The sequence below is a fragment of the Dermacentor andersoni genome, chromosome 8 (genome assembly GCF_023375885.2).
Source record: "Dermacentor andersoni chromosome 8, qqDerAnde1_hic_scaffold, whole genome shotgun sequence".
NCBI lineage: Eukaryota > Metazoa > Arthropoda > Arachnida > Ixodida > Ixodidae > Dermacentor > Dermacentor andersoni.
This window is the reverse complement of record NC_092821.1, coordinates 121,814,651-121,886,203: the sequence shown is the minus strand read 5'-3', so window position 1 is coordinate 121,886,203 and position 71,553 is coordinate 121,814,651. Positions and strand designations below refer to the sequence as shown.

Sequence of the window (71,553 nt, the reverse complement as noted above, 5' to 3'; positions counted from 1 at the left end):
GCTATAGTATTTGGGTTCCTGCTAGAAAAAAAAAAATGGGTGCATCACCTCTGCTCTGTCTTCAGTTTCGTAGTTCCAACTTAAAGTTGGAAATTTTTTTAAAATTAATTAGCGCATAAGCGTTCTGCATAAGGAAGAACACCTGATATATACGGCCCTTCGCTGTTAACTAATTTGCACCCTTAAAATGCACATGGGTGTAAATCAATCTACACTCTAAAAACGTTTACACCCTTTGGGGTGTATATTTGCCACACAATGATAATCGTCATCTGTCTTGCCCGCATTTCCTTTCTTGAGAACGCTGCGCTCATTACTTTCCTGTCGATAACTACCTACTGATAACTGTCGATAACTCTCGATAACTCTCGATAACTGTCGATAACTGTCGTGCTGATAACTGACTTGGAAGTATACCGGGCTCGCAGCGTTAAAGAAAAGAAATGCGGGCAAGACAGATGACGATTATCGTTGTGTTGTGTGCAACTGTTTTTAGAGTGTACAATTCGCGTACTTCACTCTTTAAAAAAAATTTACCCCCTTTGGTGCTTATTTTGTCCCTAACGGTAATCGTCATCTGTTCTGCCCGTATTTCCTTTCTTTGACGCTGTCAGCCTTCCAAGTACTTCCCAGTCACGAACGGCTTGCGCGTTATCAGCGTGACACAGCATTCTCGACAGGAAAGTAGCGAGCGCTGAGTTTTCAAAAAAGGAAACGCAAGCACGGCAGGTGACGATTATTGTTGGTTCTTGGGACAGATATACACCCCAAATGGTGCAGCTGTTTTAAGAGTGTTGAGCCCACAAAGGGTGTATTGGTGTGAGATTAAGACCGAGCTACACACCCTTATGCACACATAAGTGTGTAAATTAGTTTACAGCGTTGCAGGCAAGGTGGAAAAATAACTCGAAGAGAAACATATAGATGGCGCGTTTCTGTGCTTTGTTGAGACTTTGTTCCCTGCCAGTAAAAGGAAACCGGAGCAAAAAAACTCGCTTTTCACTAATATTCTTGTGCGGAACCAAAGGTTATGTCCACTGCATGACCAACAGACTAACTAACTAACTAACCAACTAACTAGCTAATTGAATAACTAACAGGCAATCGCGGTGAAACATGCGCCCTTAGTTGAGGTTTAACACTTCGAGTAAGCAGATGGTTATACTGAGGCAGCTGTAAAGCAGAACAACAATGTTTCTATGAACACCGACGCGGAATCGACACTTCTAAGTAATAGTTATCAATGTGTGTGCGTACGTGCGTGTGTGCGAGCATGTGTGTGTGTGTGTGTGTGCGTGTGTGTGCGTGCGTGTGCGTGTGCGTGTGTGTGCGTGTGCGTGTGCGTGCGCGTGCGTGTGCGTGTGCGTGTGCGTGCGTGTGTGTGTGTGTGTGTGTGTGTGTGTGTGTGTGTGTGTGTGTGTGTGTGTGTGTGTGTGTGTGTGTGTGTGTGTGTGTGTGTGTGTGTGTGTGTGTGTGTGTGTGTGTGTGTGTGTGTGTGTGTGTGTGTGTGTGTGTGTGTGTGTGTGTGTAACTACCGTACTAAATAGACAAGTTTTGCGTGAAGGGAACACTTGAGCGCGAGTGAGATTATAACGAAGCAGCTGCAACATTTTGATAAGGCGAGAACGGATTTCGTAATTCGAACCACGGCGAGGACTCTCGTCGTTCCAATCTATTCATGTCGTACCGTCTCTCGCGTCGTGTCGGGGGCTGATAACGCGCAATAGCGTCGGAGCGGCTACGTGCAAGGCAATGACACAGCGGAAAAAAAATGATGCCAAACGAAAAGAACGTTAGGAATTACTGCCATAGTACGCTGCTCAGGACCCCTTTAAGTAACACTGGGATTAAGAGACCATGCCGTGGAAGGCTCCGCATTTAATTTGACCATGTATACGATTCTCTCACGTGCACCCAAACGTAAGCAGACGAGCGTTTTTCATATTCCACCCCCATCTGAAATGTGTTTATGTGTGTGTATTAAACAGAGCACATGCCGGGACGTTAACTTTCTGGTAACAGGTCAAGGCCTTTGTAATAACCGCTGATTGGTATTACAAAAAGTCACCGTCGAAAACATCCGCCAATAAAGAGTTTCTCTCTCTTTCTCTCTGGCTCTCTCCATTTCACTAATTAACTCTCTTAATTAAAACCTCCATGGCGCTCTGTTGCTAAGCATGAGGTCCCGGATTCGATTATCGGACGCGGCGTGCTCGCACATTTACGGGGACGCAATTTTTAAAAAATTAATATAAATTCTGCGGAATATCCACATGTTGCAATCTATGTGGAGCGAAGCTTGCGCGAAGCGGTTGAATTAAATGCTATTAATTTGCTCATTTCATTCCCGCGTCTTTTGGTGCGAAGGAAACTGGCTCGCGCGGCAGTGTTCAGTCGCGCACGTGCTATATACGCAGTGTGACCAAATCTCATCACCGCTCGTATTTTCTTCATTTCTTCTTTTTTGTCTTTTTTAAATGCGCGGAGCCCCTCTACTGTGTTGTGTCGCAGTGTCATCCTCGACACGCGCCGATTATCTCAAACAGCTATATACTTGTTGGTAGATACTTGTCGGTAGATACTTGTAATAGCTATATACTTGGTGGTAGTACTTGTTGGTACGGCCCGCTTCTTGGTGAATCGCCCTTGTTGTGGGTGAAGGCCATAGTATTAAAGGATATCATCCTCGCAATCAACACGCGGACATGCGTCTTGGCCTATCCCTCGTCGTTACGTTACGTTAGTTGCGTTTTATCTGCGATATTATGGAAATAGTCATCGTAATCAAGACGCGCGCGCACGCTTCTTGGTGTCAAACCTCCACCCCTCCCCCCCCATATTGTGGGTATGTGCCGTGTTAGTTGCGTTTATGTGCAAGCACTCGCTACGGTGACACGACTCTGTCATTACAGTCTATACGCACTGTCATGGCGGACACCCTCACCGCGTATCTGCAAAAGTGAGGAGACTCCCCCCCCCCTTTTTTTTTGTTCCATCGCACGTTATGCGAGTGGTTCGTCGCTGGTGAGCGGTTGGCCCCTCTCCCTGGGGCGCGCACTGACAACGCAACAACGTTGAGCAAAACGAGAACAAGGTGAAAGCGGGAGCCAACGTTCCGACAAGTGGACTTGTCTTTTTTCAAGGCGACACATGCTTTCCTCGGCACAGTATTTATACGTAGGGTTCCTCTAAAGGGAAGATGGGAGTAAGGCGCGTGGGTGAGGAAACGACCGAAAGTGTGTTAGCGGCGAGGGTGTAGAATAGACAACAGAGGGGTGCTGTGCACACGGCCGGTGACACGGCCGTGTGTCAGCCGGTGTGTCAACGGCCGTGTGCATAGCACCCCCTCTATTACCTGCTTCGCTGGAGGTCGCTGGAGGCGCACGGCCATGTCTTGACTTGATTGATTGTCTTGATTAATAGAAGAAAGAGTTCGATTTTGAATCAGCATACCATGCGATTCTTGACTGCACCCCACAAAGAAGACGCACCATTTGATGTGGTCTTTCTTTTTTTCTTTTTCTAATTGGACTACGTAGCTTGTGGAAGACATGCACGTTGTACCGAAACCCTGAGCCCATTGTTTCGTCGGAATTACAGCATTCTCAAATGATTGGTCGCTCGACGGACATGAACGACCTAACAGAGTTTCAACCGGACTGATACCACCTCTTCATAAGTTACCTGTCGTCGCCACTCTTTATTTAAGTTCTAAACTACTTGTACTCCTTCTGTCGTGCGTGCATGTTCACATTGTGATTTATAATTCCTTTTTATGCCATAAATACGAGATGTGGGTCGCTATAGCACTTGCACGTTTCTCGCATATGGTATTACGCATGGTGTAACAAATAACGCGTACGAAAAAGGAATGTGTGGGCCTAATGGTTACTGCATCGGGCTTCTTCGCTGGGGGACGAAGTTTGAATCCCGCCGGCGAGCTTATTTTATTATTATTATTTCTTTTCCTAAGAGGGAGGATGGATCTACTTGGCGGGAAGACGACCAGCGACCGACAGAACAACAAACAGACCGACCGACCCAGGCGAACTCATGGGATGGTGTAGGCAAGGACTGCTTCGCTCAAAGTGGCTAGTTCTATCTGAGTTCGCGTTAAAACAACCCCAGGCAATCGAAATTAATTTTGGACCCTCCGCTGCAGGCACCCTTCATAAGCAGCTGGGATGTTATCGGTTAAATATTAGTTTTAGGAGAGGGGGTGGGGCTATATTCGTAAAACTGAAGCCAGTCACGGTGGAAAACATACATATTGGCTAGAAATCCAGCGGCTGTAGCGTTACGAGAGATTCACGTATGAAAATACGCGCCAAAATACGCTGCTGCTTAATTTAACATTCTACCGAGGTTTATTTCCTCGCCAGTTCTCCGCTAAAGTAATAAAGAGATTGTACTAGCACTCTGCTCCAATATGAAAGTGAACATGTAGTCTATATTCAAAAGGCGATTCCTACAAGTGTCTAATACAGAACGTCGTTCATGGCTACTTCCTATATAATGTGTTCCAGCTAACGTGAGTAAAGCAGTTCAGCGAAGAAAACAATTTAGAAAACATGGTGCATGATACAATCTTAAGACCTATAGGCTGTTCGGTCGTCACACCTTTGACGACAGAACAGCGTAGGTATAGCAAATTTTCAGGAAACGAAACTATCAAGTTTACAACTCGGTAATTCAGCAATGAAAAACTATGTCAATTCTGTCAATTGCGTCTAGTAGTAAACCTAAAGCGGACAAATTCGATGTATCATACATGGCCCTCAAGTACACCACTAATATGGCATCGGAGTTGGGCCCGAGCATGGAGGAAGGAATGCATAGGAGAGCACGGACGTACTGAAGAAAGTGTGGCGGAAGTCACGTGCTGTTTTTCGCAAAGGACCACGGGGACTGGTACCCCAAACGTCAACGTTGCCATAGCAACCTCGCTCCTGAATCTCTCGCTGCTGCTCTAGGCCTCTGAAAAGCGAGGCAGGTTTTTTCGGCCCGTGTCATTCTCGTAGCAAATTCTGTTCACGAGACAACCTGACTTTGGAGCGTGGTGTGTAAGCTTAAAAGTTGTGTTTAGGGTCTATGAGTGTGAGTGTCAGCCAGTAACAAATACACTCATGTTGTTGCTGCTGTCGTTGTTGCCTCAAAACATGGCTCGTAAAGGCAATCAGGGCACGGGTCTTCGTCGTCTTCTTCAACGCGCCACGGAAAAGCACGGGAGCGCGTCTGCTTCACTGAAACTGTTACAAAAGTTTCGTAGGCTAATAGGGGCTCCAACCATCGTGCCTTATTTTATTTAGATTGAATAAAGTTTTACTCTCTCTCTCTCTCTCTCTCTCTCTCTCTCTCTCTCTCTCTCTCTGTTCTGACGCGCGTCGACAGCACACACTACCGACGGCTCGTAGCGATGAAAGTTCAAAGATCCCGCCTATCTGCTTCGACGAGCTGATTAGAGGCGCAACGGGAGATGGCACACGAACGTGGCTGCATTTCGGGCTTCCAAAACGTGATGTCAAGGGCTCTCCTATTTTGTTTCTTTCCTCCATGCGCCGTCTTCTTGTAATCTTTTTGTTTCGTTGAACAGCCTGTCTAACGTTAGTTGGGACACGCTATACCTCGCAATGAGCGGCGGAAAAACAAAATTTCTTCTGTTAGTGGGATTTCAGCGAAAACAGCTGCATAACTCCGAACAACCCGCCAAGACAGTTCAGTTTGTAACAAAGCGACATGTTCCCACCTGGGCGCGCTGCTTTAACTTCATTCATCGCAAGAAACAAACCAACGCGACAGTTGCAACCGTACGCACTATCTTTATTTCAGTCATATTTGCGAGTCGCTCGAGCTCTCAAATGATATCCGCAGCTGTACGTAGACTACCGCAGAAAATAAAATGAAGCGTGACATAAGTGGCACAGATACGCACCTATGATGGGTCTGTCCGTCGCCGCAGCGCAGACGACAGAAACCGCGAAGCAGACGATCAACGATACGCACCACATGGTAACAGACGAGACACTGACGTTTGCTATCGGTCAGAGACGGCAAGCGCGTTGTGCCAGATTAGCACTTCCTCTAGTTGATGCCTGCGACGTCTCCTCCTATATCATTGGACACGCCCTAGCAGGCACCGCAGTCTAACACTCGCAACCGTACCGCTGGAGTCACGTGACTCCCGTCGGCGAAGCTTCCTGCAGGCAGGCCGGGTGAGTCATAGTTTCAGTATTCCGCCGCGTCGGCGCTGGCGGCCGGCACAGGAGGCCGCAGTCCAGTGAGGCCCGTTGACTGAAAACTGTTAAAACACTGGACACGACAAGTGGCTTCAGTACCCGCACGATAAATCTTTCCTGAAGTCGACAGTGTGGATGTGCTAACTGCACACTACAAAGCACTACAGGGTAACTTTGTGACACTTAATCCTTACTCAGAATCGCCTTAGCCAGTGGTCACTCAAACTGCTGTTGGGAGGTATCTCGTTGAAAGACACGCCCGGGTCTTTTTTTTTTTTTTTTTTTGCTTTTCCCTGACTAAACGAGCGTTGCAGCATGCTGCCATGGCGCATTGTTGAGCAATTAATACGTACGGTTGTATAGCAGCGTTAACGAAGAAATAGCATGAACTTCGTGTGCTTACGCATAAATCACAACGTGCAGTCGTCGTCTGCTCGAGTTTTACCGGCGGCGCAGCGACCGGTGTGTCACAAGCGTCCACCACAAGGGGCGCTATTGGCCATACAAGTGGCAAGGAGGAAAATGGAAAGGAAAGGGCAGGCGGTTTTCGGCTCGCCTCGCAGGCATCTATCTATAGGAAGGGCTGGCCAGATAAGGCCTCTCCGCGAAGACCTTGTCATTCGAGACACCGCTGGCGCATATCTCGCTTCCATTGTGCTTATAAGAGTTATTATCACCTCCACCTGAACCTTCTAATAACCGGCCCTGCGCTAATCGCCTGAGTAGCTTTGCCTTTGCATACCACGCGTCCGCATGGTATTTCTGAAGCGGCTTCGATGGATGCGGTGTTTGCCATTCGCTGACAGTGCCGATTTAAGGTTGACTAACAAGGTTTTACGTTACGTACACGGAAGAGCGCGCGGAAAACTACCTTCCCAAGGTGTTCTTTTGACGAGTGACGTTTGTTTCTGAACGTCGAGATTCTTTACGTTCCACTGTGCCACTGAAACCTCGGCACACTAGCACTGAGGGGCTTCAGTTTAGATGAGATTTTTAAACCGCAAGTGAGGCGCGTCATGACAAGCCTGAAGCATACGGCAGGCGTACGGCGTACGCCATACGGCATACGGCGTACCTACGGCAGGGTGCGACAAATGCTGACGGCTTCTGAGAACAAACAAGGAGGTGTTGCAGCACCGTGTTCAACTTTTCACATAACAAAGTTGACCTATCGAAAGTAGGGGTGAGCGAATATTACGAATTTCACATTTTCTTTTCAAATTCAAATTTTTTATTTCTGCCTTGCACAGATACAGACAGCGGAGGCGCAGATAAAGCTGTCAGAAACAACTTGACAAAGCCACAGCCCCCTTTCACTTGGCTGCGGCTTCACAAAAAGGCTTTTAAAACAAAGGTAATTGCAGTCTAGTAACAGTTATACAATAATGAACAAGTACAAAAGAAAACATAACAAAATTATACAATATTTAGACAATATTCACCACAAAGAAAAACAGAACCTACATGGTAACATACATAGCACGCAAAGCAGTCTGACGCACTGAAGAGATCAATATTATTATATACATAAGCATTTAAGAGAGAAGGAAGAGTGAATTGTAGGCGTTCTCCACCGGAATTTGTTCGACGGGTCGGCACTACCCAATTCTCCGCATACCTTGTCTTGTAGGTTGCTTTTTGGGTACGCAAATCAGCAAGGTAACGTATGTGATTTACGTTTCTCCGCATTTCCAGTTTAAACCGGACGCTCAAGCGGTATTTATACAAGTTGTGGACCTTCAGCACACTACTTTGCAGAAAGAGGTCCACGCTCGGTGAGCCCCAGGGGACATTGTGAACATGACGAAGGAACTTCTGCAAGATGTAGATGCGCTGAAGACAGCAAATTGTGACTGTGCCGCACAATAAATCACAATAGTTTAAATAGGAGTAAAAAAAGGGAATTATAGAGCAGTAATTTTGCTGGCCTTGGAAGAGCGTATCTGAGCCGACATACGACCCCAGTTATTTAAGCCAGTTTCGTTGTGATATGGTCCACGTGATGTTGCCAAGGCATACAGGAGGAAAAAACTACTCCGAGACATTTAAATTGCTCGACCACATCTATACGTCGTGAATTTAGCTTAATCTCGAGAGAGGAGGGAACTGGTTTATTTTTAGGGCGGAATATGACAGCTTGTGTTTTCTTTTCATTTATACGCATGCATTTGGATTGGGACCATTTTTGTAACTCGTTCATAGTGTCATTTCATTCCCGAACAAGAAGATAAAAATCATTTCTAGCAAGAAAGATGCTAGTATCATCAGCGTAGATAATAAATTTAGCAGGGGAGTTAATGTTGGAGATATCATTAAGGTACATATTAAATAGTAATGGTCCCAATACACTGTCCTGTGGAACGCGAGAAATAACAGATTTTAGTTCAGATTTCATATTGTCTATGCAGACAGCCTGTTTTCTATGTGCTAAATATAATTTAAGAAGCATTTGAGCCTGTCCCTGAAAACCATAACACTCTAAGTTACTTAGGAGTATAGTGTATTTCACTAAGTTGAATGCCTTAGAGAAGTCCATGAGGACTCCAATAACGAAGGCTTTCTTTTCAAACTGTGTAATTATGTATTCCTTTGGTCGAGTAGTGCTAACTCGGCAGATTTATTTTTACAAAACCCAAATTGATTCGGTGACAGAAGATCATGCTTATTAATAACATGAGACAACCTAGTATACAGAACTTTGTCAAAAGCTTTTGAGAAGATTGGGAGTATAGATACTGGTCTATAATTTCCTAAATCATTGCGGTCTCCTTTCTTACACAGAACGGTTACTTTGGCTATTTGCATTTTATTAGGGAATGTTCTGGTAGCTAAGCATAAGTTAAATATATCGGCAATAACAGGCGCAATGACTCCTACAACGCGCTTCACAGACCTTGCTTGAATGCCGTCAGTGTCATAGCTACGGCCGTTATTAAGGTTTTGTATTACTGATATAACTTCTTCTGTTGTAGCCGGATTCAGAAATATCGTGTCATTAATGTAAGAATTAATGTATTTATTAGAATCATGATGCGGGTTGTTATGAGCTAGGGTTGTAAAAACGTTGTTAAACGCATCTGCTTGCTCTTCTCCAGAAATGTATTTATTACCTAGCTTTAGCGTACTGGGGGCAGCTTGTCGTTGTTCACATCTCAGTATGAAATACGAATCGGGTATTTTCCTTATTCGAAGCGTACCCTATTCAGGAAAAGCATATTCCGAAATTCCCGCATATTCGAGGAGTGCCTAATAACGGTGGAAAAGGCGAATATTCGGACAGACTGCGAATAAGGGAGCAGGCAACAAATTATATGCTTGCCCCGCGTTCTCCTAAGAATAAGTTTATTCACTGAGAACTTCGCATGATCCGCTCACGTATTCGCCTGCTCTGTTTCAGTCAATCTGCATCGCGCCGCTGAGACACGATCAGTTTCCCTATTTACCAAGCTTCATTCTGTTGCTCTTTCATAACGATATATGATGTACTTTCGGGCTCTGTGAGTATATGCAACAAAATATGTATCTCCAGAATGTTACCTAGACTGTTTTTAAATATTTGGAAAATAAAAAGAAAAAGTTATATGTCCGAGGAGAACATTGCATAGCCATCGGCAACTCCCGCCTTGTGTTCCCGCTTTTCTAAGATGGTCGCCGGCTCTTTGCTACGTGCTGCTGCTTTGTGAGGCAAGCGCTAACCACGCTAACTTCGCCACTGCGCCATTTGCAACTGTCTCGGTGCTTATACAGCCCTCGCCCAAGCGTGTTCTCCAAGAACGGCGTCAACTGCGGATGACGGGCCACCGAGCAAGAAAAGAAATAGCCGGAAGAAGTCTTCTTTGGCGGTAACACACAAGATTCTCGCCATCGACAGCTCGGTGCAAGTCGTGCGAACGTGTTCTTCAAACGCCGACGGGAAGAACCACAACTCTTCAAAATCACATGAAGCAGTAGCAGCCTTTGTTGATGGAAGAGTACGAAAAAAAAGGACGCCGTCGCAAACGCACCGTTGAAGAATCAACCGACGCTGTATTGATGTACTTCAGCAAAGACCCAGCAGCCATTGTCTCAGAAGGAAGAAAACGCACTTCACCAGAGAGTGGATGAAATGGTCGCCTTAGATCTTCTCCCTAACAGCTTTGTAGACAACGAAGGTTTCAAAGCACTCGCGAAAGCAGCTGTACCGTGCTACAGTCTGCTATCTCGAACAAAAATGGTCGTGTGTGCTCGTCCCGTGCCTGTATGACGACACAAGAGCAAAGGTACGACACGAGCTGCGAAAAGCACTTGATCAAGGAAGGAGCACTCCCGCTTTTACGGGCGACATCTGGACGTCGCGTGCCAACGAGGATTTTATAAGCCTCACGTGTCATTTTCTTTACGATGAAGTTCAAGATGAAAGAGTTCACCTTGAACATGCGCATGTGCCGGACAGTCACACGGCTGTGAACATAGCTGCCTCGTTGGAGCGGCTACGCACCGACAGCGAGACACCAATCGACTGCGTGAAGTACATCGCGACGGACAACGGCCGCAATATCCGAGCGGCTGCCAGGAGACTGTCTTGGCTCCAGCGATACTGTTTTGAGCACACTCCACAGCTGGCGATCAGCGATGCGATGTTGTGAACTCCGGCAATAAAAAAAATTAAAATATATTATGGGGTTTTACGTGCCAAAACCACTTTCTGATTATGAGGCACGCCGTAGTAGAGGACTCCGGAAATTTCGACCACCTCGGGTTCTTTAACGTGCACCTAAATCTAAGTACACGGGTGTTTTCGCATTTCGCCCCCATCGAAATGCGGCCGCCGTGGCCGGGATTCGATCCCGCGACCTCGTGCTCAGCAGCCTAACACCATAGCCACTGAGCAACCGCGGCGGGTTCCGGCAATCAACAGACCCTGCAAGAAGGCGAAAGCGAGTGTGATAAACTAGAAGCATAGCCCTAGTGCGCAGAAAAGACTGAACGATGTGCAGAGGCAGTTGAACAAAGACGTGCCCCACGTTGTGCAGGATGTTGACGCAAGATGAAATAATCAGTACCTCATGGGGCTCTCCAGGTTCCTTGAACTCCGAGACCATCACACTTGAGCTCATCACTTCGGACACGAGCATAGATACATTTAAATCCGCAGAGTGGATAGATGCAGTGTGGAGTTTCTGGGGGCATTGAAGCCCTTGTCTGACGCAACTGTGACCTTAAGTGCTAAAAAGTAGCCCTCATTGTCATGTCTAATTCCTATTATTTGTTGTATACAACAAATAATAGGAATTAGACATGAGGCAATGCAGCATTATAATGCTGCATTGCCTCGAAGGTTGCAAAGGCAACTCAGGATTTACTAACAATCTCGCAAAATGTATCAAGACTCGCTTTGCGGTGGAGCAAGAAGTCGCCGAAGGGAGCGGACACATCTCACGTCGGCTCCGTTTTCCGAGAGCAGCTACGCTGTGATTATCGGTCATTCACCCCATGAATTTAACACCAGCGTATTCAGGAAGTCGCCAAGATTCTACTGGCACCATATTCAAGGTGGGGAAACGACTTTCTTCCCAATTACAGAGGCTTTTGACCGGCTCCACGCTAACTCTCACCGGAGTAGTTCGCATGCTGGGCCTCACCAGACACTCGAGGGGACGCGCCCAGCCCCTTCTCCCACGCGGGTGCTGGCTTCGCAATGATGCAAGTTGCAATGATGCAATGATGCAATGATGCAATGATGCAAGCAATGATGCAAGTTCAAGTGAACGGGGAGGACATCTCCCCCGAAGAGTTTCTCGAGGGCAACGTTTGGTGCACCACCAGATACAAAACCCAATTCGACCGCGAGACCGCGCAAAGCAACACCCAGAACGGAGCCCACTCCCGCACCGGCGAAGGAGCGAACGGCGACCGACAGCGTTAGCGTCAAAGACAGCGTAACGTGAAGCAGCAAGTCATAAGGAACAGCAAAATGTCACTACTCCCACGAAGTGATTTCAAAATCGTGATACGACCACGAGGAGGCCTCGACGTTGCCACCACCGAAACCGTGCGCCTCGCATCGGCCTCGCCTCGCACCGGGCTGCCGACGTACCGGCGCAACAAGCAAGGGAGGACACGGTGTGCTCCAATAACCTCCAGAACATCATACTCGTGAGTACACCCCACGCTACTCACGCCGCTAAGTACAGACAGTTAGAAGCCATCACCATAGGTGATCGCCGCCACGAGGTCAGTGCCTACGAGACGCCCCCTGACTACACGGTGAAGGGAATCATCAGGGGAATCCCTTTGGAGGAGGACGCCAAGTCCATTCACACCAACATCGTTCATGCACGCAACCCCCACGCCCTGGCAGCCAAACGACTCAGTAATACCAAGACGGTCATAGTGGCCTTTGAAGGACCGCGAGTGCCCTGCTACGTCAGGTACGACGGCGCCCTCCTTCGCCGCGCCCTGTATAGCAAGCAAATCGACATGTGTCACTGCTGCGGGAGACTCGGTCACCGCATGAACGTGTGCCCCAATCCTCAGGACAAAGCGTGCCGTGGTTGTGACGCCCTTAACCCAGGCCCCGACCAACAGTGCTCCCCCCATTGCAAGCTGGGCGGGGGAACACACATGACGGTGGATCGCAACTGCCGCGCATGATACAAGACCCCCTACGTCGTGACAAAAAGGCAATGGGAACGACACAGGGCCGCCGAGGAGGCGGCCGCTTAAGCCAACAACCCCGCCGGCAAGCCCCGCTCAAGATCCGGGACTCGCAGCCGAGGCCGCTCCCGGTCCCGAAGCCACACCCCAGACCCCCGGCTGCAGCAGCAGCAACACCGTTCTCGCAGCCACACCCCCAGAAGGACCCCAACGAGACACACTGAGACCACCGAGAAGGTGAGCTGGGCAGATGCGGTCACGGGAAAACGAGCACCAACCGCGAAGGCTGGCGACAAAACACCCACTAAGACAGAGACGGAGATAACTAAATTAACACAGGCGATACAAGCGCTACAGAAGCAAATAGAACACATGCAGACACAGATTCGCGCAAAAGACGACCTCATACAGCAACTCCAGCATGCCGTGAAAAGTGGTACCGATACAGAGGCCATGCAGGAAACTCAAGAACCCATAGAGGACGACGAGGTCGTATGCCCCGACACTAAACACAGACCCACTCCCACACAGGCCACGCAGCCCACGCAGGGAACAGAAGAGGAACCCTTAGAGGACGACAAGGTCTAATTCATCCGATACTAAACGGATACCCACTCCCACCCTTATAGAGGCAACACGACCCAAGCGCACGCACGCAGCGATACGTACGCGACGCGCGAATAGGCGCACTCGAGGCTCACTTAAGCAATCTCGAGAAAACTATCATCGCGTCCATCACGCGTACCATCCAGCTCAGCTTGGAGAGCGTTCACCTCAGACTGTCCAGATTAGAAGCCGCGAAGAGCACGATCGTACCGCCGCACAGGGAAGCGGCGCAACACATGCAACAAAATATAAACATGGCCCGACACCCATCAAAACAAAAACACACGATATGGAAGTGGAACTGCAGAAGTTACCAAAACAAACGAGCGCATTTACAACAATACCTGAAAACGATCCCCGAACGCCCAGACGTCAACATACTGCAACAAACAAACGGTCCCGCCAAGCTCGCGGGGTACCAGTCTATAACAGGCAAGGCGGAGAAACCAAACTTCAATACGCTGGCCAAGCGAGCGCACACAGCTATCGAACACGACACCAAAATCAGAGACATTGAAGCCGTCCTCGTAGAACTAATTCCACCACGCAAGACGCGCAACAGCATCTTCGTGCTCAACGTCTACAGCAGTCCCAGATGCCGCCAGCACCGCTTCCATGTCCTCTTCAAACGGGCAATCGACATCGCCCAGGGGCAACAGCTGTTCATTGGGGAAGGGGGCGGGGGGACTTTAACGCAGTGTATAGGGCATGGGGTTACAAGCACGATCACCCCAAAGGCACGCATCTGCAGGCAACGGCGCAATACGTCGGACTCGAGCTGGTCACCGACCCCGCGGCACCAACAGGGCAGGGCAACAGTGTCAGCACTGACACGACGCCGGACCTTACTTTTACGTGCAACACACGCAAAGTCACTTGGACAAAGATCATGCAAGTCTTGCGAAGCGATCACTACATTATTCCCATAGAAACAGAAGACGGCCCGCAGGAACACAATGCCGGTCGTCAAATGAAGGTCACCAACTGGAATCAGCTACGCAAACATCGTGACAAGCAACAGGTGGAAGACATCAAAGACATAGACCAATGGACCGACCAACTGCGGTGGGATATCGAGAGCGTGACGCAAACGATCCCGTCGACAGCTGGGCTCGAGACAATAGACTCCCTGTTGCTTCACATGTGGGAAGCCAAAACCCACCTGCAGCACCGATGGAAACAACAGAGACACAATAGGAGACTACGTAAACGGATAGCGCAGCTCAACAAAGAAATAGAAGAGCACGCGCTTAACCTGCAACAACAACAATGGGAAGAGAAATGCGCGGAGATGGACCGTCAACTCACCGCGCGTTGCACGTGGCAGTTACTGCGGTACCTGATTGATACCGCCAACACCAAGACCACACACATGCAAGGCATATAAAAAATCATACACGCTTACGGGGGAACGGAGCAACAATTCCTACGGGATGCGGAACGCCTTTACATATCCCAGACGCCATCGCAAATATATCCGGACTTCTCGGGAAAAAGCCAACGCCACCCTAGACGCGGAATTCTCCGTTGCCGAAATCCAGGCGGCCCTCGTGAAACTCAACACCACGTCGGCCCCTAGCCCCGATCGAATATCCAATAAGGCACTACGCAATTTCGATTACGGATCGATGGAGAAACTCACAAAATACATTAACGAGTGTAGGGCGCACGGCAAGCTACCCCAATGGAAAGAAGCATAGATCATACTGATACCGAAACCAGTCAAGAAACTACAGCTGGAGATCCTGCTCCCCATCTTCCTCACGTCTTGCGTGGGCAAGTTCATGGAGCACGCGTTTCTCAATAGACTCACGGATTACCCCGAGGACAAAGGATTATTCCCACACACCATGATTGGGTTCAGAAGACATCTCCTCACACAAGACGCCCTTCTGCAACTAAAACATCAAATTATAGACAATTCGGGGCGCTCAACGAGAGCCATCTTCGGGCTGGACCTGAAGAAGGCCTTCGATAACGGTCGCCACGATGCCATATTGCGACAAATAGACAAGCTAAATCTCGAACTGCGAACGTACAACTACGTCCGAGACTTCCTCACGGGAAGAACCGCTCGCATGCGAGTGGGACAACTAGAGTCAGATCAAATCAACATCGGGAGCTCGAGCACCCCGCAGGGCTCGGTGATCTCGCCGATGCTCTTCAACTTCGTCCTGCTGGGGTTACCCGACCGATTGCCTCAAATCGAAGGACTGCATCACACGCTATACGCGGATGATATCACGATCTGGACAACGGGAAGTGACGGAACGATCGAGCAGCGTTTACAGCAGGCCACCCAATACGTGGAAAACTACCTCGTGGGCACTGGACTTGCCTGCTCGGCCGAAAAATCCGAACTGCTGCTATATAGACCGGTCAGAAAGGGGCGCCCACCTAAAGGCTACAACCCCCCGGAAAAGGAAGAGATCCAATTAACGGCCCCAAACGGCCTACCCATCCCGAAGGTAAATAACATCCGGGTATTAGGAATGATGATCGAACACAAGGGCGGCAATGGCGAAGCACTTCGCAAAGTAACGGCAAAGACCACCAGCACGATGCAGCTCATTCGACGCATCACCAACAAACACGCGGGTATGCGCGAAGGCAGCGTCATACGACTCATACAAGCCTTCGTCATTTCTCAAATAAAGTACACGGCAGCGTTTCACAACTGGGCGGTCGCGGAAAGAAACAAGCTCAACGCCCTCATACGCAAGGCGTACAAATGTGCGTTGGGACTTGCGCCCGGAGTCAGCACCACCAAGCACTAACTAGGCTTACACAATACGCTTGAGGAACTCGTGGAGGCGCAACAATTGTCCCAACTCGAGCGCCTATCCAAGACCCGCCTGGGCAGACACGTGCTCGAAAAGCTCGGCATCACATACCACACCACGCAGCACGGCATCAAAGTAGAAATTCCAAGAACCATACGTGAGCAGCTATATCTACCCCCATTGCCTCGCAACATGCACCCCCAACATCACACGGGGAGACGTAAAGCCAGGGCACAATGCATGGACCAAAGTTCAACAACAAGGAGGCGGTCTTCACCGACGCAGCCCGTTATCGAGACAGGAAGAGTTTCATGGCGGCAGTTACTAGCCACCGAGGCAACCACCTCACGAGCGTCACCGTGAACACGGCACATGCCGAAGCGGCAGAGGAAGCGGCCATAGCACTGGCCCTCACACAAACCAAAGCGACATACGGGACCTTCGATTCGCAAACGGCAATTCGCAATTTTGCAAATGGGCGCATCTCGCAAGAGGCGTATCACATACTCCAGCGACATCCCATACACCAGAGAGAGGCTGACTTCGATAAATGAAGGCACTTGCTATGGATCCCGGCACACACTGGATTGAGCACCCCCAACGAAGCGGCCCACCGCGTTACTCGAGGCCTCACTCACCGAGCATCATCGGAGGAAGAGCGCCCACGGGGTACTGCAAACGTCTGGGCGTGAGAGGATCGTATGACCGGGTTCCACGACATCACGACACACTACCAGTTACAAAGACGAGTATACCCATTCCCTCACGCTAGGTTAGACAGGACGCAAGCAGTACACTTCAGACAATTACAAACGGATTCTTACAGAAACCCCAGACTCATACACGCCATGTATCCAGACATGTACAGTACAAACAGATGCACATCGTGTGGCGAGGTTGCCACACTTAATCACATGATATGGGAATGTCAGCGCTTAACAAACAAGTCGGGCAGTGCCGACCCCTCCGGCTCTTCCACCGCCAGCCTCTGCTCGCAGTGGAAGACCGCACTGCTCAGCTCGAACCTGATAGCACAACTCTGGGCTGTCCAGCGAGCCGAGGAAGCCGCTTCGAGACAAGGCCTCGGAACCGCGTCCGCGGCGGGTTCCCAGACCCACTAAAAAACGCCGGACTCAAATCTTATTGATTTGAAAAAATAACGTTTACGCTCGCTTTGCGGAGTGCGACTTTGACGAAGTGTCCAGCCTGGCCATGTTTCTTGATCAGCGCTTTACGGCCACAGTTCATCAGGCATCTGGTCAGATTACCTGGCTGAAAGACCCTGTGACAAGGGAGCTCCAGGCAGCTGACGTGGAACCCAGTGGGGACACTGCTGGGCCAGCGACGACTTCGTATCCCCTGGTAGCATCCAGTGTATGGAGTGCTTGTGACGATCTAGTGATGAACAAGGCGAAGACACATTTGGCATCTGCCCCTGAAAAGGAAGTTATAGACTACGCGGAAAGGCCTCCTCTGGAAAGGGGCAAGGATCCTTGTGAGTGGTGGCAGTCCGTTGGCCACTTCAAGTACGTGCTTTTAAGTACCTCACTCCCAAACCCTAAATCCCTAACCTCCAACTAAATGACTTCAACACCGGAACATCGGTAAGAGTGAGTACCGTTCAATACAGAGTGAAAAAGGGAGTAGCGCCACTTCCTGGCATAGTTTCTCGCACGATATCTACACGCGTCTACCCCGAATTCATGCACCTAAGCTTACCCCCCCCCCCCCCCCTCTATCGCCAATGTATCGAGAATGAGTGGATGGGCGCAAACTCGAATCACTGCGCCGAAGCGCGGGTGACGGCGACTCCACCGACAGCACAGAGATGTTCAAAGCTGAAGCAGGGTTCGGAAACTCCCTATACCTTGAGTAAAACTTGAAGCAGGGTGCGAAGACTCCCTATACCTCATTTAAAAGTATCTGCATAGCGCAACAAAACAAGGACACAAGAAGAAACAAAGACGAAGACAAGCGCTAACTATCAACAATGAAAATTTTACTTTCGGGATCGGTCATACTTATACCTCCAAATAACCACGTGCACACTATGATAGCAACCATGAGAATGCAAATCGCGGAGCAGTACCCGCAGAAGTGTGCCGTGTTTACGAAGCGCTTTTTTTCCGCATTTATCTTGGAAGCTTCTAGTCATTTTTTGAAGCATTGCGCCAGCGCTCGTTCATACCAGTGCCAAGCAATTATAATGAAAAATATTTATAGCAAACCGTCGTTAACTACCAATATTCGGAGATAACATATTACATTTCGTCATTTCGTGGAAGTAGTCGCTTTGAAATTCATAACTTCTGGTTAAGTTTAGGGCTACTGTTCAACTAGTCAACAGATATAGGGGGGGTAGTATAAAGAAAGTAACTTCCTGGCACCATCAATCGTTAATTTTGTTCGTGAGTTGTCAAGTGAATCAACTAAAGCTGGACGATTTATCGGTCAGCCAAAACTCAACACAAATTGAACGTATTTTGTTTTTATTCACACATTCCGTACTGGAAGAAGACTGACCTCCAGGCAGTGCGAAAGTGTCCATCTGCAGAAGCAATTTTCATTCACAACTGAGGTTTGTACATAATGAGCGAACGTAGGCTCCAGAAGGTCCAAACCAATGCGAAAATTAACAATCACGGGCTGGTCACACGGAACTTGACTATCACGTATGTCATGACGGCCACACATCTTGTGGCTTACAGAAAGAAGGTAGAGTACATGTATTTCATTGACAGTACGAGAAGTAAGGACCCACAGAATTTTAAACTAGCCACGTGCATCCGTATGAACAGGCAGTAGCCTATAATTGCTCTCATTATTTGAAGTATGTGCCGAATGAGGGAGCATATTTCTATAGCGCTTACAAGTGCATATAATCTGCCTGTCGTCATAATTTGCGTCATGCTCCCAAATACAGAAAAGCACGGCAAGTATTAGGACACTATTTTGACACAACAGCAATGCAAGTAACCAACCGTTCAAAAACAACCTTAATAGCACTCTTCATCGCAAGGGGGATTGCCAGTTTGTACATAATTAGCATTACATACTCTGTACTTGTATTAGTGGTATCATTAAATGCTTTTTGCCCGTGAAACAAATAACAATGCGCCTCGTCTGTTATACAGGTGCTCAAAAACTTGCACACACCGAAGCTGAGCCTAAAGCAAGGTAACTGAGCAATAAAAACAAACTCGCACTCAAGTCCTTTAGTACCAGTATTTCATCGACAGCATATGGGCTGCCTTCATAACGAATCGGTCGAGCGACACTGCTCTGATGTCAGTACAGTCAGGCTTGCACAAAACTGGTTTACTCGTGCAAAATGAATACCAGCTCAGAAACTAAAGTGAAACACTTGTGCTTACCTGCTGTCATTAGGAAACGTGAAAAAACTTCGCAGAATTGGAATCCCCGGTGTTAAAACACCACAGAGCCGCGCAACACATGTGATCCCCCCGATTTAGCCCTCTTCCGTCTTATGCTTGATTGGCCTGGTCTCCTGCGTCTTCCGTTCGTCGCACGCCTGATCAAGCTTCTCTGTCTTATCTTTGCCATCTTCATACTTGGGACGACAACCGAAGCAGGTGACCAAGCGCGATCCGACTTGTGATATCGCTGAGCGAGTGGCAAGGGTGAGCGGAGGTAGGCTGGACGGATGCACGAAGACAACCACTTACCGCTGTTCACCCGATATCATAGAGTTTCTCACTACAACACCTAGAGGGAAATCTGGCGCCACCGTCTACGGGAGTTTCCCAAGGGGCCCTGTGCCGTCATGGGAGTGACGGTATGTGTGTCTGCGAGGCTTGTGTTGGCTGGTGTTGTAAGAGGCTTCGTCTAAAACGTGGATATGGCTACACAAATAACGCGTTTTTAAAGTAAGGTCTTCATAAAATGCGTTCATTCATGCATATTACATCTTCCAGTGAAGTTTACTCATCTACGATGCATGACCAAGCGAAGAAAAGCAAGAACAGACGACAAACTGTTTCAAAGCAGGCGCGAATCTTGTCGTCTGTCCTCCAACTTTAGCGGCCCGCTGATACTTTTTACGCATCATATAAGTGTACATGCAATAACAAGTTCTCGTAGTTAAACAGAACGGGTTTTTGTGTAATAATAAAGCTAAAACAGCTATTTACATGCTGTTTTAGTAGAAAATGAATCATTATGACAAACGGAACGGTGCTTGTCTGGCTCTCCAAAAACGATGCCAATCCGAAGTCTCAGTATACCGACATTTACACGCATACCACAGCGCAGCAGCGCCAGATTTCCCTCTAGGTAATATAGTGACAAACTCTGCGCGATATAAAATTCACAAAAAGAGAAATAAAAAAAAATAAGTTTGGACGTCCGGCAACCGCTTGGAGCGCGCATGTTCCTTGAAACCGAAACTATAGCACTAAAGTACAGAACATCTACGTTCTAAGCCCCTTGTGCGCAGCAAGGACAAATCTATCGCAACCCAGCACACCCGCAAGCGATTACACAGAAAATAAGCAAGAAGATAGTGGCTACACCGAGGAACTTTACTGAGTAAGAAACTGGACAAGCCGCTGCTTCAAAGTGTTTGCCAAATAAAGAAAGAAGAGCAATACATTCCGATACTGATTCAATTCATAAGCGCAATGCTTGGACAGTTTGGAACATATATTTAGCGCCGCTTTTAGTACAAGCTGTGTATACGCTGCTCGCGCCGTTTGCACAAGGCGTAATGAGCAACGAGAGAGATTACATGTCCTCTGAAACTGTGGCCAACGCTTCGTGTCGTTCACAGAGTCACCGCCTACAATATCCACAGAAAGAGGGATTTGCTATTTTGTTGAAAGAGAGATGTGCCTCCCACGGGATTGCCTCAAACAAAATTTGGAGGACGCTTAAGCTTCGCGATTGAGAGTGGAACGCGATAGCGTTCAAAGGCCCCTTACTGTTTTTCGTGCTTCCCGGCAATTGCAGTTTATGTAACCGTAACGTTTGCCGGGAAACGCTGGCTGCGAACGCTATGCACGAAGGCGAGCTTTCTGGTAGAAACACGACCTCTTGCGTGGGTTGATCTCCTGTTATTGTTTCGCACTTTTAATATTTCAGTCTGAGAAGAGCTAAAATAAAGAACATGCACTGTGAGTGTTCTGTTTCCATTACATTTGTTTATGGGTTCCCATTCTCAGAATTCCGAGGAATAACTTTTTAAAGAATGACAGACAAGGCGTGGGCAACTTTGGTGGTAGAAATGTGGTTGGGTATGTGTGGTTCAAAAGCTTCTTTTTTTTTTTTTGCCGGAGCGACGTCCAACGCCGACGCCGGATTTTCTGCGACACGGGCTGCTTAACGCTGTCGCGTTAAAATGACTACGAAATACTGGAGCACCGGAGGCATAAACGGCAGCTGCAACCATAGTAGCGACATCCCTCGGTGTTTTCTTAAGCTGGAAACCGTCAGAAAGGTTACTGTGTTTCCTTTCGCCCTAGTGAAATAGAAAGACCCACTATGCATGCATAATCATGGGACGCCCAACATTTTTACGCTACCCACTAAGTTATTTACAACGTGTCATTGTAATTACAGTTCTTTGCGCTGTCGGTGAACCAAAATTTGCAACATCGTGCCTCCAGCGCTGCTGTAGGCTTCTACGTCTCTCTTAGTCCTTAAATGGCAAACAAGCGCTGACCCAATAGGCCAACATTATGTTACAAACCACATAGACTAAAAATTTTATTCACGGAACCAATGCCGCATCGTTGCGCGCACCATCGTCTTTACTCGGCGCCTCAAGGTCTGGCTGCGCGCCCGAGGTCACGTGACGTGACTTTGCGCGGAGCAATGGGACGACCGCTCTGGCGACGGCGCCATCTTCCCGAAGTGGACGCATGCCGTTGCTTCGCCCTGGCGACGCTAGAGGGCCACGCTCTCACTCGGGTGACCGCGTCGGTGGCGATGCGGGTGGTAATTTCACTGGAAGAGGTACATCTGCGTGAAGTACGACACTTCTTGGGTGAACGAAGGCTGGTAGTTGTATATCAGAGCCTTGCGTTCCTCTTCCGCGTCTTGGAAGCGATGGCCGTTCAAACGGGCTGCAAAATTGAGAGATCGTACCGATCGTACTTTTCGTACCGCGAGCTTCAGTTCAACGCATATGGAATGAGGCCGATAAGCAGCGGCGGCGGAACCGATGATAGAGACTTTACGGGTTGTGCTCTCAATCCCGAGGCATAGAAAGCTACTTTGCCATATTCGGCGCACGGCGACCACTTTAACCGCTGTTCCGATCCTGACTGATTTAGTGTCTCATTCATTCATTCATTCATTCATTCATTCATTCATTCATTCATTCATTCATTCATTCATTCATTCATTCATTCATTCATTCACTCATTGAGCTTCGGTTTCGCGCATCAGGAATATAGCTGATAAGCAGGGGTGACTATTATTAGAGAGTCTTAGGGTGAGGTCCCCAAATTCCAACATAGACAGTCACCATATTAAACCCTGTCTCAATCCCGATTGGCTGATTGATTGATGGATGTATGGATGGATTTATTTATTTATTTATTTATTTATTTATTTATTTATTTATTTATTTATTTATTTATTTAAAGACGGAATGTGGCTCCAGATTAATTGTGGCCACGCGGGGTTCTCTAACGTGCACCCAAATCACGATTCACTAGCAGTTCCGCAGTCTACCCCCCTCACCATGCTGCCAACCTGACAGCGAGTCGAACCCGCAACTTCCCGTTCGGCGTCACACCATGGCCACTAAGACATCGCGGCGTGTGCGATCTAATTGCGCCGTTCGTCACCGTCCCTGAAGAACCAGCTCGCTCGATAAGAATCGAGTCAGCAAAGAGGAGGCATATCGCAGTCGCACCTTGCTCCACGAAGAAGTTGGCCAGGTACTGCGAGAACAGCGCGGTGTCCTTGTTATGGTACAGGTGGCTCCGCCCGGGACTGCTGGTGCCCCACTCGAACACCGCCATCTCCGGATGGAACTGGACGGCGAACACCGGTGCCGATATGGCTGCAAGTATGGCGTGATCTCAAGCATAAGGGCTCCTTTGAAGAGTTTGTTTTTAGTACGGTATAGTCAGTTATACTTCATGTTTGCCCTGATATGTGAAGCCGCTGTTGCGTGTCATACGCGCATCCGAGATTGCTGGTCACGCAATTTTTTTGCTTCCGGGTGGAAAGCTAAGCTTAGTGTCTACAGGAGAGTTCCGTCTGACTACACCAACACGTCAATGATGGCACTCGGTAATGTATAATAATAATAATAATAATAATAATAATAATACACACACGCACACACGGCGCACGCATGTACGTGCGTGTGCGTGCGTGTTTTGTGTGCATTTGCGCGCGCCTGTGCGTGTAACGCTCCTCTATCGGGTGTGCTACACCTACGCCCTCTAGTACGACGTACCAACAAGCCCAAAATGCAATCCTAGTTCCCGTACGAAGTGGACCGTAATGTCTCGGTCACTGCGCCGTCAACCACAATACCTGACCGCGGTAGTTCACCCACCTTCCAAGCTCGAGACGAACTCCACGCCTCGCAGGTCGTTGTTCGTAGACAGAATTTTGAAGAACCTGTCCAGCTTGGAGGCCTTGAAGGCCTGCATTGCAAATAAATAAAGAAAGGAAGGAATGTCCAGCTTGGAGGCCTTGAAGGCCTGAATTGCAAAGACAAAGAAATGAAAGAATATCCAGCTTGGAGGCCTTGAAGGCCTGGATTGCAAATGCGTAAAGAAAGAAAGAAAAAAGAAAGAGAAAAGAAGGAAAGAAAGAAAGTCGCAGCGAGTAATTTGTTCTTTTCTTTTGCCGCACATTATCGTGCCCGCAATGGCGACTGAAAATAAACTATATGTTCGGGGCGCGTGTTCACAGACGCTGCAACGAGTACGGACCTTTAGCGTGAGGCACCAGTAGTGGGCGTTGTACGTCATCGGCTTGGAGCTCAGTACCTTCTCCAGGTGCTGCGGAAGACTGCGGAACAGCCGGGCCCGGCGGAAATCTTCGGTTTCCGATGGGGACAGAAACCGAGAAGAAAGAAACAAACCACAGATTCGCGCGTCAGATACGTCGATCAGCGAAGGTCCGAGTGTCTGGCAATGCTAGGGGGCAAACAATCATGTCAGGAGTTATAAGTCTCGCAGGGCGCCCACCGTGCCAGCAGCCGCAACATTCCCGCGGTGTAGTATCCCTGCAGCCCACCGTCCCTCCCCGAGCATGTGATTGAGGGAGGCCGTGAACAAATTTCCAAGGCACTCGTAAGCTGTGCGAGTGTATCTGCGTGTATTTCTCTTTCTCTCTCTCCCTCTCCCTCTGTGTGTGTGTGTGTGTGTACGTGTGTGTTCTAGTGTCTGCTTATGCGTATTTCTATGAGTACGTCACTCTCCCTGAGCACCTGTGTTCGTGCGTGTATGTGTTAATGCGCGTGTGTCCTCAGAGCACGTGCGTGTGCCATGATCTCTTCCTGCTTTCTCCGTAGAGCGAGACTGCTTGAGCAATCGGCGCCCGTGGTGTACGTACCCCTGGTGAAGTTGAGCGGCATGCCGACCCCCTGGGCCTGGCACTTCGTGAGCACCTCTTCGCCGCCCACAGCGACTCGCGCCAGAAGCTCCAAGCCGAGACAGGTTCCCCACAGGGGGAAGTGCGTCCCGTTCCGGTACGCCTGGGGGAGCACGGTGTGATTGATTGATTGATTGATTGATTGATTGATTGATTGATTGATTGATTGATTGATTGATTGATTGATTGATTTCATCTGGCGCGAGAAGCTTACGCTGTGGTGTGATGGAGGCCCCAACTAGATCAGTTTGCCATGGAAGGAGGACGGGCTGAGTGAGTGAGTGAGTGAGTGAGTGAGTGAGTGAGTGAGTGAGTGAGTGAGTGAGTGAGTGAGTGAGTGAGTGAGTGAGTGAGTGAGTGAGTGAGTGAGTGAGTGAGTGAGTGAGTGAGTGAGTGAGTGAGTGAGTTAGCGAATGAGTGATCGATCGATCGAAAGATCTGTCTAACTCACCTCCATCGCCAGATGATAAAGAATGGTGCCAGCTCTGCCATAGCTTGAGTTAAGGGCGTCCACGTCGCCGCCGGGAAGCAAAATGCTGTGGATTAGGATGAAAATGTGACGCCAAAAAAAACAAGCACCACCAAATCGCGAGCTTACGAGTAACCCTTTGCGCGTATCGAGCTGAAACTATTTATCTACATTAACAAAAAAATCATAGGTGAACAGTGCCTGTATTATCCAGCGAAACCTAACAGTACAAAAAAGTATTGTGGCAGAAAACGTCCAACATTATTGTCAAAGACTTCGATAGAGTTTCGCGTGAAACGTTTCTTTTTTTCTTTTGTCGTTCTTTTTTTTTTGCTCATCCGCACAGTCATCGGTGAATCTCAAGAATGTACGGGTACACCAGCAGGCACAAGAAATGACAATCTCGCTGCCAATCACAATGCCGAATGACACGACGACGCAGCATATCTTGTAATCACTGCGCCTCAGTTGAACCTCCGCAGCAACTTCCACTATCCCTACATTATCCTGGGGACGTATTCCGCGGACAACCGCTTCCGGCGGTAGTTACCGCCTCGGCCGTCAGGCGCGCGCCTATTGGCTGGTTGAGCAAAAAATTTGATGAGTTGATTGGCTGGCTGAGCACTACGTCACGCGAAGGCGAATAGTATCACCGAAGTGATCGTCGCAGAATAAGTCCCCTGGCTGCATCATTGTTGGAATAAGCTACCCCATCTAGCTGCCGCACTCGACGTGAAGCAGTCTATTGCGCCATGGGACACTATTTCTTTAATATATTGAAGGCTAGTTACTACCTCAGCCGCGTTGGCACATCCATTCGTGGGCATCGGCCAAGAGTGGGCACATACATACCCTATCACGCACGCACTGACGATTGGGCACGTGCCCACGGATCCGAGCTGTCTGCTGGGCCAGACAGCAGCGCCAGCAGCAAGTGGTCTATGCGGGAACATACCTAGTGAACCCGTGTTGTCCACTCGGCGGGACAGCATTCAGCACATACCTATAGTGGCCCGAGCTAGTAGACAACTAAGGTCCCTGGGTATGTGACACTGTTTTATTTTTCTTTATTTTATTTTTTTAGATCGTCCAACCGCATAATGTGACCGAAGTAGAAAAAAAAAAGAAGCTATCACAAGGCTCGACGTGGTATGAGGTAAATAAATGCGACGAGCATACAGACTACGCCGGGTTTCAAATGGTCACAAACGGAATAACGTAACGTCAACAGGTTCTCTGGTGACGTCGGTAGGGAAACAGAGCCGAATAGGCCAGGGAGCGTCCTCGGCATCCAGGGTGCGCTATTCGGGAATCGGAGCTCTGTACCATGAAGAGAAATGTACGCGTGTATGTGTTGAACTCAATTCTGGGAGTTTACGTGCATGCCAAAACCAGCATTTGGTTATGAGGCACGCCGTGGTCGGGGACTCCGAATTAATTTTGACCACCAGGGGATCTTTAACGTGCCCCCAATGCACGGGACATGGACGTTTTTTTGCATTTCGCGCCCCATCGAAATGCGGCCGCCGCGGCCAGGTTTTGATCCCGCGACCTCGTACTTTGCAGCGCAATACCACAGCCGCTAAGCCACCGCAGCGTGTTGTATGTATGTATGTATGTATGTATGTATGTATGTATGTATGTATGTATGTATGTATGTATGTATGTATGTATGTATGTACGTACGTACGTACGTACGTACGTATGTATGTGTGTATGTATGTATGTATGTATGTATGTATGTACAGTCAACCGCAAAAGTTTACGGGACGCAGGATCTTCCAGGAAGCCGAATTCTCGCGAATCGTGGTCGCACAGCCTCGAATTAAATGTTCCAGCATGTAATAGCCTTCGCCACCTACACAGTGATTCATTAAATACGAAGTGTCGTGCCTTAACAGTGCAGGAATTCACATTTGAAGGGGAAACCGCATCCCGTAAACTTTTGCTGTTGACTGTATGTATGTATGTATGTATGTATGTATGTATGTATGTATGTATGTATGTATGTATGTATGTCACACTCTTGCCTTGCATTTTTCCACCTTTGTACATTACCCCTCTAGGAAACCCTTCAAGGGAAAATAAATAAATGACAATTAGGATAATGATCATAAAAATTCACACACACATCATAAGTCATGGGAGCTAAAAATCGTGACGTCACGAAACGCCGCGGAAGATAAATGAAAGCGGGAAGAAGGCTCGAATCGCCGCCATATTGGAAGTCGCGAATACAGGGCGTCCGTCCACTCGCTCTGCAATTGTTTTGCACGCGTAGATATAAAACCCAGACCGGAGAGCGTTTGGCAGCGCCATTCAGGGCCCTGGCGGCAGACGCGGAACATTCATTTGAAACCAACCGCGCCGCTGCGCGTGGGGTCGCGTTATTTCCCACATTTAGCTACCAAGGTTGCTCGACACATTTATATACTCACCCATTCACGGAATTGAAGATCTTGACGTAGTAGCTCCGTTCACGCTCCACGCTGAAACGATTGAGAAAAAAATTGGCTGTTTAGCTCGGTTAAGCCTGGAAGATTGCGAAAGCAATACCCTTGGCTGCGCCTTGGTTCGGCTGATGGTGTGGACATGGTTGCCCTTTGTTAAACTTATGGCTATACATCATCCGACATAGCGCAAGGCAGCGCGCCGACCACTGCGAGGAGCCGAGCTGTAGCCCCATTTATCCTCCTAGCGTGACGTCACACCAGCGAGCGCCCTCTCTCGGTAGCGCCGCAGCAGCGGTGCGCGAGGGCCTCCACCACCGATGCCGCGAGCTGGGGCCCCGTCTCTCGGTCTGGCGTGACGTCACACGGTCACGTGACGCGCAGCTGTGTAAGGAGGCGCCACGACCACCGATGGGCCGAAAGTGCGAGCAGTATTCTTCCGCAATAAAATTGTGGCGAGGGGACATGCACATTGGAAGAAACATTATGACACATCCATGGCTTTTAAAGACGGAAAGGCGGGCGTAGTAGTGAGCGGACATCTCGCTTGTAACGCAGCGTCTCGTCCTTCCCCACAAGTTTATGAACGTCAGTCGTAGCATCGGCGGTAAGAATACGCAAGGTCTCCAGTGTGAGGCTTCGTAAAGTATTACCTAATAAGTTGTCCAAGGCAATCAAGATACATGACGTCACGCGCGATTCATTTCGCTTGTAAAGAGTGTGCATGTGTTTGTATATGTGTGCGTTTTGTGTGTATGTAGAGCTTAGCGTCATCGATTTAAAAAAAAAACGTACGCCAATGTTTCCTTTCTTCCGCCCCCCCCCCCCTCTTTCTTTAATTTGGTTAAAGCCGAGCAAGCATGAAATATTTGCAATACACTTCACATTTGTAGGCTTTACAACTCGTGGTAAACATCAGCTTGAGCATGATAAATCATGGGTATTATTGCGAATAAAACCGCTATACAGACACAAGGCGGAGGGTGACGTCAACACGGGGCAGTTATTGTCGTCAGGTCTATCACCCGTCCAATCCTCCGGTCGAAGCCACTGGGCCTTCCAGGCCGGAATGCTCCCCTGTTGCCATGGCGACTCTCTACCTTTCTCCCTCCTTCTATCTCCTTCACTCCCATATCCTTCCCCCTGCTGGCGCTGAGCCGTGCTCCCGCAAGGGTTGCAGAAGATAGTGCCAGCCTTTCCTCCTTTCCCTACAAGAACCACTTCTTTCTCCCTCCGTCCTGTGTCTGTGGCGGTTTTATTCACAATGTCTCACCAAGTGGCCTACAACTTTAACATAGCTACTATGGCGTACTCTGAAGCGCTAAAATTCTTTCTCGGATAGACAAACGTACTGCCGCGCAACGCGTGCGAGGTCGATCCAAGTGTGTCGCCAAGCTACGGGGCGAAACGCGGCTCAGAACCAATCGTCACCGACATCAGCAATGGCGGATCTACGAGTGAAGAGGGACCTTATACGAGTGGCGATCGAAGCGCTATTCATGTGAGGTGGGAACAAACATTGCGAAAGAAGAAGAAAAACATTTCAACAGGATGAGACACAGTTGGATTTCATTCATAAAATTCCTAATCAACGTTGTATACGTGCGGCGAGAAAATAAAAGACAACTCTCTTTTACTTTCTCATCAACAGTAAATGCCTCCTCATCAGCGGCCACCACAGAAGGCGGCGTTCACGCCGCTATCAAACGTGATGCAATGCAGCTATTCGAGGCGCGCACGCAAAGTTCACTTGCTACTATACACGGCTCCCACGGCACGTCGTGTCGCTTTGCTTGTCGACGTTCTGTCCGAATTTCGGTGGCGCGGCGTTTGCGATGGGGCGCGTTCCATCGTTGCTCAACGCCCTCAGTCAAAAATAGCCAGTTTGCAACCGCCAGATAACTGTTCACTTCAGCTGCCTTCGTGCGGCTGTGCCGGCCAATGTGCTTAGTTGGCGACCGACGGCATACAACCAGCAGCGCTCAACAGCCACAAAGCTTTCTTCAGCCTGCGACGAAACGGAGTCCCGTGAATGGGCGCGATTTTGGACACGTGTACGGCTGAACGTCTTGCCGCATCGCTTTCCGCACAAAAAAAAAGGCTCGAAACGCCCACACATAGACGAATTTTGGGACACTTGAATATACAGCTCCAGTGGCAGCGGCCACAAAAGAAAAAACGACTAAGTTCCAGCCTTTGCCAACAAAAATGACGTCACTTCTGCGTTTTACTGAAATGGTGTCACATCATTGTTGTTGTTGTTGTTGTTGTTGTTGTTGTTGTTCCGATAAAAGTGTTCCCTCGTCACATAGATGGCGCTAAGCCTGACGAACCGCCCGATGAGGTGCCATGTATTGAAGGTGTGGGCTTCTATGGAAGCTTTGCTACTAGACGTATTTACCTTGCATGCGTGTATGAATGCCGCGCGCGAGACTAAATTTAGCTTGTGTTTTGTGAATATATATATATATATATATATATATATATATATATATATATATATGGGGAGTGCGCGTTCGTGCGGGTCTTTCAGCACTTATGTTTGACATGCGCTGTTTTCTCTGAGCGTGTCTGAGCTTGTTCTACGTGTGTTCAACGTCCTTTCAATAGGACGTGTCAGCGACATAAAAATTCATTTTACTGGCGTCAGAAGTTCCGCAAAGTGAGTTCCAGCAAAAAAGCCTTTAACCGCTTCGCCGCCGAGGAGGCTATGTAACATTATATGTCACATAGCCGACCGATGGCTTTGTCGATGTTCTTACAATATGGGAGCCACTCTGGCGCCAGCTTGCTCGACGAATTTCACGTACGACGCGGCGATGTACGTCTGGTTCCGCACTCCACATGTCTCATAGTTGCACACTTCTTGGGCCAGAATCCCTGCAACCATAATCGTGCCAAACGAGACAGATTAAACGCACATTGGGTTAAAAACTAAAAAAAAAAATGTGGGGATCTTTCCACATGCCGAAACTACCATCTGACCATGAGGCACGCCCGTATGCAGTAAGGAACTCCGGATTAATTTTGACCGCGCCTAGAGGGTTATTTAACGTTCACGAGCTAGTTAGTGCACGAGCTGGCGGTTACACGAGCGCTTTTTTTCTTTCTTCATTTCACCCCAATCGAAATTCGGCTTCCTATGCTGGGATCGAACCCGTAACCTCGATCTCAGTAGCGCAACGCTATGTAGTTACGAAGCCATACCGCGGCGGGTTAGGTTAAAAATAGTCACGTATAACAGAGGGTCTAGCCTGCGCGTGAACGCATTACAGTTTACGGAATGCCGGAAGGCCCCAAGGTCCCAGACGTGCCCAGCAAAGCTTGTCGCACCGTCTTGTGTCGCTAACATCAACTAGAGCGCACAGAATAATAACTGCAGAGAAACACGTCCCAAAAGCTAGGAAAGAAAAGACTTTCCAAAGTCGCGGTGTAGGAGTTCAAGATAAAACAAAGTGGTGTTGCGTCGCTCACCTATCTGGAGCCCGTGTCCTTAATTTGATTGCGAGACTATTGTGATTGGTCTGGGCACGCACTCACCGATTATTGGCCGGGAAGTCGCCACGACGACCACTGCGAGAGCCGCCAGAATTGCGGAGGCCATAACGAGCGACCGGTGCAGAGGCATGACGATCTCGATGTTTTTTTTTTTTTTTTTACGGGTACGTTGCGCACGGCTGAAAAAGAAACGGAAAGCAATTTGCCTGATTTTCTCTAAGCTAACACAAAGCATCGGTACAGCGACCTCCCCCCCCCCCAAAAAAAAAAAATTTCACCGACGATTACAGTACTCCCTAATGCGAAACTTGGGCACAGCTCTATACGTGTGTTCATTTCGCGGCTGGCGCGGACAATCTGCCTCGTGCGTGCCACGTTGCGAACGGAGCGACGTGTGGCGCGACTGCCTCGCTAATCGGGAGATCGCGAGAGGCAGCGCGTGGGTGAAGCGTGGGGGCGATTCACAGCACCAGCCGCAGAGCAGACCTCCCAGACGACGGCGCGCTACTCTGGCGCCATCTCGTAGCCACGGTCGCCGCCCAGCCCGTCTTGCGCGGCATCGCTCTTTCCTTCTCACGCTTTCGCCGTACCCTCCTCCGGCGCTTTCCTCCTCGCGCTCTCTTCGCCATCGCGAACTTTCATCTCCCGCTGAGCTCCGCGTTCGCTTTCATCCTTCGCTGTGCTCGTTCTCTCGGTTACGAGGGACAACGCCGAGGCACGCCGCAATAACGGATGGCTAAGAACGGCGCTCTAGAAACTCGAGGTTTAATGGCTCTAACCGGCGCAGTGTGTTATGAAGGACGCCGGAGTGTATAGGGCTCCAAATTATTTTTTCCACCTATACTATACGTCAACCAGCACCCAAATATAGGTGCACGAGCGCGTTCTTGAATTACTTCGCAGTATGCATGCCACCAGCGGTACTCGAACCCGAAGACTCGTGCTCTCAGCCATCGCAATGGGTGTCATAGGTGATGCATTGTATTAAACGAGCGGATTCAACTGTCTTGCTGCCTCGGGCATCAGTCATTACTGCGCAGTGCGTACCATACTTAACCCCGCCCCCCTTACTACACATTTTTTAATGCCTTAGCATTAGGAGTGTCGAAGCGAAAAAAAAGTGTATGTGTGTGAGGTGTTGGAAACAGGTCACGTGGTAGAGCTGGAGAGCGGACGGAAGAGCTTAGAAGAGCGTGTATGTTATATGTCTTTATGTGCCGTAAAACGAGTTCTATGGAGGTGTTCTGGGTAAAACGTTGCGCGCAGGCATCTTGACCAGCCCAAAAACCCATGAAAGGCAACAGGAGACAGCGGGCGCTCGCACGTGATTCCAGAAGAGGGTAGACATCAACTTACAAAACTGCAGGTATACAATAGGGAATACATTTAGTAAGTACAAAAAGTAGTTGTTTGTGTGCACAAGGAAAATAATAAATTTAGAACATGAGCATGATAGATTAGTCTAAAACATTTTTTACGAGAACAAAAAAATATACATAGCACTACGTTCAGTACACTACATACTCAGAAAAAAAAAGTCATACTCAGCATAGCGTATGCACAAACGCAAAAAGCAAGAACGAAATTACTCTGACTGGAAGTAGTTTTGCAAGCTCCGTAGGGACAGGACATCTATTTTTTGTAAGGCGAGGTTGTTTAGTAAAGTCGGAAGTGTATGTCGGAGCATCTGTTGACCGTAATTCGTTATTGAATGCGGAATGTTCCATTGTTCAGGTGAACTTGTGTCGTAGGCTGCAAGATGTTTATGTAGACGAGCTATATTTCGGATAACGTTAACTGCGTACTTGAGTACCTTGCGATATGTCAGTGACAAATGGTGCTGAAAGATATTCTGAATTCTAAGTAGATTAAGTGTTTTAAACAGTGGCTGGGTAGGGGCATCGTAAGGCTTGTTACATATCAAGTGTATTATTTTTTTCTGCAAGATAGAGAGACAGTGTATATTAGTCTTGGAGGCCGTGCCCCATACTAGACAGCAGTAGTTTAAATGAGTTAAGAATAAAGCATTGTAAATTAGTATTTTTATGTTGCGTGGAAGATATTTAAGGCAGTACACTACGCCAACCAGGAAATCGTAGTGGGTGTTCCACGCCATATGCTCATCGAAGAAGACACCAAGCGTTTTTATTGCTTTTCCAATTTCAATTTGGGAGCTCTCTATAAGGAAATCTGTTTCTAGTGTAACTTTCTTATTTTTAGCTTGGAATAACACTGCTTTAGTTTGGTAGCATTAACTTGAAGGACGTTTTCAACAGACCATTCGTATGCTTTCCTTAAAACGAGGTTTGCTGTCGCTATGAGCCTGTGCGCATCCTTCTATTTAAATAGTAAAGCTGTATCGTCAGCACATATAACATATATTGAGTTAGAATCGACATTAACTAAGTAATGTACGTAGAAACTAGTAATGTACGTAGTCTTGTATATATATATATATATATATATATATATATATACAAGACTCATTGGACCAGACAAGGGTTAAAGAGAAATCGCCATGCAGGAGCTGCCGTTCTCCGGATAACGGATCGCCCGTCCGCAGATGGAGCCCATTTGCAAACACGGGAGAACTTCGAAACTAGGGAAAGTCAAAGATCGCGACTTACGTCAAGGACGAGTGACAAGGCGGGAAGCGACCGAGATGTCGAAGCGACGTTCTCGGAAGTTTATCGGCGACCCTCCGCGTGGACGCGATCCGAAGTCACACGGGATCCGCCGCCCTCGAAGCTCGGATTCTATCGGCCGTCGACGGCTGCAATCGGAGCAGGCGATAAGACACCGACAGCACTCGAGTAGTGGACAATGTGGCTATAACCGATCAACAAAAAAAAAAAAGCAGATTGATGTACAGCTTATCGGTTCCGAGGACGTTGTCCCCTTTTGTATATATATATATATATATATATATATATATATATATATATATATATACTATTCATCAACATGGTCTATGAAATGCGTATGTCCATGTAGACACCGTATAAGTCTACATGTAAGACGATGAGCGAAACGAGAGCAAGGAGAAAGCAGGTGCCAACGTTTCGACAAGTGGAGTTGTCTCTTTCAAGGAAAAATAAGAGTCCACTTGCCGAAGCGTTGACACCTAATGTTTATCTTGTTCTCGTTTTGCGCATCGTTTTGAATTTCCGTCTCCCGCATTGTTCGTGTTTTCCCTGGCGGTCTGCATTTAGACAATTTAATGAGATGCGCGTAAAATGTGTACCCTACGGAGAGGCTCCGTATTCCACGCCAATAATTTCGCATCCTTTCCGTGCAATTATACGGAGCCTACGGATTGCGTACCTGTCAGTTCCGTAAGAATAATCACGAAAACATATATGGAATTATCGGAGCGCATGCGGAACGTTTCAGTATGGATATACTTAGACGTAATATAAGCCTACATTATAAATTTAATGAGATGTGCGCAAAATGCCGGCGTAGACGATCTACATGTTTATGCATAGTTAACCAATGAGTTAGCCTGCTCCGTGAACACCTCGTGAGAGGCCTTCGACGTGAGCCCGAGAAAACGCTGCCGACTGTCCAGGAGAGTACACACACTCGGCCCCAAAAGTTTACGGACCACGGGATCTCAGAAGAAACGTTCGATTTCCGGGCAGCCCGTAACAATGGTCAGTAAATACCGAACATCACAGTGTTGTTCACATATATGGGAACAGCAACAGCCCAGCGTTTTGCATTTACAAACCACTATACCTGTATACATATACCTGTATAGAGGCTGTAAATGCGAATAGCTAGGCTGCGTTCTGAGGCTGCGCAGATATTCAGCTTTCTTTTTTTTTTCTCAGGTCATGGTATCCCGTAAAATTTTTGTGGTTGACTGTATATCTGTTTGCCAGGAAGAAACACCCGCTCTACATGCGCACCTAATGATCGCCATCGTTAAACATACACTCGCCACTCTTCTCGCGGTGGCACACAGAGGAAAGAACATTGACGGTGTTAAATCTGTCGCAAAGTATACATGCGAAATCGTTCGTGCACTGCCAATTAGACCTTCTTTTTTTCTGTGCAGCCAAGGCAGGTCCAAATTAGTTGTTCGAACATAAAATGAGCCAATCACTGCGCGACATATCTACAGAGAGTTCTTTTTTTTTTTTCCCTTCTGAATACAGGCTATATAGTAGGTTATTCACATTTTATAACTGCAATGCAGCTTTGAGGTGCTATGATGACACGAGCACACTTAGAAAAAAAAAATCGGTGGAGCAGGCTCGACCGTGGTGTCAGTAGGAAGCAATTGCGTTTTACTCCACCTTGCTTAAAGTTGACTTGGCCCCTTTTAGAAAGAAAAGAAGAAAAAAGCTCCTCGTATCTCGTTCGGCTGTGTGGTGCAGTTCCCATAGCGCACGATCCTCGCACTCCATACATCTTGGATGGGGAGCACAATAATTGTTTTCTTATTCCCAGGGTGTTGAAACTTACACGTCATACCATATAGTAACTGCCCTCAAACAGTGCCTGCATAGTCAGCCTGGTGATCACGGGCAACGTACACCCCGTACACTTTTGCCGAAGAGTGTACACACGATAGCCGAGAAGCCTATGGCACGCAAACACTATCTCTGCCGCTAGCTTGACAGAGCCGCCAAGATGCTGGCAAACCTCGAGTTTAGGAATGGTCCGAGAGTCTATAACCACACCATTTCGGGAACGGATGACGGGAATCACAATGCTGGGTCACGCCAACGGTCACTGCACAAAAGACCGCACTCTTCCGTAAGACAGCTTACCTTTGCCAGCGTCTTCAACGCTTCAGAGTGCGTGTTAATTTAATACGTGCGCTGCGCTTCTCCGTCTTGTGTTGCACATACCCTTTCATGTTTAATCGCCACTCCCATCTCCTCTCTCTAGTGAATGGTAGTGAACCGCGGGCGTTCCCATCCGATAATTCACTCTACTTATGTCTTTTTTTCTTTCTCTCTATCTCGTCTTCGAATTATAGACAGCGGCGTCTGGGCCACTGTGTGTCATACTGACTGGATAACTGCGAACGTCACGTAGCGAAAACAGGTAAACTTCCGCATCAACTGTCACTGACAGAAATAGATATAAACTTTCAAAAAAAGAAACTACGATTTCTGTCTTCGGATAAACAAAAGAATGAAGTGCGCCATATATTGACGACACCAAGGACGCTCAAATATTTTTTTTAAACCTCCTTGGGTGAAACAGAACCAAGAACAATAACGTCCACAGCGGCGCCGATTCTACGGGGGGGCTTGTAATGTAGTTTAAAAAAGCATTGAATGCTGGAGACGCAGAGCTCAAGTAGGACACAGAAACGAAAATTTCGACGGCCATGTTTTACTCAGATTCTGGCGTCATGTTGTTGGAAGCGACAAACTGACATATAGTGACTAGGATATTATATTTTTTTTATTTCGACGAAGATACTAATAAAACATGAATCTAACACCCGTTATGGTTGAACAAATTTTCCCGAGATGTCGCCATGATGTTGCAGCCAGCAGTACTGTATATACGAGGTCTGTTAGAAAAGCATCCGGCCTTATTATTATTATTTTTTTTGCGAACAACTGGTGGATATGAAACAAGCGTGCTTGCATCAGCCGACCTTGAACCTTCGTGCGCATTCGCGAATTTTTTCCCGCCTGCCGATAGCGTTAGTCGCTGAGACTCAGCGTTTGAGTGAGGTAGTGCGCAGTGCTCTCGTCGGTTTTTTATTGCAAGGAAAATGGCGGAGCGACTAGAGCAGCGCTACGGCATCAAATTTTGCCAGAAACTAGGCGACAGCCAAGTGGAAACCATTCGGCAGATTCAGACGGCTTTCGGTGAAGATGCTATGAGCAGCACACAGATTAAGGAGTGGTACGACCGGTTTAAAGACGGCCGCACATTGGTGGAGAGCGAGCCGCGCTCCGGTCGGCCATCAACATGCCGAAATGACCAGGTCATTGCCGAAGTGAACGCTGTGGTGATGCGGGACCGTCGTGTGACTATCCGAGAAATGGCTGAAGAGGTAGGCATCAGCACTTTTTCTGCACATTCCATTATGACCGGAGATTAGGCCATGAAGAGAGCTGCGGCGAAATTCGTGCCGAAGCTGCTCACGGTGGAGCAAAAGCAACTTCGTGTTAAAGTCTCACAGGACGTGCTGGATTCCACAAACAGTGACCCCGACTTCATGAACACCATAATCACTGGTGACGCGTCTTGGGTGTACGGGTACGACCCGGAAACCGAATCCCAGTCTTCAGAGTGGAAGGATTCCACGTCACCAAGACCAAAGAAGGCCCGCCAAGTGCGCGGCAACGTCAAAGGGATGCTGACGACTGCTTTCTTTGACTCCCGCGGTGTGGTACACCACGAGTACGCACCACAGGGTCAAACAATCACCAAATAGTACTACAGGGATGTCCTCCGTCCCCTACGTGATGCTGTGCGGTGCAAGAGACCGGAGTTGTTGTCAACAGGAAACTGGCGCATCCATCACGACAATGCTCCTGCACATTCCTCGCACTTGATTCAGACTTTTTTGGCGAAAAACCAGACTCCTGTAGTTCAACAGGCTCCTTACTCTCCTGATATGGCCCCCTGTGACTTCTGGCTGTTTCGCAAAATCAAGAGGCCATTGAAAGGAGCGCGATTTCTGACAACAGAGGACATTATGGCTGCAACGACAGCTGAGCTAAGCTCCATTCCCAATGAGGCCTTCTCGGAATGCTTCCAACAGTGGCAGCACCGCTGGGAGAAGTGTGTGGAGTCCCAAGGAGGATACTTTGAGGGTGAGTAGGTTTCCAACGCTCCGGTTACGCCAGTTTCTTTTCCTTCGGCCAAAGGTCGGATACTTTTCTAACATATACCCTCACACCGCCGCACATTGGCTCCGCCGCAACACGAAAATCGTTGCGGAACTCTCTCGTGCAGCTTCGCCGTAAAGTCACTTTTTTTGTCGCGTGTTTCGTTAGAAAATAGATTCCTCACCCTGTTAGCTAAAGAGATCGCGTGCCATATGAAACTTCGACGAAGTCACTATTCTCGAAACCTTGCTCGAAAAGTTAGGTCGTAAAGATTAGGTTAGTTTCTGAGAAAAGCTGTTGGCACATGGACGGTTTTCTATTAACCCATTACTGCGACATAACGACAATGGCGAGTCGCATTATATGTCGTAAGATTGCCATCACAGCATAATACAGTGTCGCTCACAGCGACGGCGGCCGAATCGGCTGTGTGTGCGTAGAACGCAACGACTTCGAGCTAACCAACACACTGGAGCAATGGGAGGCACAACTCGCCAGCTCAGACCCGAAGGTGCAGAAGGCTCTTCTTGGTCACGTTCGGCTAGCGGCAGAAGCCAGTGGAGCCCTGGACTTGGGGCACCACCCATCAAGGTCCTAATCCCCTATCCCCATTTTCCCAATTCAATAAAGTTATTCTCTCTCTCTCGAGCAAGGTGCGGAACGACGCGCGGGTTCCCACTCGTCGTCGTCAGGTGATGGGGAAGGATTACAGCGCCTGTGTGCCGACCTCGAGGAACCCAACAAAGCCATCTTCGCGGACCGATTTCCTCTTCCGCATGCGGAGGAGCTGCCGCAAAGCTTGATGGGGGCTTCGATAGACTTGAAGTCATTGGCGTCCACGTATAACCAGGTCGAGATGAGAGAGACCAGCCGTGGGCCGTGAGTTCATCACTTTCATAACTATAGCGGGGGTTCGTTTTGGTATGCAAACCAGTCTGCTTTGGTCTGGAATCCGCACCAGCAACTTTTGAAAAATGGATGGAGAACCTTAGGTTAGGGGATGCGAGTGGCACCCAAGCTTTGGGGGAGGCAAACCACCGGGTGTACAGAAGAACCCGCAGTGGGCACGATGAAGTTGCGTCCTCGAACGCTTGGGTGCAGCCCCCTTGAGTCGTATAACCTAAAGTTCTCCTTAATTTTCCAGACGGTTGCGGACGTTTTTTCCGGCGCTTGAGCCGTCTAACCTAAAGCTCTCCATGAATTTTCCAGACGGTTTCAGGCGTTTTTCCCGGCTTGTTTATCAAGCTTTCTCCGTCTTTACTGGCCTAAATTTCAAAGCGATAACTTTTTTTTTCTCTGTACGCATGAAGGTATAATGAGGCTGTGTATAGCCACTGCGAACTGTTTCTTTTATATAACGCTATATTTTGTCGAGCGTCACCATGATGCTGCCGTGTTGCCTGTATATATACACTGATCGAACGTCAAATACAGTTCTTATCTGCGCGTGCGCGAAGGTTCGAGAACGCAACTTTCGATCGTGACGTACCTGCTCGCAAGGCCACGACGTGTCGCGACGGCTAGACCACAGGCGCGCACGAGACGTCGCTTCCTCGATGCCCGCGGTCCATGGCTCGACCCGGGCCCACGCCAAATGGGCCTCCCTTTCGCCTCGCGAAGCTCGACGGCTCATATCCTACGAACGCCGTCCGCACCATGGTCGCCGCTGCGCCCGCAGGTCGATCCATCGGAATTTCGACATGGCAGCCGCCATGTTACTTGCCCAGTTGCTCCTTAAGCCCGTGGCGCTTACCCACTACACTTTTTTTTTTAAAGTTCTCGCCCTTTGGGAGTGCACGGACGGCGCTGAGCATTCCTTGCAGGCGTAGACATATATCGTGTCGGATGATACACCTCGCGTAGAACAGTGTCCCGTGCGAAAACGTGTTTGTCTGTAGCCTTGCCCGTGCAACACGGATTCTTTCCTCTTCGGTTTGGGGGTGCGGTGGAGGACAAGTCCTTCTCCTGACGAGTCTGTGTAATGCGCCACGATTTCGGTGTATCCTCTGAGTACGGCTTCGTCCCCCCTCCCCCCCCCCCCCCCCCTCCTGGAGGCACGGATACCCGCGGCGGGCTTGCCCGGAGAGTGTTCTTGGCCTACGGCGCGTCTGTCGCCGCGTTTCCCGCCAGGGACTCTCGCCCCGGTGTCCAGAGTATGTGTATGTCCGGGAGGTTCTCGGTCCTTTTGAGCATAGGGTTTCGTACAATAATTACTACAGGGAACTCTGGCGCTGCAGTCGTTGTACCACCATGGGAATGACGAGAAGTACACGGATTTGTCTGATCTTCGTGCTTGTGGATTCAAACGTTCCCGTGGCTTTGTATATTACGCTATGCTATTGTCGTAAATTTCAACGCAATCAATGCTCTTCGAAGTGCAGAAGGCGCCGCGAACACGCACAATTGCTATTAATTGCAACGACTGAGCTCGTTCAGGTGGCCAAATCGAAACGCGCCAAGCGTCTCAAGGCAGTGGCATGCCGGCGATAAATTCAACGGCGTTTCATTCGCTTGTCTATACATGCGCCCGTTGCTTAATGGTTTCAATAGCAGGCTTCTGTGCTTGAGTTCCTGCGTTGGAATCTTGCCGTCGGACAATTTTAATAATGTTTACTTATTTATTACGCAGTACATTGTTGAAAATGACGAGTTTGCAAAGTCACAAAGCCGTTTGAAGCCAGAAGGACGAAGTTTAGGCAAATCCATGTACTTCCCCTAATTCCCATGCTGGTACAACCGCTCTCATTGCAGCTCCCGTAGACACTAGCGCCAGGGTTCCCTCTAGTAATTATTGTATGAAACTCTACGTTTTCGAGTACGCGTCTATAGCCAGAGCACCTATCCTTCCAAGTTAGTCGTGCGTACAGACGCCGTTTGCGAGTCCGTTGTCACCACTACTTATCCGTTCGCCTTCGCCGTGGTAGCCGCGACAGCGACCGCCGTCCCTTCGACCGACTCCGCGTCCCGGGTGGAAACCGACGCGGCCGCGAGTTGTTCGCCTCTGTACCTTTCGTACCTTTCGTCTGTACTATACGGTATGGGAGCGTGCGCAAAACATGACACTGCCCCCCCCAGTTTCCCCGACCGCCCTAGTCCGGAGCAGTGGGAGCACCCGCTGACCGACTCGTACCCTGGGGACCAGCTTCGACTGCTGGACAAAGCGCGGGTGGCGAGGGACTGCATGGCGTCCTGGACTGAGGGCGCCGCCCACCTGGGGACGACCATCGTCGTCTGCTCTTAAAATCATGTTCATTTATTTCTCTCCTCTCTCGCTCTCTCTTCTGCCCTCTCTCACACGCTTTGAAACTTATCTTGTCACACTGGGGACCAGCTTCGACTGCTGGACGAGGCGCGACGGGCGGCAAGGGACCACGGCGCGTCCTGGACTGATGGAGCCGCCCACCTGGGGACGACCATCGTCGTCTGCTCTTTAAATCATGTTCATTTATTTTTCTCCTCTCTCTCTCTCTCTGACTTGCGTGTATTCGCGTTTAATTACAATTCAGAGGTTATTCTTCAAGCAGCAAACAATTAGTTGCGCTTAGTTTTGAGCAACAAACCCAACTTTACGTGCCTTCACCAGCCAAGCTTAGCCGTGTAAGGCCCACGAGCCGTAAAATCCACACTCGAATTCGGAATCAGCGACGTCTAATGAATCAATCTTCATAACACACGCTAGTTGAGAGAAAGCGATAACCGCAGTCACTTCTCCTAGCTTGCGAACTTCACGCGTTACCGCGAATCAATCACACCCAGTTTGGTGCTAGGTTAGAGCCGTCGCTTGGATGGGTGCCGCCATGTTTGTTGACGGAAAGCTTTTGGCACCGCTATTTGGGCTCCCGCTAAATCGGTGAAATAGCGTTCCCAACGCAAAACCCAAACGCAGTTTGCGTCTCGCGCATGCTGCAGTGGCTTCAACGCTATTTCTTTGGGGCCCCAAAACGTTTGGGGCCCCTATTCTTAAACTCTCTATTGCTGTAAAAGCAAAGAATTCAGCGTTAACGCACTTGGCATAACGCCGGCACATAAAACAGCTTATGCCGTCGGACGAGCGCTATCCAGTGTTGACGCCGTTCTGCTTCATGCGGTCGTCTTGGAAACCTGTAAAACTTTGTTCCTCGTGAGTTGGTGTACGTGCTGTTGCAGACCACTACGCAACAGCTCGGGCTGCACTTCGGCATTGCTCAGAAAAGGCAACAGCTACGCGCGAAACAGTGCGCAGACAGGCTTTCCGAACGCAAGCGCGCCGGTCGTATCCTGCCGGTTCCGCGCTCGCCGCCGCGAGGGGCGCCCTAGTAGGCGCGGGAACTACGTTCGCAACCTGCCTTATGGAGCCGCAAGCACGCACGCAAGACACCGTGCGTGCTCCTATGCATGCGCACTGACGCCTCCGCTGGTTTGCAGCGTACGCCCAACTAAAACTGTCCTACGATAACATGGTCTCACTCAGCGACACACTGTGCAGAGGCTAAATTTGCGGTATAGTCCGGCGTGAACGCTGCACGCGATCTACGCGTGCCGCGGTTACGCTACGTCGGCGAAAATTTGACGATCTACAGCCTTGTGGTGGCTGTCGCGAGTGCATCGCGCGCTAACGTGGCTGACCAACAGAATGCTGTTTGGGTTCAGCGAAGCGAGCGCGTTGCGTTGGCGCCTTCGACAAAAGAGACTTTTAGCTCAGCGGGTTTACGTTTCGCTCCGCTCGCGGTCTCCACCGTTGCGCCAGCGGAGCGGCTCGCGAAAAAAGAATTTTAGCCCGGCGGATCACTCAGCCGCTCGAGCGGGGTAAAGAGCGGGGCGCTCTGCTGCCCAACCTAGTGGTCCGAATAGGAGTTACCGAGAAATGAATTTGAATTACGCTTGCTTTTATAATGCGAGAAATGTCGAATAAAGATATATTACATGTTCTCAGTACATTATTTGTTAATAATGTACTGAGTACTAATGTACGGGTCAGCGCCGCAGTCGTCGATGCAGAACTAGCCACCCTAGCAGAACTGCCGGCGTTCATGTTCGGGGCTGCCATCTTGCATTTCCCATACACGCCCGCGCGCGCTTACGCACGCTCGCGCGCTGCGTATACCCTCCGCTGGGGAGTGCTTTCCAGCGGGCGTAAACGCTGCTCCGTAAAACCGCTGGCCGCCTCAGCGTTGTGCGCATGCGCAGTCGCGTCCCCGCTCGCCCGCTCCGCTGGCCGTAAACCCGCTGAGCTAAAACTCTCTAAAGAAGCACCCGCTCGCAGCGCCCTTGCACTGCGGCAAGAACTGATCGCCGCGCCGCTACAGGTCACGTTTAAAGCGCGTGGGTAAAATTTTAGCGATGTCATCGTCCAGGACATGGCGCATCCAACTTCACCAGCCGCTGCCTTGCACGCTGGAAAAGCCGGACTTGTCGACCGATCCTGCATGCAAGCAAAATCACCGTTTCCATGTAGGCCGTAGAATAAAGAATCAACCTCTCTAGACCGATCCAGAGCGCCCTTTATAAATTTAAGGTAGCGACACTCTCCTCCTCAATTCTCCTCGCCCGCCAGCTGCGCGTGTTGCACACGGCACGCTTTTTCTCCTTGGGTCCCGCAGATGGGCCGCAGTAGTCGATGGAGGCGCATTATTTTGGACTAGTTGCGCGCCCCAGTACTGCAGAAAATTTTGGAAACTGGTGATAACAGCATGGATCTAGTGCATCTGATCTAGTACTGCTTGTGGCACATCCCTATGACTTTTTTTCTTTCTTGCCTGTGCACCGCAGCTACATTCGGCGTGCCTTCCTACAATGAACTAGTCGGTTCTTTCGGCCATTGTTGTGCAGCCACTGCTTCTTGTGCAAGCCGTCGCGATTTTCCTGTCGTATCATAAAAACTGCATAACCATCTTCAGGCTTCTTGTTGCAGTTATACGCGCTACCCAGCACGGCATAGCGCTAGCACAGCACTGCAGGAAGCAACAGCGTGCAACGTTCGCTGCACCGAGCCAGCCGCGAGCTAAGGAGAAAAACGGTGCCAACAAAAAAGAAACACAAGCAAAACGCAAGATCCGCGCGTTCCCAAGGGCAACGGCAAGGAGACCAATCGTCGTGCAGAAAAACGGGGGCAGGTGGTGGTTACATCTTCATTGAAAATTGTGGCAAAACTGCTTCCCCAGGAAGGGACGCGCAAGGGGCGAGGAGGTCGCTCGACGATGGCGATAACTTTTTTGAAAGTCGGGAAGAGGCGGTGGCAGATTTCAATTATCAAGGGGGGACTTTACAGCTATCAGGCAACTACCGCAACCTGTACTAAAGGTCGATGGGGCTCTTGCATTGCCCAGGGGGCGCTGCGAAAAAGGTGCTAAAAAGCGCCCTCTGTCCTAAAATGGGTCGTACCAAGCTCGGTCGTCTGCTTCGGAAAGCACGTTTACAATACGGACCCGCCACTTTCGGTTGTGTTGTATCACGGCCTGCAGCGAATATCGGGAGCCGAAGATTTTTGCAGAAGTGGCACGCTGCGTAAAGGCAAGAAATTATGCAGTGCCGAATACGTGTATGCCGTTCAAGAATTAAGCGGCGAAGTTTTAGCGCGGTGTCAATCGCAAGTGAAGCGAGTCGCGTACGAAGTGGAACTTCAGGTAAGGTTTGCACGCTGCTAGATTCAGGCGCACAAACGCGAGGAAATGCTTGCTATAAATTAATCCACAGCAGCGATAAGCAGACATCACGTGTACGGAACTGCTCGAGCACACGACGGTACGCGCCGCGACGGCAGCGGTCTTTAGCATGCCGCGATGTACGAACTGCTCGAGCGCACGATCGTACGCGCCGCGACGGCAGCGGTCTTTCGACATGCCGCGAAACGGCGGGTCTCCTGCCATCTTTGTTGACTGCATGCCGCTAAACAAGTAGTTATGCCTGCGTTGTAGTAGCGGCCATCTGTCTCTTTTAGTAACTGGTAATAACTGATGCAATGCATATGAGCTCGCAGCGAATCGCGCTGCAGCGCGAGCTCGTGCGCTGCTCGCTTGATGTAGCTTTTAATGACAACGGTCGAAAATCGATCTGCTGTAATCAATACTATCTTGCTGCGCTGCCTCAACATGCTGGCTTGAGGTCAAGTATGAGCACATTTAACTCTCTAACCTGTGCTGCTCGTAGTGGGGTAGTGAATTGTCACCGAATCAGCCCGGCCATTTGTGGTCATTTGCACACACCTGGGCACTTCACCACTTCGCACCGATCGAATTGTTAATTGTCGCTGTGGCCGGGTTTCGAATCGTGAATCTCACCAGCCATGCCTGCTGCTATGTCGGTCTGCTGTCGGGACTGTAGGCGCAAAAGACCGAATTTTAGAACGCAGATCTATAATCAAGCAAGCTTCAAGACAGGTGAAGCAGTCAGCATGGCGCGAAGTTTCGCTTACCCAGCGCGACGAACTGCAGTTATACAGCGCGGCCGACGCTCCGCTTCGTGAGGCCTTGAAGGGAAACGATAGAATCGGATGTTGGGATTCAGGCCTTCTTGTTCATGGCAGCCCACGACGCAGCAGTATCGACGGTGACGCTTTTTCGATGCTGAGCTAGGTCCCTCATGATCGGCGTCGCCGATTCCTTCTGCTTCCAGCATTACGTCCCACGGCACACGGAGAGTCCGTTTTCGTTAAACTATAGGCTGCGACCAGCTCGCAGCGTGGTCGACGTGGTCTGTGAGAAGTGACGAGCCTTTTCGCCTTCGCAACAGGGCAGAAAAAAGTGCGAATCGACGCAAAACTCGGCCTAGAAACTTGCTTCGCCACAGCCAGGGCTCAATACGACCCAAGCTGGTACGACCCAGATGTCGTTTCCCGCGCCGCCACCAGGCGCCACTACTATACCTCAAACTCCAGCGCAAGACGCCCATAAGTAGCGGAGACTGGTTCGGTGCCCAGTGTGCATAAACTCGCGGCCAGACAGGCTCGTCTTTATCACGGCCGGAAGGTGGCCGTAATAAAGCTTCGCCCATTCCGCCGACAGCATTGCATTCTTGCATGGCTTGTCACCGCATATACACCAACGATCGCCGCGTGACGTTCTCCTTCGTAACAAACGCAGCATGCGGTTGCCGCTCGTTCCTGGTAGTGCCAAAGGATTTCGTTTGTCTATTTCGACGCGTCCTATGTAGAGACGCACGAAATGTCTAGGTAATATCGCCTTTGAACACAACTTACCCACGAACGTTACCTTTGGTTTTCGTGTGCCATCGCGGCTTGTAATAGTTCTAGCGAAACCGAGAAAGCGTTTTTGCCAAGCAGATCTTGGTGGGCAAGTGACGGTGCCGTTGGAAAGTAGCTTGAGCAGCTGCGTGAACAGCAGTTTACATGCCTAGTGCGCGTTGGCTGTTCCGCGTCGAACTTGCCTGCTGCGCCACGGTCCACGCTTTCGCTCTGAAAGCTGCAACGGGAAAGACGTGTTCGGCCTTCCTCTACTCAGCGTTGTGTACCGCACAGCCATTGCGAGCGTTTGAGCAGCCGACGGGCACGCAACGCGCCGGCAGTCTTGCGAGAGCTCAAATCACAAGCGAAACTGGGAGACCGCACATCGAGGGAAGCCAACCTGCTCCAATCGCAAATGACGAGCGAGCAATGCGACTGGCTGCGTAGGCAAACCGAGAGATCAACACTGCCGCATGGTTCCATGCATAGAGTTTCTCACTATAATGTAGTGAGAAACTCTATGGTTCCATGTTTGCCATATCCGCATCGCTTTGCCGCCAGGAGGTGCATGTGTCGTCTGCATAAAGGAGGGGCACACTTCAAGTATACCGCCTCCTCCTCCAGACGCTCTGCCAGACGCCGCGTCGCTATTGGCCAAATAGCATCACGTGGGCCCTCGCGCCATTTTCGCTCAAGAGTCTACGGAGTGGCGAGGAGCGCATGTTGGCGCCGTTCCTATGCCCAACGAGGAGCGAGCGTGAGATAAAGTGAAGGCGGAGGAGTCGCTACTTTAAACTAAATTAGGCGAATACGAGCCCTTTGCCGTTTAGTTTCGAGTTTGCGCTCGGCATTTAGTCAGTTTAGCTCAAGTGAAATTTCGTTGCGGTTGGGCCCTTAAGCGAAATACATGCAAAGCTGGACACAAACGCACTGCAGAAGTTTGAGAATTGTTCCCTTGGAATTTATGGTGGAAGTACATAGGTGCCTTACAAAGTATCAGTGGAGAAGGTTGCAGGTCAACCCTGCACTGCCCAGCATAAAAGCAGCTCCCATACGAGCACGAACATGTAGGGAAAGTTCCAAAGCAACGTCGCTACTTGAGCTTGTCTAGTGTTTCACGAAGCCTCCACTCAGTGGCGGGCCTCTTTTCACACAAATGTGCCGCAGCACAATACTATCAACATTTATACAGCCCTCCCAAGGAGAGAAAAAAATACTGCCAACACAGGCACCATAGTTGAACTACACACTACCCCAATAAGATGCCTTTATGTCTGAAGTCCAATGTTAACAGAGCCCACTATGCCCTGAAAAATTCGCCCAAGATGACAACGTACAGATGAGTCTTTTACTAGCATTTATTTTTCTCCAATAACTGTTCCAACTTTTAACAGAAGCTCCAGATCTTGACTTTTGAGCCCCCACAAGGACACTGGTAGCTGTGATGGTAAGCTCCAGCAGCCTCATTCGCACTTATCACGAGCCGTCGAAACTGGCAGGTCCCCAAAATACAATCAAACATGAGTGGCAAGTTGAGATAAATAACAGCGATGCACCCTCGTTTTCCACAAGACTTCTCAGGGGAAATATTTGGAACAAAATAATGCTCACCCTCCAAGCCTCCGCAATACCACTTGCACAGACAAACACTCAAGACAATGAGATGTAAAAAAACAAAACAATAGGGCCTTAGGAAACCCAGGAAAGAAAAAGGACTTGTTCCCGAGACATCAGCTTTGAAATGCAAGATGAGCGACAATAACTTAAAAAAATTCTCATTAACACGTAAAACAAGTTGCAGGGGGAATGCAGAGTACATAAAAATAAACATAGCTTCCTTTCTTTTCAAATATCACAATGAAACAAGAAACGAAACAAATTTCAGAGAACACACAGAAGGCATAGGCTGCGGCATGAAACAGGAACCCTAATATCCCTGTCAAGCAGGCAAGTGCACTTACAGAGAGTGCACTCGGTTTTAAGTGCGCTCCCAAATCTAAACGTTGCAAGCCGAGTACTCGCAGAAGAGTGCACTCCGGCAGGAGTGCGTTCACGGAACGCACTTTGCTGGTTGAGTACGTAGCCTCGCCTCCAGCAGTTTTAACGGTACAAAATGTAATGCATAGAGAAGGGACATAGAAGTTAATTCTAGCCGTTGAACAGTTTTTAACAAAATAATCGGAGCATAACTCGCTCATATTCTGTTCTAGCAGGATCAAATGCCGCCTCGTTGCATGCCACCATCTTGTTCTGGATTGGCTAGGCATTTGTCTTGGCCGGCCTTGACTTGCAACACTTATGATAAAGATACTTCCATTTTTGGTTGAGTGAATATAGATTAGGATTGTTTTTTATTTATAATACAACTAATGCAATCACTTTTTAGAAGTTTTTTTATTTTAATGTACATCTTCATAAAGTATGGCTTTAGTCTGTCGCCATTGTTTTTTTTTAGCACGAGTGGGTCCGTTTTCAAGTTTAGCCCCGCATAGCCTATAATGTCACTCAAGGTCCCGAAGTGCACTCCCTGTAAGTGCTCTTAATTTGGCCGCTTGACAGGGTTACAAGATACTGAAAGCAGGTGCAACGAAAAAAAAAGTAACACCGGTAACAGTTAATGTCCCAGCCCTCAAATCCCTCCCATGCCCTAGAAGGTTGACGTGTGTGGCTGGGATGCATCATCTTGGTGCAGGTGGAAACACAGTTGAAAAATGAGAAATAACCTAGCAATTTGTTGACGCCCTAAGGTGTGGGGCCAGAGAGGGCCGTGTCCTAGACAGAGTAGTAGCTGTTTTGTTGTTGGCCGTAGCCATTCATCTGGTTGTCTCGAGAGCCAAGAGAAACGCTGTTGGCGCCGCTGGCAAAATGTGTGTGTGTGTTGCTGGAGCCGCCGCCAGAGTTTCTCCACGAGCTGCCGCCGCCACCTGAACGCCAGCGGCCTGGAATGAAGAATGGAACAGAAGTTACCTCCACGAGCTTCCGCCGCCACCTGTACGCCAGCGGCCTGGAATGAAAAATGGAAGAAGTCACCACACCATAAATGCAGTTCTAGCGAAATGAACACTAAGGAAACATGAAAGATTGGCATGACTGGCAGAGCACTCGAAACTCCGGGCCACATTATCAATACATTCCGTTATCCATTATTTTTGAGTTTCCTCACAGGCACCCATGCAGTCATAGGCCACTTCGTGTCAAAGAGGAAATGCAAGAAGGGATAATGAAATTGATAGAGAACACAGCCCCTAATTTACAATTACTTGGCAGAAAACACGAAGGGCAAAACTTTAATTCTGTGCCAAAGCTGCCATGCCCATGAATGTCCGTGCACTGACACACATTCTTGCTAATTCAGGTCTGCGCATAGTATGCGTTAAAGGAAGCCCACAAAACACACAGAGTGCCGGACGACTAGTCACATCACACCTTCTCCGACTCCTTTCAAGTTTAGAAAAAGCTTTTACGTAGCACATAGAGCACAGAAAGATAGATTTCTAAGATTTCTAGAACTTAATACCAGCTAACTATATAATTAGGTCAAATAATAAAAAAAAGAAACAGCCAAACTTGCTCCAAGCGACGGCAAACACCATCGTGGTTCTGTTTAGCTACGTAGGACACCCTGCACATTTCTCACAACAATTTAAGCAAACTGAAATTTCACTGCAGGTGGCCCTTAGGTAAGACTGGCGGCATGCCGAGACTAGAGGGGCTCGCCACTGTGCATCACCGATCTTTCCCGGAAGCCTCCCCATTGAGTTGGGTGTCGCACACGGACTACCAAGTGATGGACAATGGAGGAGCTCTACTGGTTTCCTATTCTGGCTGGCTAACGCTACCAGTGTAGCTTGCGCTGGAGAGATTGAGACACTCACTTCCACGGCCGCCCCATCCTCCTCCGGAGCGGGGGTTGTTGGCGATCTCGTAGAGCTTGGGGTTCACGACCTGGTTGGCCTCCTGCAGGACCGAGATGAGCTCCTTCGCCTGCCGGCTGTTGTTGGGCGTGAAGAAGGTGTAGGCGGTGCCCGTCTTATTGGAACGCGCCGTCCGGCCAATCCGGTGGATGTAGTCCTCCGAGCAGTTGGGGTAGTCGTAGTTGATCACAAACCGCACGTCGTCGACATCTGTGAGCCAGACCCACCACCCAAGCGGATTAGAGGAAAGTAACCAACGCTGATCTTGGAATGTTTGGTAGGCAGCGAGCTCTCCTTACTATTTGAGAGTTCATAACGAGAGTTCGGCGAGTCCAGTTTTATATCACGAAAGATAATACACGGAACACCTGCTACCCTGTAATTGTAATTTTCGATGCGACTGGTGCAAGGTTGCAAGTTAGTTGTATGCTTTCATGCCAATGTTCTTACGTAGTATGTGCAGCTCGGTGATTAAACAGCCAGCACTCTCCAAACAGCCATGCAGTTCTACATGCATGCTGCATAAAATGATGAACAAGATCAATATGCTGTAGACTATCACTGCTCACTTTCACCACTCCCATGCGTATCATAGCATTTCCTCTGTAACCTGCTGCCTGGTTAGACCGAAGCTAAACGTTCATAGCCCTGCGGCTAGTGTACTGTTTTGTCTGCTCTCGCTCACGCGAGAAGTGTGCTGCGACTAGTCCGCCTGTGTGCTTGTCACACACGGGCACAGTGCACCCAGTGTGAGAATAGACATTAGGGTACATGCAATGCTCGTGCAATGGTCATGGATTTTGTGACTTTGTAAAACTAATCAAGCACTTGCACTTTGCAATCTCACAGCAAGAATGCAGTTCATGAGGGGATGGATTACCTGCAGCTAACGTAAGCTCATCTAGACAGTTAAACGATACAGCACAGATTTAACTACCAATTACTAAACAAGGCACTTGAAAGCAAGGTTAGGTGTGCAGGAAAGAAATAACCCCTGAAGTTTACAAGAATTCCTTTTTGTGTAACAGCAAGGGTGCTATGCACTTATGCGCAGTTGGTAGTGTGCCTTGTCAAGTATTACTTTATGCTATTTACGCTGTGCTGTAGCCACTTGTACACTTACTAGCGCAAACTAGATGCCCAAATTTCCCAATTCAATCATTCGCTACAGCTGTTTGAGAAATGCTGGTGCAAACACGACGACTGCTACGCATTAAAAAAGCCATCCAAATTTTAGCCGCCACAAACTACAAATCCCGCGTCAGTATGACGATTGCATGCAAGTGCAACTACTAAGCCTGCGGTGTGCCCCAGAACCTCGACACGCAGCCACCGTTGAAAAAAAAAAAAAATATGCAGGATGCGCATGCCTACGTGCAAAGCAAGCAGAGTCCCCTCGCCATTAAGCGTAGCGCAGGACACGTTGCCAAAATACAAATAATACCCCCGAGACATCAAAAGGCCAAGAAGCATCCTTGCAACTGAAATCCTCCACTAGACCCAGTGAGTGCAGAGCCAATACCCCGAGAAAACTAAAACTTACAATGCTCGATTAACTTCGATACTTGTGCCCTTCCGACAGAGGCCTAAAGTGCTACATCAGAGCTGACGAGCAGGCAAGGATTTGCATGCTCTAAACACGCACGGTCTACCCTCGTCCTAGCCCTGGCTAGTCCACTGAACCAGTGCCGAGCGAGAAACGAAAGCTAGGCAGCGTGCGGCCCCGCAAAACAAGGGGTACGGGAAATGAGAGGATGTAGAGATAAGACGCAAAAGAGATACGTATGCAAGAAAGAAAAGTGTTTGCGCACTAAAATTTACCTGCAGCCGCCTTGCGAGAGAGACAGGGCCATGCCGTGGCCTTCAAGAGTCGTCGGCCAGGGGGGTGGATTGGCAGCGTGTGCGTGCGCACACTTCGGAAGACAGGACGCCGCCACAGCAAGGAGGGCGCCCTTCTCCGCACACGGCCACCCGTCAGCGGCCATTACACTTTTTTTCGTCTGCGCCGCCTTCCGTTAGAAAGCCAGCGGCAGCTGAGGCCGTCCCCTGGTGCCGCACCACTCACTCTGCCACGGCGGCCTCCGCGCTTTTGTTTTGCTGTTGTGCCGTGCACCTTAAAAGCCAATCGTGTCAAATCCTCACTCGTTCCTTTCTGCCTCGCTTCAAGGGTGGCCCCCGAAGCACACCCACAATCCAGCTCCCGGTCAATTGAATTCCCCGTCCCAAAACTTCCTCCGCCACTACAATGATCGTAATTTTTGCAGTTAATAGTCCAGCTGCAGCCAATCGTAGCAATCCATGTTGAATTTGGAAAAGTGCGCTGCTGCTCCATCTCTGGCCAATCGGAGCAACTTGAGCCAAATTTGAGAAGTGCTGCTGCTACTTAGGGCATAGAGATGCATCCAGCTGAATACGAGGCCCACGCCTCGTGCGAGCTACGCTCCCCGTCCGAGAGAAATCATTTGCGCCCGCCGGGCCTTCAATGGAAGCCACCGTCCGTTTAAGCGTTTTCATGTGGCTCAGGGAGGCCCGCCCAGTGCAAAGCGAGGCACTGCGTATGGACAACCTGGGGCCCACACAAGTGCCTCTGGAAAAAAAGGAAAAGCCAGGACACGTCAGTCAGCGTCTGGTCTCCCAAAGCCCGTCCCCGCAGACCCAAACACATCCACCCTTGCCCCCTCCAAAGCGTAGACGACATGTGCACCTGCCACATCTGGAGCACCCACTAAGTCAAGCTCCCCCCCGCCCTCCTCTCCTGCCATGTGCAGTTGCATGAAATGCGAACGGGTGCACATAGGCATAATTTGACTTGTTCCGATGGGGTAAAAGTATTCCCCCAGTAAGAACTGTTGGCCAATCGGATGCAGGAACCTGCACTGGTCACAAAACTGCTGCCCCAGCCAGTAACAGAAGGCTAGAAGCTGCGATAGACATCCTCTAAATCAACCCGTGTAGTCTGGAGCTTCAATTCAACGAGCAAAGTCCACGTTACTTGCTGCTTTGAGATGCCCCTCTAGACAGTTTCTGTTCGCCATGACTTGGCAAAAATATTAGACAAACCTGTGTGTTGCCTTTCACATTTCAAGCAACTGCACACAGAGGTTACATACGGTAGTGAAACATAGCTGATAAGCCTGTTGCACAAATTACCTCAGAGCTAATAATAACACAGACGAATGCCTGCTTTCACTGAATATTAGTCTATTATCAAGCACAAAGTGAAATACTAACTTTAAAATCGAAAATGTCTACAGCAAATGGCCTGTGTGCATTTAACATGCCCGCCCAAATTTCAGCACAATTAGACAAATGTGGAGTACCCTAGCTATCCCGAACAATGGAAAAGTACCCACACACTCATCACGCCGTAGGTACACCTAAGATGCCAAATTGTGAGTAGCAGCCATAGAGCAACAGTTCCAGTAGGTCTAAATAGTCCCACCTGCTTAAGTCCTAAAAGAGACATTTTAATAAAAGCTCGCACCAACAATCGCCTCAACCAAGTACATTGAAAGAGCATACCCTAAATATAGAAAAAAATATCTGCTCATCCCCATAACCTGGTCGCACGAAGCGCCCACTTCTGAGTAGCAGCAGCCAGCGTTTTCCCCAAGTAACCGAACAGTGCCATCCCACAGCCCATCTTGCATTAACTAGACTGGAGGTAGGGTTAACTCACCGAGACCCCGTGCAGCCACATCAGTCGCAACCAGGATGGGAGCCCTTCCAGACCGGAACTCTGCAAGTTTTCGTTATGACAACGCATCAGCTTTTCCGACAGGCCAAAATGCTACGCAGGGTGAAAATAAGCCCCGACGAGGAGCTAAACCCACCATTGAGCACCCAGTCACGCTCCTGCTGAGTCTTGTCGCCGTGAATGCAGATGGCTGGCCAGCTGCGTAGCAAAGAGACGGCACCGGTAAGCAACCACTTCAAATACAGTAGCGGACGGGTACACAATCTCGCATTAAATCGGACAAGCGTGGAATTGATTACCAAGACACCATGGCACAAGACCATGACTGCCAAGAAAACCTCAACCGTCGAGCAAATGCAGACTCAAAATTCCAAGCAAGGCTCTGCAAAGCAGCAGCAGTTCTCACCCGTAGCGGCGCATCTTCCTGGTCAGGTCGTCAACTTTCCGCTTTGTTTCCGCAAACACAATGGTCTGTGAAGAAACAGCAAGTGTCACTCCAGCGCAATTTACATGCACCCAAAAGTCTTTCATCTGCCTGCACTTCCTTAAAGGGACACTAAAGTGAAAAATGATTTCCTCTACATCAGTAAATTACCGTTCTACAACACCAAGAACACCACTCTTGCAACGACAAGACGTTTGGTAAGCCAGAAAAAGTGCAAGAACGAAATACGGGTGGCAACGCCTACTTAAGTTCCCGCACCTGGGCGCTGCGACGTCTTGGATTTTGATGTCATCTTCCAGGACCCACTAATTATATATAGTGTATTGACTACATTGTGTTCTAAAGGAACCAAATATTAAACATGGCAAGTTTCGGGAACCTTCATTCAGCCAACGCGGCCCAAATGCAAAAACATACTTCGGAATCCCTGGAGTCACGCTGACGCACCGGCGCGAAATTAAAATACTGATACTTGGACCTTCATTTTCTCATCTAATAATCAAACTATTTTTTTTAAATGACTACCTGCAGGGTTCTCAAACAATGCTTCATTAGTCTAAACTGATTTATTGTTTCGCTTTAGTGTCCCTTTAACTAGTGCTGGGGAGTTCTGCACCTCATTCTACTTTCAAGCCCTCAACATGGCAGTATCGGCCAGAGTTTTCAGAGCCATTCCCTGCCCTAAATGGAAGATTAGCAGTGCAGGTGATGTCAAACGTTAACTCTTTATAGACGAGCGTAATGTGGTGCTTACGCAGTAACACACCATAAAATTTTTACTTGCCCCACCCTGCCCAAATCGCCGGACATTTGCAATAAGGTTTTCACTCACTCACTGCAAAGTTTTGGCATTGCGTACAAAGTTCCTGGCAAATGTTTTCGACCACCACTAAATTACAGGCACCAAGCGTCACTTGTTCATTTAGGGCAAGAACACAGGATGATGAATAACAAGTAGGGCACGAAACTCACTTTCTTTTGAAAGCACTATCAGAGGAGACAGTGGCATCACACACGTATACCGTAAAGCAAATGAAACATACACCTATGGTTCGCCCTAGGTCTAGAGCTGTCTGCACAAATTTTAAACGAAGTCACATCGCTTGGGATGGAGCTCACTCAACACTTTTCTGCTTGGTGTTTACCCTGTGTTGCCAAAAATATTTTTCGCAAAATTGTAATTCCATTGATTACGGTTACTCTCAAAGTGTTTCGCACATTCAGATTGGAGATGAACCTTTCCCAGGTATGTTAACGTCTCATTCCTAGAAGGTTAATGCAAGGAAAATAAAGTATATACACGAATTTGATACCCAATATTAAAGTAACTAATGAGATTAATAAAGGCATATTCGTGTCGAATGAAACTGTTTTCACGAAGTGTGAGGCAGATCAGAGGGCTTGATGAAGGGCAACCGCATATGCAAGGAAAAAAACTGCAGAGTGGACACCCACCTTGTTCTCTTTCTCATTGAGAATTTCCTGGTGCAGTTTCATGAGCCTGGAACAACACATTTGTGCCAAGTTAGCACGTAACACAGCCATTACTTGAAGACACCTCCCCCCATGATGCGCTTAGGGCCAAGATTTTGATGGACACTGGGCTAACACTGCGCTTCTTAACGCTTAAATGTCCCAGGGCCCCCTACAACTGAAGGCATTTGACAAAGTGGCCCCAGTGAGCGAGAGGCCTGGTGTGTCTGTAACGAGGCTTTGACAGCTCTGCCACTGGGAAGATGTGACAGGCCAACATGACCTCGTAAACTGCAGTGTCTCGGAACCTGCTGGTTCCACGTGCCATTTCACGCAGGCTTACTTGAATGAAGGTACACGTGCGCTAGCAGCCAGCGTGTAGACCACAAAGTGAAGTAACAGCAGCCACCACGCAAGAACACACAAAGAAACGGCAAAGTTATCGCCTGCCACACAGACACGGCAACACCCTAGCTTGATTAGGCACCACTACAAACCCACCGACCTGGCATAACTGTAAAGCTTCCTGATGGCCCAAAAGTGACATCTACCTGCAGCCTGTGAAAACACATCACGAGTGTGTGTCACCTGCTTCTTAGCACTGGCACAGAACTATGCAAAGCTAGGTGATGTGCCCTCTTTGTGCTGCAGTCTGGTCCTCCGTGACTCACCTTCCCGAATTCTTCAGACACAACCACCATACAGCCCCACCCCGCTCCATACTATTCCCAAGAATATCTGTTCTTAAAGTTAGACTCCATAAATCAGAATGAACTACCCCAACAGCTCAACTACAGCAGCATCAATAACGCCCATCGGCAATGACAAGCTGAAGTTTTGTAGCCACAAACTTCCAGCGTTTTCTCAAAGCCAATGGAGTGGACAAGTGCTTCCCTGGGTGCTGCCGTTCTACACCTTTTAAGGAGTCTAAGCACTTTAATGAACACATGCTCGCGCAAGCAGCACAACTAAAGAATGTGCACGGAGCTAGGACAAGGAAAGAAAAAAGTGGGGTACGCACTTGTCCTCTTTCTCGGTCTCCTGGCAGACGTCAATGATCTGCAGGATGCGGTGGTTGGCGCACAGCTGCAGCGCACCGATGTTGATCTGGATGTAATCCTTCAGGAAGTCTTCGGCCAAGGAGCGAACCTCCTTGGGCCAGGTGGCGCTCCACATGAGGGTCTGGCAGTCCGGACGGATCTGCTCGATGATCTTGCGGATCTGAGGCTCAAAGCCCATGTCCAACATGCGGTCGGCCTCGTCCAGAACCAGGTACGTGCACCGCCGGAGGTTCACCTTGCCCGCCTCCAGGAAGTCAATGAGGCGGCCAGGCGTGGCGATGCAGATCTCGACACCTGCAGGTTGAACAAAACACTGCTTCTCAAACTGAACTAGCACAAGGAACACCTGCACCGATATTGTTTGGCAGCCATGGTATCTTACACGGTTATGCTCACAACCACTCACCTCTTTCAATATCCCTAAGCTGGGGACCCTTCGGCGCACCACCGAAGACGCAGGTGCTGCGCACTCGAGAGAACTTTCCGAAGTCTGAGGCAACCTGCTGGATCTGCTGGGCGAGCTCACGTGTTGGTGCAAGAACCAGAGCCTGCGTACATAAAAAAAAATAATAATAAAGTGTCACCAGATGTGAGAAGTAACAATACTGTTTTGCTGGCAGCCAAACTTCAGGCTGAGAGCGGTTCGTGCTCACAGAAACACTGCAGAGAGAACGCAACTGGGTAAAAAGCTTGAACATCGCTAGAAAAGCACCTGCAGTGTGGCACTCCGGATTCGTAACATTTACCACCTTCAACTTAGCATGTTTATATCCACAGGATGTCCCAGCTAACGGTACCCAAGTTAAAAAATAAATGAAGTCAGGTGCAATAAGTTTATTAAACCTACACAGTGTTTGTCATCTGTCCTCATCCAACCCCAAGATAATTTTTCTGTACAAATTACTTTCTCAACTGAATAAAAAAAACATTAATCAGCTTCGTTAATGTTAGCTAGGACACCCTATAAGAGGACTGATGACTACACTGTATAGGTTTCATAAGCACATACTCTGCCAGTTCATGTTTGCAAGGATTGACTGCTAGCCGAGTCGCCCAGTATATCCAAGTACACAAGCATGTTCACATTCTCGAACTGCAACTTCCATAGACGAGACTCAAACCCACAGCCTGACCTTTTGGAGCACGGCACCATGGCCATCAACCCAATCTGCTGCCCCACAATTCCCTCTACTACAGCACAGCAGCAACATTAGCCACGCTGACCATCTTACAGCCTTCAGACATGATAGGCTATCAAGTTCACACGTGTCATGAATTGGCCAGGTTATGCAAAGGCTGGCAATGGGCCGCCACCAGCTAACCATTCTAGTTGTTTGTGCCCATTTACAACACTGGCCTCAGGTACTTTGCTGCCAGGGTCAGCGCCAGGATACGTTTCACTGTCGCGAGGCAGCCTACAGTGGCACGTGTCCCACCCAAAAGCAGCCGAAGTCTCCCAGCTGCCCAAGGAGGGCTCACCTCTTGGTTTCCATAAGCCCCAGCGAGCCAGGAAAAAAACTATGAAAGGCCAAAACACTTTACTACACAGGGTTCACACAACACACTCGTTAAGAGTGACGCATGTGCGTGCAACCTGTGACCGAAAAGTTGAATGTTCAGTTACGCAGTGACTGCTGGTGCTCGCAAGTTACCCACTACACTCATCATTTATTCGCTTCTACCACATATTGATCACAGATGTGCAATTTACTGGAAGAGAATGCGAATACCCAGTTTTCCCACTTCCGTGCTACCTCGGACAAGTCCGACACTGCAAGCTATCACCAACAAAAGTAAACTGCTGCGTCCGATTTCCTACAATCGTGCCACAAATTGTGGTGTAAGCAATGTGGGTCTGCAAGTATGCAGTAAATTTATTTCCCTACATCAATTATCCCATAAACAAATGCATAGCTTATTGCGCTGTGTCTTCTTCCCTCCGTCTATTTCGTGCTGCCCAAGTCGAGGATGCATTGCCAACTTGGCCAGCAAACCACCATTCTGAAGTAGTTTATCAAGTGGGGATGTCAAAGTATTCTGAAGTGTTCAATTATTCGGTTGCACACGAATATGCGAATTCAATTCAATATACTGCTGACTGTGTGAGAGCAAACAGGCTGCTTCGTATTTGTTTCTACCTAATCTAAGTATATTGGGGTGATCTTGTGCTGAATTTAACGATGTTGTGCCGCTAGCTAAATTTTGCCTATAAAGCACACTTGACTGTTCTCAAAAGCCAGCCTCTCAGTAACAAGGGGCACGGGTTTGCGGAGAGTGTGGGTGCTTTTTTATTTTCTTTTTTTGCACCGCCACTCCAAATTCTGACTTTATTGCTTGGCCGCAAGTGCAACGAGCGACAACTTGCACACGGTCAAATGCCTCCGATTTTGCAGGCATCTGATGTGGTATAATAAGGCACAGGCGGGCAAGCACAGCTAGTGTGAATTACTAAATTTTCTATGCTAACACGAGCTACATACCCAATGTTTAGTATAATGGCTTACTAGCCTAGTTTTTTTACAATCGACAATGTAATTGCAATGTTCCAAAATTATTTAGCCCAACTTGCTACTATTATACGCACGTGCATATCATTATTCGCTGTTTGATTCAATGTTCGAAGCTAAGTATTCATACTTGATTCGTATTTGAACATTTTGATATTTGCACACCCCTATTACTGAGCAGATTGGTCACCAGCAATTCGCTTGGTTCCTTAAACTTGTGCACTTCAGGCCACCACTAATATAAATTAAGAAAACTTATGCACAACTGTAAACAGTGCTGTTTCCACTGAGCTCCACAATGGGGTGAACCATGGCAATCCTGACATTGCCATGCCATGAATAAGCTATACACTGCAACACAAATTTCAGCAGCTGCAGAACACTGCAAAAAGCTACGCTCTACGACACTGCTCACACACTTAGTGGACTAATCCAGGGCCCTGGAGGCCGAGCCAAGGAAAGACCACAGCCGAGACAAAGCGCACTCACAATGGGGCCGTCCCCACGCTGCAGGTATGGCTGGTGGTTGATGTGCACAATGGCAGGGAGGATGTAGCCGAGCGTCTTGCCCGAACCCGTCTGGGCGATGCCCACGAAGTCCTTGCCGCTGAGAGCGATGGGCCACCCCTGGGCTTGGATGCAGGTCGGCGTGGTGTAGTTTTGTGCGTGGATGGCCTTGAGGATGTAGTCGGGGAAGTTGCCCTCCTCGAAGTGCAGGATGGGCTTGAACACCTCCCGGCCCTTCACTGTGATCTCGTTGGCCTGCCGATATGCGTCCACTTCCGCGGGTGACCGGTTCGCTGTGTTCGGGTGCTCTTGGTAGAAGTTCTTCTGGAACGGCTGCAGCTGGATGCGGTCCCAGTCCGGCTTGCGCAGGTTGCCGCCGGGCTGGCTGTTGCGGTAGCTGCCAGAGCCGCCACGCCTGTCGCCGCCACCTCCCCAGCTGCTGCCAAAGTCTCTGCTGCTGGTGCACATGAAAAGTGACGAATAAGCTTTCTACCCCAAGCTGCCTACATAATTGCCAACATGTGAAGATAAACTGATGGGCAGAGATTAGCAGCAAACTTGCAAGATAACAGCTATTTCTTTCAGCAACACTGCTGTTTCAGACTCGTGCTCGAAGCACCTGCTTTCAGTACAAGCATCTAAAGAAACAAATTTAGAGACCAATATAATTGCCAACTGCCATTAAGCTAGCTGACCAAGCTGAGAGCCATGGTACAACCTTTACTTTGCAGATATTGGGGTCACATGTTGAAACAGTTCAATAACCTTATCTAAAAATGAATAAATTAATGTGCTTTTAGTATCAAGAGGAAGCTTTAGCGCGAGCCCAACTCTGATGCGGCCTATTCAAATACATGTAAAACGTAAAAATTTTTTTCCGAGAAACTCTGGAGATATTAATGAAATTTGTTCATCTTAAGAGAAAGTTAAATTCTAGTGACTGTTCGAAGCAGAATTTCAATTTAGGGCCCCATTTTGTTGCATGAATTTTCAAAAATACAAAGGTCTGAAAAATAGACGCATGAAGTCTACAAATAGCTCTGCATCAAGAACAGATACCGCAGTTCTGTAAACAGCATCCATTAGATCATTGAATGCAGACAAATTCAATATGTCATTTTATATCTTATGTGAATTTGTTACGCTGTGTGCAAGGGTACCGCAGAAGCTGTATGTCCATATTAGATTTTTTTAGATTAATATATATTGTATCAATTTTGTCCGCTTGAGATGTACTATTATATGCAAATCACAGAATTGTGGTATCATTTCTCATCGCCGCATTGCAGTTTTAAACTTGATAGTTTCGTCATCTAAAAATTTATTTGTGCCAATTTTTATTAAAAATTGACGACCGAAATCAAAAATGCAAAACCGATAGTCACTAGATTTTAAGATTATTTTAAATGCAACAAACCTCACCAAACTTGGTGCAGTGGTTACTGAGAATAACAAATTCTCCCTTTACATGTATTTAGGTAGAAGTACCCGAGCTAAAGGTTACTCTTACGAAAATTTGACAGCCTTCTCTTTTTTACACCCAAGCTGTATACAGCTACGCTGCAGCAGGGGTCAATGTCCATTCTTCTTTGTGTTCTGTCAACACAAAATTTTCGTCTCGTTTCTCGCGAATGCTCTGTAGCTCTCAATCTAATTAGGTGTCTTGGAAAATTGGTACTGAAATTGGCCGCTAAGACTACCAATTACGTTGAGTTTCATTGTCGTAATTCAATCACAGTGAAGTTGTAAATGTCATAGAATTCCGATCTGCTGTCAATACATGGCCATCTACGGAGGCAGTATGATTACAGAAAACTGCTGTAACTTTTGTTTTATCCACATTATCCAGAAACAAGTTATATGACTATTAGCCGCCAAGATGACTCCTAACATTACGCCGAGTTTCTACTTCTCATAATTACGTATTCACAAAGTCGCAAATATTGTGCAATTCCTATCTGCTGTCATTACATCGGCTTCTGCAGGAGGGAAATGGACAGCCCCATGTTCATTTGCCAGAATAAAGCTAGTCTTTCCAAGATTCATTCAGCCAAGCGACTAAGAAGTATGCTCAATCGTAAATTACAAACAAATGTGTCTTGTTTCGTACACTCCTTCGACTGAGCCCAGTCCAATGCATATCATTGCTCGCGTTGAGGCTCTGTTTAACGGCAATCTGCATCCTATATACATGTTACCACCAGTGGCTGTTGCGTGTTACGTCAGTCTCCTAGACGACATTATCTTTCTATCTTTCTCCTAGACGACATTCTATCTTTCTATCTATCTATCTATCTATTATAACAATTATATATACACAGATGTGTCGATTGAGGTAAAACACCACAGCTTCGCTGCTTGTCCTTCACAGTGGAGTGCAGATTTCTTTCCCCCCCATTCGAATATATTTCAGACTACACTGAACTTTAATTAAAGCCTGCATGTTGAAATAGTGTAAGTTTCTAGATCACGAAAACCTCCAAACCACATTGCAACTCATCAGGGCTGCAATTTTGTAGCGATGCCTTTTCCAATGCTAATGCCTTTCGGCACTTTCCGCGTTTGTGAGTGGCCAAGAGACACTCCACCCCGGGCGGAGCATCGAACGCAGCCACTCAAGAACGCGAAAAGCACCTAAAGGCATAAGCAAAAAAATAAAAATGGAAAGCTACGCGGAAGCGCCGCGAATGTGGCCGCTCGGTTTCCGAACGGCTTCACACGCGTGCACGGCGACCTCGTTCGCAACAATCGGCTCACTGACCTCCGGCGGTCCCGTTCATTCAACGCCGAGCTCGACCCGGAACGCGACGACGACCTATTACTTTTTTTTTTTTTCGGACGCCTATATTGGCGGCGCTGGCGAAACGCATGACGAGCCACTTTAGGCCGCGCAATGCGTCGACGCGTGGCGTCTACCAACGTCACGCGCTGAAAAAAAAAAAAAAAAAAAGCCGGAGCGGCTGACGAGACAAAAAGACATAGCAGGAAAATGCAAACTGTAAGAGGGGGGAAAAAAACCCAGCGACTGCGCGGCGAGGCCGTAGCTCTTCGTCAAAACGCCAAGCCAGCTAAGCGCCAGTCACGATTTGTGCACGTGATTCAGTCATTCAATGCAGTGTTTCTCCGCTCTGCCGCCAGGGCTTTCTTTTTTCTTGCGTTTTCGACACTCCAGCTCTCGTACGTCATCGAGAGGAGCCAGCCAAGACGCAGCTGCGAAGCGTTACGCCATCAATCCGCACACATTTGCCGAGGCCGACGAAATAAAAAAAAAAAAAGCGTGATCAGATTGCGGGCTGAAATAGCACTTTACTTTTTATTTTTATTTTCAAGGAGCACAACGATCTGTCTGTCTGCAATTCGGGCGCACGAGATTTGGCACCGGGCGCCATGAGGTCATATTTTCACCCTTCCGAAATGAAAAACCAGCAGTAACTAATAATTGAAAAAGTAGTAACCATGCCTACTCGCAGTTCTGAAATACGCGCAATGTTGCACCGTGCCGATGCCATGGCAACAGGGTTTTTTTTTTTTTTTTTTTTTTGTCAGGGGGGGATCGATATGCCACCGGCATGTCCCGAGACGCTTACATAAAAAGCGCCGGCCGGCGTTTTCGCCACATATCGACAGAAGACGCGAAGAACACGCTAGCAACGGGCGAAACGCAACGGAGAAAATTTTAGCAGGTGGCTAACGCACGGCCGGAAGCGCAAAATGGCCAGGGCTAGTTGGCAAAAGGCCACGTTGCGACTTTCGCGTAGGCCTAACACTTTCCGGCGCCCCAAACGCTGCCCAAACTCCGACATTTAAAATAAAACGGGCTCGTAAACGACGTTCGCTTGCTAGGACCACTCCTACTCGGCCAGCAGAGGCCGTGGTCCAGCTCTGTCGACGCGTAAATCGCCTCGTGTGACCGAGAGACGACGTCAGGCCTAAAGCCGGACATGGTGGGAAGGCCAGAATGAATGAACCCGGTTTCATGGTCATCAGCAAAAACGCCATTTCTCGACGAAAATAAAGCGATGCGAACCGAAAAATGAATTAAACTGTCGGCAACTTACCCTCTGCCGCCACGTCCGTTCATTTTGGAGATGATTGGAATTGATTTGCTTGAATTTCTTCCAGTTTCAATCGGACCCGATGCTGTTCACTGCTAGTACGACGGCTCGTGATGTGCGGAGAGACACGAGCGCAGAAGGCGGCGTGTAGTCCGTGGACTTCCCCGTGACTCGAACACAAAGGCGGTCTTGGAGATAAGTTAATCTGCGGCTCAATTTTACGACATACCAACAGAGAGTGAAAAAAACGTCGTTAATGACGGCACATCTCACTTTTAAGAGAGTAACTGCCGATACTTAGTTTATTCGGTTCACTTTGTGTGGATCTACTTTACGGCGCGTAGGTAAGTGGGACGGCGATAGGTCATCATTTCTGTGGAAGGAGAAAAGGGAGAGAGAGTAAAGCGGAGGAGAAAGCCGTGCATGCGTGATCGCGTGTCTGGGATTCTCTTTCATCTTTATCATCTTTTTTTTTTCCTCTCTCACGCAGGTGCATTGCGTCACGTCTGGTAAGATTCCATGTAGGTGTAGAGTAGGCGAGAATGGCGGCTGCTCAGTAAAGCCCAGTGATTGGCGGCGCGTTTTACACTCGCATCTTTGCGCATATTCTGGAAATCTCGCGCTCCTGCTCAACACGTGGTCGTAAGACGTGCTCTTGAAATGTGGTGGTCACCGTCGGCTGCCATGCGTAAGCAGCTGCTTGCCAAGCACTTCGATAAGATTAATATCCAGCCATTCAAGGGCACGCTTTTTCGAGGTCGCGGTTTACCTTACCGCGCCTTATAATTATGTTTCGCGAAAGGTAATTTTCAGTCGCGGGCTCTCCATCCAAAGGAGTCGCTCTCCAAAGGAGTCGCAGGCTCTCCATCTTTTCCTCTTATAGCTCGAACCAAAGCCGTCGTTTCTTGAACGTTGCGGTTTTAGGTCGCGAGCTTATCGGACGTGCTTTCGACGCTTCAACGTTGCTGAAGGTGAAATTAATCGTCGGCTAATTTCCTGGTTCAGTTTTCTCGCTCGGCGATGGCTCGTAGGCCTATTCCGATTCTAAGTAAAGGGCTGCTGTTATAAATGACGGTACTTTTCACTGTGCGAACAGTAGGCAGTGCGTTTTGGTACTCCTGTTGTTGACATAAAATGTCTTGCAGATTTCGAACTCTCGTCTAGTACGGTAGTGGTTTCTTTGCAGCGAGTCTCGGTACTTGGTTAGAGCAGGCCGTTTGCCGATTCGGGCATGCAGTGCGGCATTTCGCGATCATTAATGTACGCATCTCGGGCAGCGGGATTGACGTTCACCCTAAGCTTAGCAAATGCAGAGATTGAAGCCCATCCCCTTTGTTTAACCATAACTTTGGTATCTTCGGACGCAAAACGTACGCTTGCAGAACAGGTGAACAAATTTCAGTTCTTCAGTGAGGTTTGTCAAGTTTACAAATCGTGGACTCCATACATGCGATGACTCTCTAAGGAACGTCAGACATGGCGACATTAGTACACTTGGAAAGCACGGATCCAGCCACTTGAATATTGTATCTCATGTAAAACATTGTTTTAAAAAAAGAAAGAGGTGAACCCGCTACATTACAACATATACTGACACGGTGAACAAGCACCCATCCTCTCCTCCAATTCATTTTACTGAAACATTGGTTACATTATTAGAGGTGTGTGAATATTGTCAACATTATCGATGCTGGGAAATCCAAGTGATGGAAGGGCACGCCGCCTGAGAATTCCTTTCTGAAATGGCATTGAACCAGATGGCCGGTGTGACCAGTTTTCCCGAGACGAGTGGGCTCATTCCTGTTGGTCACACAGCCACACTTTTCCTGCTAAACAACGATAATTTGTGCAATGAGTGAGTGAGTGAGAACTTTATTTAGGTCCAGAGGAGAAAGAATTAAATCAATCCGGCGGCTCCACCCAGGTCGGGGCCGGTAGACTGAGTCCTTCGGTGACGGCCCGGGCCCTCTGGACAGCCTTGAGCTGAGCAATGACCTCTGTGCTTCTGAGCGCTGAGTCCCAGGAGGACTGGTCAGGAAAGTTTGTGTCCGCAATGGCAGGGCACAGACAGAGCATGTGTTCGAAGCTGTATTTATGGCCGCTGTGTGGGCATTCAGTTGAAAGGTATAGATTGATCCTGCTTAGTGTCGTTGGTGTGATGTATGTTCTAGTCTGCAACCGTCTCTAAGTGACGGCATGTGCTTTTTCGAGCTTTGGGTGAGGAGGAGGAAAAATTCTTCGTCCTAACCTATGATTTTAAGTGATTTCGTGGTATGACACGAGCGGGTCTTTGTTGGCTAGGTCTGGGTCCAAGAGAGGGGGCGGAATGCGAGTTCTCGCACAAGTTGGTGTGCCTGCTCGTTCGGGTTACAGTTGGGACGTCTGGCAATGTTGCCCATGTGGGCTGGGAACCGTGTGATGTGTGGGGACATGAGGTTGTAATCTCCCATTTCTTGGTAGAAGATTTTGTTAACAACTCTAGCTGCTTTCCAAGAGACAAGGGCCGCCGAGAAGGTTCTGATGGCTGTTCTTGATTCCAAGTAAATGATGGAGGCTCCTTTGCAGCTTCAAAGGGCCGCCGCGATGGCCATTTCTTATGCTTCGTGAGTGAAGTTGGTAACTACCGTGGCTGCATTGACGAGCAAGCCATGGGCATCCACCACGGAGACCGTGTAGGCACCTTGATTCCAATATCTGGCCACATCAACAAAGAGGACTTGCGTTTTGTTACGTTTGGTGTTGTTGATGATTGCCTTGGCTCTCGCTTTTCTCCGCCCTTCGTTGCGAGTCGGGCGTATGTTTCTTGGGATTGGATCAACTGTTATTGCCCTCTTGGCATTTGTGCATAGTTGCGACTTCTCTGGTGGCATGAAGAGGGGCTGTATGCCGGCTTCTAGTAAGATCTCAATTCCCGCCCTTGTGAGTGAGAGCTGACTAATTTGGGCCTTTCGCTATGCCTCAAAGCGTTTGGTTTCCATTTTATGTAGCCCCAGTTGGAGGAGTCGTTCTGTGCTAGTGTTTCCAGGGAGGCTTAGGACCTTTTTTAATCCTCTTATGATTAGTGTGCCGATTTTGTTCAGCTCCATCTTATTCCAGTTGAGCAAGGGAGCGGCATAGGTTACATGGCTGATGAGGAAGGCGTGAAATGCTTTCATGAGGTTGTCCTCTTTCAGTCCGTCCCTTGCGCTGGCGACCCGTGATATGACCCTGGTGAAGTTGAGAGTGCTCTTTTCGATGCGTTTCAGTGCCTCTGCATTGTCATTGCTGTGAGCCCCAATGACCATGCCCAGGACCTTGATTGTGTTACACCTGGGGATGTTTCCTCTGTCTCTGGTGTGTAGGTGAACGGGGAGGAGGCTAAGGGGCTGTCTCTCCCTTTGGCCTTGTTTGCACCGGAGGAGCTCTGATTTGCTGGGGGAGAGCTTCAGTCCCGTGTTTGTAAGGAAAGCTTCCGTGTTGTCCAGTGCTTGCTGTAGGTTCTGCTCCAGGCTGCCTAGCGGGCGACTCACGGACCAAATGATGATGTCCGCGTAAATCGCGTCCCCTATTCCCAATGTTTTCGAGAGTTTGTCGGAGAGATCATGCAATAAAGTGTTGTTTAGACATGGCATTAGGCAGCAGATATTGTTTAGTGCTATATATAGATGCAGCAACCATTTAACCTTGTTGGAAAAAGTATGAATACGTTTCTTTGCAAAGTACTTGACACTATAATGGTGCCATCTGCTGCAGCAGTTTTTACTAGAGAAAACATGCTTTTCTTTGCCCTAGTACTGGCGCAGACAGCACGCATTACTGATTTGCTCACGAAGGTATACACAGATACAATTGAACATGGCTGGCTTTTTAAACTTTATATGATAATGCATGACCGCGCATGCTCCGCAGAGCCACACGTTTGCGAACAAACTGCTTAGTTGTTCTTAATGCTCCCTTTGTGCTTTTGATGAAAGCATGCTCTATACTACGGGCAGAGTAAAAACGGACACTTTCTTTTCTAATGTTGTGAATACCAGAATCTGAAAATTATTTGATATAATGGCAAGAAAGGCTGTACACTATACACCAGCTATTCGGGGAAATTTGATATTTAATTTGCTTCTCGCGCCATTCGATTCAGTCCCAAAAACTGCGGCGACTACCACACCCCTATATATCGCTAAAACTTGCAGCACAGGTTTAGTCAAAAGTGTTTCAAGATGTACGCAACATTTTAAACGCAGGTGATTTTGCTTTTTGGTGCTTCATCTCGGCATGCACATCGTGCACACAGCACCTGATGTTATTGTGAGCTCTGCCATAATGTATTCGTGCACATTTGATCACCTGCCTAGGTGGCTGCATCGTTCTGCTGCCGTGCATGATATCACAGATTGCCGGCCGCATTTTGAAGGAAGGCAGAATGCAAATGCGCCCACATTCTTGGAGTGGGCCACATACTCGGCATGACTGACAAGGAGTCAAGACTAATCTGGAGGCCTCTCATAGCACCTGTGTTTCTTTGGAACGTTAAACCACCATGACTCTCAAATTAAACACATTTCATGTTGTTTTTCCCTAGAAGCTTGTCAAAGTGAAATTGATGGTTTGATGATGTCTTGTCGGGTCAGGCAGTAAAATCATGTTGCAAGAAAAAAGGATAACAACCAAAAGCTGTTGTTAATAAACATTAGATGTGCTGGCTTTCGTACGAGTATGGATGTTTCAGCTTCCGTAAGCGCCTAACACTTATTAGATAAACACCTTTTCGTCGGCATCCTTTCCTTTTTCTTGTGACACAAGCTCTCTAAAAAAAAACCCTCCTGGCTGCATTACTCGCAGCGTTTTGCTGCAGCCACAATCTCTTCTGCACGAAAGAGAAATAAGAGAGTATACATTCAAGCTCTACATAAGAATGAATCATCTGTGTTGCACCGTTTACTACACAGACAGGAAGAACAGTGACCGCAACGTTGAGGAGTCCTTGGCCGTTCCAAGCTGCACACCATTTAATAGACTTGTGGCCCCAGCTGCCACTGCTGCCCAATTTTCCGTAATGTTTACGAGTTTGACGTAATAGTTCTGTGGAAGCCCGCAACGTGGAGAGAAATAATTAGTTCTGTTTTCTAACACTGAAATGACGCCGCAGGGATTTATTCGCATCCCTTCTGGATTCAAAGTTGCCATAACTAACCATCAGTTTTGTCCTGCTCTAGCTAACATTGTATGCTGCATAGGTTATTTTGTGACGTAACGAGATTGCATAATTATACTAGCTAGTATTTCACACTAACATCATGAACCACATGTAACCATTCCCCTTTGTAATGCCTTTGGCCTGCAGAGTACTAGCGAGATAAAATTTTAAAGCCTTACCTGAAACAATATTTGCAAAACAAGAAAGAGTTTGAATTTCCACAAAACATGGATACATAGTTTCTCATTTGAGGTCCAAGTTGAGTTCCTAATTGGCATTTGCATGGTGATCCGTCATGTTAGAAGCACCATACCTTAAGTCATGAGACCAGTGTTCCGTAAACTTTTCCAGCAGACTGTAATGATGTGGGGGAGCACTCGATCTTGTCTGTTCAGTTGTTCCTTCCTTGTACCAGAACATAGCGCATCAAGCCGTCAAGTTCCTCTGGTGCAGTGATTGAGCAGCAACCATAGGAATGATCCGTATATGGTTTTGTAAAATCTTTACATTAGGAGGGTGCGAATATTTGAAACTTTCAAATAACAAATCAAAGAGTTTGTTATTCCATTCAGTTTCTGAATCGAGTAATCAATATTCGTAAACACAAATATTCATCTAATAGTTTTCAAATATTTCAAACATCAACTGTGCGCAATCGTACATAAAGTGGGAGCAAAAGTGCAATGAATTATTCCCACGCAGGGGTAGTACAGGCATAAAACACGGGAACTTGCATAGCGGACGAGGCGATGTCATTCAGCACATGAGAATTTTATAGTGCTTTCCATCGGGGGCAAAGAGTACCTTGTCTCTGCATGGTTGTACAGGAGTACAAAACCATGTGCAGTTTCCTCTGCAGTGCTTTTGCTGGGCATTGAGGACCTTAACAGAAATAGCGTGAGAGTGGGGTCGAAGATTAATATGCAGAAGACAAAGATAATAATGAATAGCTGGGCAAGGGAACAAGAGTTCAAGATCGCCAGTCAGCCTCTAGAGTCGTGTGAAGGAGTATGTTTACCTAGGTCAACTAATCACAGGGAACCCTGATCATGAGAAGGAAATTCATAGAAGAATAAAAATGGGTTGGATCGCATACGGCAGACATTACGAGCTCCCGACTGGAAGCTTACCATTATCATTGAAAAGGAAGGCGTACAATTAGTGCATTTTACCAGTGCTGACATATGGGGCAGAGACTTGGAGACTGACAAAGAAGCTTGATCGAGAACAAGTTAAGGACCTCGCAAAGAGCGATGGAACGAAGATTGCTAGGCATAACGTTCAGAGACAGAAAGAGAGCGGTTTGGATGAGAGAGCAAACGGATATAGCCAACATTCTAATTGACATTAAGAGAAATAAATGGAGCTGGGCAGGCCATGTAATGCGCCAGTTAGATAACTGTTGCACCACTAGGGTTACAGAATGGGTACCAAGAGAAGGGAGGCGCAGTCGAGGACGGCAGAAGACAAGGTGGAGCGATGAAATTAGGAAATTCGCGGGCGCTAGTTGGAATCGGTTGGCGCAGGACAGCGGTAATTGGAGTTCGCAGGGAGAGGCTTTCGTCCTGCAGTGGACGTAAAACAGGCTGCTGCTGCTGATGATGATGATGATGAAAGGGCATTATGATGATGCCCAGTGAGCTTGTTGTAAAGGCATCGTTCTCACTCTCTGAAGAGTTCTGTGCATGGGCACCAACTGCTTATTTGTTCCTAATGCTTTGTCTCTGCTTTTATTAAACAACACTTCATAACACGCACTTTAATGACAGAAACTTGTTTAACGTTATGATTACTACAATGTGTACACCGTTTTCTATTATGAAAACGATTGCTCATTATTCTAAAATTACTTGATTCGATTTGGTCTCGAAAATTGCTATTCGCACAGCCCTGCTTTACACTTGCGTCTTCCATTGTTCTTGCGACATTATGTTAGGCTTTAATCCCTCCAAATGCGTCGACAGTTTTCCAAACACAGCAATGTAATGGGTCTCTTTGCCACACGCATAATAGTTGCAAATTTCTTGCACTTGTAATGCTTGCCGTGTTGTTTATTACTGTCAATTTGCTTCATCACAAAGACATTTTCAACGCCAGAAGGACAACGCTCAGGCAAATCCGTGTAGTACTGATCACTCCCGTACTGCCTGGACGTGCAGCTCCCACTGGCACGAGTGCCAGAGCTCACCGTAGTCATTTTTGTGGGAACACTGGGTGTAGAATCTACTAGCCTAGTGATGCGTTCTCGCAGTACACGTGCATTCCAGGATATTTTTATGCGATTGGCATTCTTTGGGAACTTCACCCAATTCACGGTGTGTCCGTCTGTCCATGGCTAACCTCGTTCACTCCAACTTGGGTCGCTGGGTAGTCCATGGTCCAGCGAGTACAGCATCGAGCTGCTGTGCCGAGGGAGCAGGCTTCGAAATCAACCGTCACACCTACTTGGGCCACTTCTGCCAGCACCGACTGCCATATTACCAGCGAAAG

The 71,553-nt window shown here is 48.4% G+C and overlaps 2 protein-coding genes and 1 long non-coding RNA gene across 8 annotated transcripts in view; 1 reads left to right on the top strand and 2 right to left on the bottom strand.

Annotated features, from left to right (window-relative positions):
• The window catches only part of LOC126529420 (gamma-glutamyl hydrolase-like), a 70,645-nt gene extending 30,988 nt beyond the window's left edge, over positions 1–39,657 (bottom strand). Inside the window, exons 1-10 of one of the 2 annotated variants that reach the window (XM_055069585.2) lie at positions 39,560–39,657; positions 33,886–34,031; positions 31,301–31,437; positions 30,523–30,640; positions 27,749–27,799; positions 25,293–25,377; positions 24,803–24,944; positions 24,178–24,284; positions 23,796–23,886; positions 23,142–23,291 (exon numbers count right to left, since the gene is read on the bottom strand). In XM_055069585.2, the coding sequence (XP_054925560.1) occupies positions 23,142–23,291; positions 23,796–23,886; positions 24,178–24,284; positions 24,803–24,944; positions 25,293–25,377; positions 27,749–27,799; positions 30,523–30,640; positions 31,301–31,388 (832 nt within the window). In that variant the 5' untranslated portion in view covers positions 31,389–31,437; positions 33,886–34,031; positions 39,560–39,657. The remainder of the gene's footprint in view (positions 1–23,141; positions 23,292–23,795; positions 23,887–24,177; positions 24,285–24,802; positions 24,945–25,292; positions 25,378–27,748; positions 27,800–30,522; positions 30,641–31,300; positions 31,438–33,885; positions 34,032–39,559) is intronic. The other variant, XM_055069586.2, reaches the window with a different exon arrangement.
• A 7,911-nt stretch (positions 39,658–47,568) lies between these two features.
• LOC126529064 (probable ATP-dependent RNA helicase DDX5) lies at positions 47,569–64,007 on the bottom strand. 4 transcript variants are annotated; one of them, XM_050176663.3, is made up of 10 exons: positions 63,891–64,007; positions 59,815–60,289; positions 57,225–57,366; positions 56,779–57,112; positions 55,740–55,785; positions 54,246–54,310; positions 53,976–54,037; positions 53,822–53,881; positions 50,104–50,352; positions 47,569–49,167 (listed from the first exon to the last, which is right to left on the bottom strand). In XM_050176663.3, exons 1-10 carry the CDS (start codon positions 63,911–63,913, stop codon positions 49,001–49,003), a joined length of 1,623 nt encoding a protein of 540 aa, XP_050032620.1. In that variant the 5' UTR covers positions 63,914–64,007; the 3' UTR covers positions 47,569–49,000. The 4 variants fall into 4 exon arrangements, 3 of the variants coding, with proteins under 3 accessions (XP_050032620.1, XP_050032621.1, XP_054925564.1); XM_050176664.3 differs by having other exon boundaries at positions 59,815–60,286; XM_055069589.2 differs by having other exon boundaries at positions 49,049–49,232.
• Positions 64,008–64,129: 122 nt separating this feature from the next.
• Positions 64,130–68,573, top strand: LOC129384311 (uncharacterized). 2 transcript variants are annotated; one of them, XR_008612043.1, is made up of 2 exons: positions 64,130–64,396; positions 68,222–68,573. It is a non-coding gene; the product is annotated as an uncharacterized lncRNA (long non-coding RNA). The 2 variants fall into 2 exon arrangements; XR_008612042.1 differs by lacking the exon at positions 64,130–64,396 and adding an exon at positions 64,403–64,575.
• Positions 68,574–71,553: the final 2,980 nt, after the last annotated feature.

Bases quoted from the DNA above. Each gene is read 5' to 3' on its own strand.
- LOC126529064 (XM_050176663.3), bottom strand. From the start codon at position 63,913: ATGAACGGACGTGGCGGCAGAGG. The intron at 54,311-55,739 runs GTGGGTGTCCAC...GTTTCTTCACAG, and splicing joins TCAATGAGAAAGAGAACAAG to ACCATTGTGTTTGCGGAAAC. The intron at 53,882-53,975 runs GTGGGTTTAGCT...GAAAACTTGCAG, and splicing joins GCGTGACTGGGTGCTCAATG to AGTTCCGGTCTGGAAGGGCT.